The sequence below is a fragment of the Primulina eburnea genome, chromosome 1 (assembly GCF_022965805.1).
Source record: "Primulina eburnea isolate SZY01 chromosome 1, ASM2296580v1, whole genome shotgun sequence".
Taxonomy (NCBI): Eukaryota; Viridiplantae; Streptophyta; class Magnoliopsida; order Lamiales; family Gesneriaceae; genus Primulina; species Primulina eburnea.
In genome coordinates, this window is record NC_133101.1 from 58,508,474 (window position 1) to 58,564,049 (window position 55,576).

The window sequence follows — 55,576 nt, forward strand, 5'->3', positions numbered from 1 at the left end:
ATTAATTTTTTTTTTGTTGTAAGAAACATATATTATTTTATGAATATATGATATTAGAGTGAGTCTCATGTAAGACCGTCTCATGGATCCTAGCATATTCACAATAAAAAGTAATACTCTTAGCATAAAAAGTAATACTTTTTCATGGATGACCCAAATAAGATATCCGTGTCACAGATATGACCCGTTAGACCGTCTCAAACAAGTTTTTGCCATGATATTTATAGATTAGTGATTAGATAATATTTAATGAGATAATTTTAACTTTTAAATAAATGAGAGAAAAAATCGAAAAATTATAGGAATATATACAAAAATTTCTAAACTCATATGAACAAAATTAGCTAATAAATATTATGAATAATAAAATTATAGAGAAACTTTGATATCAGACATACAAAAATTAGTTATTATGAGATATTCACCTTTAATAATATAGCAGAGATAATATAAAGATATAAAATTTACTATAATATGTTGAAAATTTTAAAAGTAATTCTGATCTAAAATCCAAAATTCAACCCTGTCTTGTCTAAACATAAAATAATAATAATAATAATAATAAAATATTCAAGCCTTTTTAGATTCTTCGCCCAAAAGGAAGGGCCCACTTCAAGGCCCTGATAACCAAATTATTGGGGCGTCCAACTGGGAAAGTGGGCTTAAAGTCATTTAACATGCTCCATTTCTTAATTTGAATTCATATTCCATTTCTTAATATGAATTAATCACTTAATTTTATAGATAATTTTCTCTTTTATCTGATTATTTTTATTTAATTAGATTTGTGATCTTAGTAAATATGACAAGATAATATCTGTAAGAATTTGTATTATGTTATTATTATATTAATGAAGAAATTTGAATACTGTATTAACAAAAGCATTAAATCGTACAAGGTAAAATTTTTACCCCGTACGTATCATGTGTTAACTATTATTAAGTAACAAAATTCAATTATAATTTATCCAACTATCATGTATAGATTACCAATTACAAGTTAAAACGAAAAACAAAAATTCTTATGAGATCATCCTACCATTCATTTTTGTGATATATATCTCATATCCGACCTATGAAAATGTAATATTTTTTATGTATTACGAACCATCTGACAAATTTAGATATATGAGACTGTCTCACAACATATATATACTTGAAATGAAATTAGTTTCATGATTGTAGTGTTAGATATAAATCGCCAAAAAGAAAAGTTAAAAAAGGGAAAAATTTAACGAAAATCGTTGGTTTTATTGTGAAAAAGTAAAAATTTATGGTAAAAAGTAAAAATCTCAAAGTCTCAAAATTTACCAAACTACACACTTTATAATATTTTTCTCTCTACTCAATTGTGATTTTCTTCACAAATGAGAGATCTATTTATAGAGTTTCATTACACATAATCCAAAAAAATAAAATACATCATTACCTACATCATCACACGCAAATTTCTAACTTTACAACTCTTATTTTCAACATTCAAATATTCAACTATTACTTTTTCAATATTCAAATATATTATTTCAACACTCCCCCTTGTGATGATGATCATGATACGATGATGTCTTCATTACGTGTTTTGTACTGCCTCGTTAAAAACCTTACTTGGAAAAACCCATTGGGATAAAAACCATAGTAAGGGAAAAAGAGTGCAGTCACGTAAACTCCCCCTGATGTTGACATGAACAATTCTTCACAAATTTCGTAGATTGCGCATCCCAATATTATATATGTGCTTTCTGAATATTGACGTAGGAAGTGCTTTTGTGAAGAGATCTGATGAGTTTTCACTTGATTGAATGTGACGAACATCAATACATTTATTCTTCTCAAGCTCCTTGGTGAATACGAAGAACTTAGGAGGAATATGTTTAGTTCTGTCGCTTTCTATGTATCCTTATTTCATTTGAGCAACACATGCAACATTATCTTCATATAGTATCACAGGCTTCTCATTGAATGATAATCCGCATGAAATTTGAATATGTTGGGTCATTGATTTTAACCACACACATTCACGACTTGCTTCATGTAGTGCAATAATCTCGGCATGATTTGATGAAGTTGTTACTAGCGTTTGTTTCTGTGAACGCCAAGATATTGCAGTTCCTCCACGAGTAAATACATATCCAGTTTGGGAACGTGCTTTGTGTGGATCAGATAAGTATCCAGCATCAGCATAACCAATTATACTTGGATTAGCATCTTTTGAATACAAAAGTCCCAAGTCTGTCGTTCCTCGTAGATAACGGAATATATGTTTAATTCCGTTCCAGTGTCTCTTTGTTGGATATGAGCTAAATCTTGCCAACAGATTCACGACAAAAGATATATCAGGCCTTGTACAATTTGTAAGGTACATAAGGGCACCGATGGCACTTAGATATGGTACTTCTGGACCAAGAATATCTTCATCATCTTCACATGGACGGAATGGATCATTTTCTATGTTTAATGATCTAACAACCATTGGAGTACTTAAAGGATTTGCTTTATCCATATTAAAACGTTTAAGGATCTTTTCTGTATAATTTGTCTGGTGAACAAACATTCCACATTCTTTTTGTTCAATTTGTAAACCCAGACAATACTTGGTTTTTCCAAGATCCTTCATTTCAAATTCTTCCTTCAAGTATGACACAACTTCTTGAATTTCCTTATTCGTTCCAATGATGTTTAAATCATCAACATATACAGCAATAATTACGCATCCGGATGTTGTTTTCTTAATGAAAACACAAGGGCATATTGAATTATTTACATATCCCTTTTTCATCAAGTGATCACTTAGTCGATTATACCACATTCGACCTGATTGTTTTAACCCATATAATGATCTTTGTAATTTCACAGAATAACATTCCCTGGGTTTTGAACTTTGTGCTTCAGGCATCTTAAATCCTTCAGGGATTTTCATATATATATTACTATCAAGTGATCCATATAAGTAAGCTATAACAACATCCATAAGACGCATTTCTAAATTTTCAGATACCGCCAAGCTAATCAAATACCGAAACGTAATTGCATCCATCACAGGAGAATACGTTTCTTCATAATCAATTCCAGGCCTTTGAGAAAAACCTTGTGCAACAAGTCGAGCTTTATATCTTACTATTTCATTTTTCTCATTTCGCTTTCGAATAAAAACCCATTTGTATCTAACAGGTTTTACACCTTCAGGTGTAAGGACTATAGGTCCAAAAACATTACGTTTATTTAGCGAATCTAATTCAACCTGGATGGCATATTTCCATTTTATCCAATCCTGCCGATTTTTACATTCACCAAAAGATTTTGGTTCATGATCTTCGTTATCATTTATGATGTCGATTGCCACATTATAAGAAAATATATCATCAATTTCATCTATATCTTTTCGGTTCCATATTTTTCCAGTATTAATGTAATTGATAGAGATTTCATGATTCTCGTCAGTTTGTGGTTCTGACAGAACATTTTCATCATCATGTGTTTCTTCAGGAACACCATTCTCTATTTTGTGATCATCATGTGTTTCTTCAGAAACATCATTCTTTATTTTGTGATCATCGTGTTTCTCTATGGATTTTCTTTTTCGAGGATTTTTATCCTTGGAACCGACTGGCCTTCCACGCTTCAGGCGTTTAATGACATCATGAGTATCTTCCATTTGTTTCTTTGGAATTTCAATTCGAGCAGGGGCATTTGCAGCATGTATATATGATTTAGGTACACCTTTTGTGTCTGCAAATGCATCTGGTATTTGATTTGCTATTCTTTGCAAGTGTACAATTTGTTGTACATCTTTTTCACATTGTTTTGTTCTTGGATCCAGATGTAACAATGATGATACATACCATGTAATTTCTTTTTTGGTATGTTTCTGTTCTCCCCCTAACATTGGGAAGATTTCCTCATTAAAATGACAATCAGCAAAACGTGCTGTGAACACGTCGCCTGTCTGAGGTTCAAGATATCGAATTATTGATGCACTATCATAACCGATATAAATTCCAACCTTTCTTTGAGGTCCCATTTTCTTTCGTTGTGGTGGTGCAATAGGCACATACACCATACATCCAAAAATTCTCAGATGAGAAATGTCTGGTTCTTTACCAAATGCAAGCTGCAATGGGGAGTATTTATGATATGCACTTGGTCTGATGCGAATTAATGAAGCATCATGTAAAATTGCATGTTCCCATATAGAAATAGGGAGCTTTGTTTTCATAATCATTGGTCTAGCAATCATTTGCAGATGTTTAATCAATGATTCAGCCAATCCATTCTGTGTATGTACATGAGCAACATGATGCTCAACAATGATTCCCATAGACATACAATAATCATTGAAAGTCTGGGAAGTAAATTCACCAGCATTATCCAGTCTAATTTCTTGATTGTATAATCGAGAAATTGATTCCTCAATTTTATTATTTGAGCAAGTAACCTTGCAAATGCAACATTTCGAGTTGACAATAAACATACATGTGACCATCTGCTGGAGGACATCAATCAATACCATAAAGTATCTGAATGGTCCACATGGTGGATGGATTGGTCCACAAATATCACCCTGAATACGTTCAAGAAACATTGGTGATTCAGTTTGGATTTTGACTGGTGATGGTCTTATAATAAGTTTTCCAAGAGAACATGCTTTGCATTGAAACTTATTATTCTGAAAGATCTTCTGGTCTTTCAGTGGATGACCATGTGTATTTTCTATAATTCTTCGCATCATTGTTGAACCAGGATGTCCCAATCGATCATGCCAATTGGTTAATATCGAAGAATTATCTACTACCATGTTTGATTCAATGGGACTTATATGTGTATAATGCAATCCAGTAGGGAGCATTGGTAGTTTTTCAATCACATATTTCTTTCCTGATTTATATGTGATAAGGCACATATATTTCTCATTCCCTTCATTCAATGTTTGAGTATCATACCCATAGGAATATATATCATTAAAACTCAACAAATTTCTTTTCGATTGTGGTGAATATAAATCATCATTGATAAAAAATTTGTACCATTAGGTAACAAAAATTGTGCTTTACCACATCCTTTAATCAAGTCTACAGGACCTGATATTGTATTCACCGTTGTTTTTGTTGGTTTTAGTTCCAAGAAATATCTTTTATCTCGGAGGATAGTGTGCGTTGTACCACTATCGGGTATGCAAACTTCAGCTTTGCTCATAGCATTTTCCATATTTGAACTTCAAAAAAATATGCAATGAAATAAATTACTGGCAATATATATTTAAATATAACACATATCATAATTATACAATAAAACATTATTATATGAATACATGAAAAACAAATTATTGTACATTTATATTCTACCACTATATTGTTCATTTTCAGAAAAATCACTGAGAAAATCTGCAGCATCAAAATTGTTCATTTCTATCCACCAACATGTTGATCATTTCCAGAGAAATCATTCATAAAATCACCAGCATCAAAATGAGTTGAATCACTCAAACGGTCACTGCGTTCAGTGAAGTTGGTCTCCTTTTCTTTCCCCTTTAATGATTCCTTATAAAGTTTACAAAGATGCTCAGGGGCTCGACAAACTTTAGACCAATGTCCTGGAGTACCACATCTGTAACAAGAACTTTCATATCTTTTTGAGTGATTCTCATTAATACTTGTATTCTCATGATGCCTTTTCTGTGGATGGTTTGGGACGCTCTTTTGAGATGAGTTATAAAAATAACTATCTCTATTATTTTCAAACCACGGCCTCGACCACGACCACGGCCAATTCCACGTCCACGTCCACGTCCACGACCTCGACCTCGACCTCGACCAAAATCTTGTCTATGAATTTGATTTTGGTTCCGAGGTTTAAATTCATTTTTACTTACAGCATTTACTTCGGGAAATGCTGTTGATCCAGTGGGTCGGGACTGATGATTTCTCATTAATAGCTCATTGTTCTTTTCCGCCACAAGAAGACAGGCGATGAGCTCGGAATATCTCGCAAATCCACGTACTCTATATTGTTGCTGTAGAGTAATATTTGATGCATGAAATGTGGAAAATGTTTTTTCAAGCATCTCAGATTCTGTGATCTCATGTCCACAAAATTTTAATTGCGAGATTATTCTATACATCGCCGAATTGTAATCACTGACTTTTTTAAAATCTTGGAATCTCAGTGTATTCCATTCATCATGGACGGTCGGAAGTATAACTTCCCTTATATGTTCAAATCTTTCTTTTAATCCCTTCCACAAAGCCATCGGATTTTTTTCAGTCAGGTATTCACATTTCAATCCATCGTCGAGATGTCGACGTAAAAATATCATGGCTCTTGCCTTTTCTTGTGACGTGCATATGTCATTTTCTTTAATGGTCTCGCTTAGACCCAATGACTCAAGATGCATTTCTACATCGAGAGTCCATGGCATATAATTTTTCCCCGTAATATCAAGAGCGATGAATTCGAGCTTTGTCAAGTTTGACATGGTGGTACTAAAAAAATTACGATGCATTTTATTAGTTAATAAATATCGCAATACAAAGTAATGGATAAACAACAAGTACAAGCATTTGTAAAAATAAATAAAACACACGAGGAGGATATTCTCCGATAAATACAAGACTCGTGAATATGATAACCAAAATAATTAAAATAACCTTGAGAAAGCCATCTTCTTTTTTTCTTCGAAAAATTTGATGAAGAATAATTTTTAGAGAAGAAGAGAAAGTTTGAGTGATTGAATATGTTTGTGAGATCATATTTATAGGACAAAAACTAGCCGTTTTTTTACCATTTATGACCGTTGGTGTACAAAAAAATAAATGTATGTATTTGTATAATTTTATGGTAATAATATGGTGTATATAATATTACACATGTTTAAATAATTATGTATATCATATCATAATATTATAATGAGTGTCATAATTTATTTTGTTTAAAAACCTTATAGCCTTTTATACTTGTCGTATCCCTTGCCAGGAGTGTGGGATGTCGTCTTAACATCCTCACAGGATTTATAACAAGTTTATGAAAAATTTATTTTTATTATTTCTAATAATAACATTATATTGTATATTAAATAAATATACAATAAATAAATAACAGTAAAATAAATATTAGTACTTTTGTTACCTTTTTCTTCTGTTTGGAGCTTGGAAAAGTATGTAGGACTTTTAGAGCTTCGTGCTGATAACGTGTTGTGAAAAAATAAAAATTTATGGTAAAAAGTAAAAATCTCAAACTCTCAAAATTTACCAAACTACATACTTTATAATATTTTTCTCTCTACTCAATTGTGATTTTCTTCACAAATGAGAGATCTATTTATAGAGTTTCATTACACATAATCCAAAAAATAAAATACATCATTACCTACATCATCATCACACAAATTTCTAACTTTACAACTCTTATTTTCAACATTCAAATATTCAACTATTACTTTGTCAATATTCAAATATATTATTTCAACAGATTTATCAATAATAAATTTAAATTAATTTTTTTTTTCAAAAGTAATGCAAGTCGTGGCGTTTTGCAGTACCAATAGCGGACGATGCAATTAAATTTGCCTTTTTTTTGTAATTTTTTGTTTTTCTTTTATATAATGCATGTTTATTTATTTAATAAATTGAGATTTAAGGTCATATACCATACCAAACATGCGGAATTACTAATTCGTTAGAAAAATAATTTTCAAAAAATAAGACGGTCTCATAGATCTTTATCAATAAAACACTTATAAAATGTCCATGTTTATAATAAAAAATAATTTAATATAAAATAATAAATTTTCATAGATTGGGTTAGGTCGGATAACCATATTACAAAACTGATATGTACTATTTTATTAGAGTTTTTGTTATTTTCAAAATAGTTGTGAACCGGTAAACCACATTTTTTTAATAAAAACCATATATTTTTATAATTTATCTTTAAAAAAGTTTTAATCTTTTTACTTTTTCTAAAAAAAACTTTTACTTATATTTAAATAAACGTTGGTTTAATTTTTCTAAAAAAAATAAAAGTTGTATGTGTGTTAGTTTAAAAGACACATATGTGTGTCTGTCTTAGAGTAAGTCTCTTGTGAGACGGTTTCATTAATCTTTATCTGTAAGATGCGTCAACCCTACCGATATTCACAATAAAAAAATAATACTCTTAGCATAAAAAAGTAATATTTTTTCATTGATGACCCAAATAAGAGATCGGTATCACAAAATACGATCTGTAAGACTGTTTCACACAAGTTTTTGCTTCCGTGTTATGCACACGCAAAATTCTTGAAAAATAGAAGAAAATGTGTATGTTTTCTTCTTTTCCCTCCCTATTATTATTCATATTTCTAAGAAAGCTAGTGTGTATGAATGTATGTGTGCATGAATAGACATATATTCTTTTTATAATTTGTTCGAAAACTAAACAAATATTATTATTCATATTTCTAAGAAGCTAGTGTGTATGAATGTCATCATAAGCATTTATTCTTGTAGTGATAGTAAAACTTGTACCAAAAAAATAGTGACACATATATACAATGTCTCTTACTTTTAAAAAAATCTGCATAATCCAATTGTTATTATTATGCCAATTAATAATCATATGTTACTCAACATATAAAATATAATGAACCAAACTGGTGATCAGTGGAACAATTATATATGACTTTTCTCACGAACCATGTAGACATTATGCGTAGCTAGGAAATTAAGCATTTGAGTACTACTACTTGTCGTCTGTCCAGGACATAAATAAATTATATATGTATATTTTTAATTTGTAGTAATTTTTACATAACACTACAAAATCTAATAGAAAATATTATCAAGTCAAAAGTTTTAATTTGTAATACTAAGTACATTGTAAATTTATTTTCCTTCGAGAAGATAAAATTTGCAAGAGAATAGGTTTCTTGTGTGACGGTCTCACGAATCTTTATCTGTGAGACGTGTCATCCCTACCGATATTCACAATAAAAAGTAATAGTCTTAACATAAAAAGTAATATTTTTTCATGGATTATCCAAATAAGATATCCGTCTCACAAAATACGACTCGTGAGGCCGTCTCACACAAATTTTGTCTTTGAATATTGTTCAATTTTTTGGGGGATAATTATTAACTTCTTTGCTTATATATTATTAATTAATATAACAATTGAGTGTTTATATAAACAATATTTCGATCTGCTACTTGATTCGACATCCAAGAATCTTCATCAACATGTTTAACGTTGTGGTGTGAAAAAATCTTGGTACTTATTATTATTTTCACTCGATATACGCGTCTGAGCAATGCAGCTGAGCAATCAATCTTATATTTTTTATTCTAACTTTTAAAAACTATAATCTTTCGAAATTATATACCAAACCCAAACCTCTGAGTTTATTACCTATATTCATAATTAATTACAGCAATTCATAAAATATTTATTTACAGTCCAAAAATTGGATTTTTTTTTTGGGTTCGGATGTTGTGTGTGTGTATATATATATATATATATATTTGGAAACATACATGCATTTTAATTATTAGGCTAGAAAAGAACACAAAATTTCACGTCAGGGGATGTCATTCAAACATGCGTGATTAATTGGTCAAGTACTGAAATAATGGGGAATTGGGCCTTCTGTTACTTTGTCACATGTTCCTTGAATTTGCTTATTAATAAAGCAGCAGAATGCATGTAATTATTTTTATGAAATAGATGAAAGCCAAACAATTTATGACACATCGAACACGCACAGCACCGTATAGGGTTTCTCAATAATTTGGTCGAAAAAAGAAATATTTGCTAATTTATTCCTTTGGTTGTATTTGAACAGGACTATATTTTGGATTTGTGGATGAATTTCAAATAATATGATTGGAATTTCAGATGACTAAATAGGTTGTAGGCCGTATATTTGAAATTCAATCAGAAAAATATAATTGAGAAACATAAGAGATTTCAAATCATCCATTTATATATTATTTTCTATAAAAATAGTTGTGTAATATTGAATGATACTGTTGTACTTTCAGGAAAAGTTTCTGAGAAATTCTCCTTTTTAAGCCTTGAATATCAATATTACAATTTGATACATATGAGTAAATCTCTTGTAAGATGGATCGTGAGATGGATATATCCAATCCGTATTTAGAATAAAAAATACTATTTTGTAAGATGGATCGTCACATGGATCTATCCAATCCGTATTTAGAATAAAAAATAATATTTTTGAGATTAAAAATAATATTTTACATGAATCACGTCGGATACGAGACATGTCTCAATAAATTGATTATGCATATATCTCCTCCAAGACCATCGTATCGTGCCTTTCTTTCCACATTTATCAGAGAAGAGAACAGTAAGTACTGGCCCTGTTCAATCAGTCTTGCCGGCCCGAATTAACCTAGGGTATATACGATCTTTAACCAGTTTCTCTATCTCTTTTTTAAAAACACCGACTGAATATTAAAAATAAAAATCTATTTATGAATAAAATGAGACCTTTTCTAAAAATAAAACCTTTTCAAAGAGCTCTCATGTTATTCGAGTTTGTCTAGGCTAGGGGTATAAATCAAAATTATAATCATTAATATGAGCTAGTAACTTAACATATTTTCTTTGTTTTCTGATATTTCTAAGTTCACGCATATGATTGTGACTAATATTTGGAGTATTATGTGGAGCATTCAGTTTCCATGTGTGAAATATGTTTTATTTTTTTTTAATTTCGTTTTGTACATATGATTGATAATCTTTGTGAGTAGGGGTGAGCATTCGGTTAATTCGGTTACCGACCGAACGGAATTAGCCTAACCGAACTAGCCACAACCGAACCGAACCGAACCGAACCGAAATATTTAGCCATAACCGAACCGACCGAATTAATTTTCATAACCGATGAAAACCGAACCGAATTAAAATCGGTTAATTCGGCCGGTGACTGAATTAACCGATTAGTTTAAAAAAAATTTGTGATTTAACTTTAATTATATATTTAATTTTTTTTAACACTATAGTTTAAAAAAATGCATAAAAACATAAAATCACACACATCACAAATGTATAAGTTTTATTTGAACACAATTAATACATATTATATCGATTTTAAAATTTAAAATTAAAATATTGATAAATAAAAAATTTTATTAAATAATAATATTTATTATATCGGTTAATTTGGTTAACCGATTTCAAAATTTTGAAAACTGTAATCGAACCGAATTAACCGATATAACCGAATTTTTTAATTTGAAAACCAAATTTTCGAAATAACCGAACCGAATTTCCGAATTGACTCGGTTCGGTCGGTTAATTCGGTTTAACCGAAATCTTGCTCACCCCTTTATTTGTGAGTTTGGTATTTAATGTAGTCAGAATTAAGTTTTAATTTTGTATTTTTCAATTTTTAGCAATTTTATATTTTTTATGGGGAGAGTGTAACGTGTCTTTGTATACATGAGTATCATGTCGACACTGTATCAACGACACGTCAAAAAATGAACAAGATTGCATTTATATGGGTACATTATTTTTTTGGTCCAGTTTGTTTGAGTTGTTGTGATTTTGGTCCTCAATTTTATCAAATTTCAGTTTGAGTCTCGTATCTTTAATTTTTTTTGGTATTTTTATTCTTTTTTAATCGGAAATGCTGATGTAGCACTATAAACATCGATGTCAAATAATTGACTGGATTGATGTCACATCGGAAAAAGGAATAAATTTGCCCCAAAAATAAAATACGACAGACTATAAAAAATGAAATTTCACGACATATATGATTGAAATCGAAAAAAGACAAAAAAAAAAAAAATCTCTAATAATAATAAAGATAATAGACTAAAATTGAAAGATGTAATATTGAAGATCAAAATGGCAAAGAAATAATAATTCATGACCAAATTTGCAATTTTTCCAAGAAAGAAATTTTCCAAAACACATATTAAATAGGATATCAGGTGAGGTTTGTGGGCCAAGTATTGCATGTGTGCTTTTCTTGCTCTTTCAAATTCAAAAAGCACAACCCTTTCTTCTGGTTTGACAGTTGAAGATTAAACTCAATGGGCACATATTGAAACCCCTATTCCAGTACTGAATTCGAAATGATTCGCAAGTAACTCAGTAGCGTCTTGCTGCCACTATAAATATTCGGGGTGGCCGGGTTTGCAATACCATTACCAGAAAAAGGGCCGAAATTAAGTACTAGTCATTTTCTACCACTAACTGTTCAAGTACGATTTAAAATGGCGAGAATCTCATCAGATCCTCTTGTTATCAGTAGAGTGATCGGAGATGTTGTTGATCACTTCTCCACCACTGTTATAATGAGTGTCACTTACAACTCAAACAAGCAAGAACTGCACAATGGCTACGAGTACTTTCCTTCTGCAGTCACCTGTAAACCTAGGGTTGAAGTTCATGGAGGTGATCTCAGATCATTTTTCACCCTGGTAAGTTACACATCTTGATTTTACTGTACAAGTTACTGGTGATGACTAGTTATGTTCTTCGTTTAGTATCTTAACCACATGGTTGAAATATTTACTTTCTTGGGTTTTTGTTTTTTCAGGTTATGACAGACCCAGATGCTCCAGGTCCAAGCGATCCGTACCTTAGGGAGAACTTGCACTGGTATACATATATATACACACATACGACATATATTCTTTTGTGTATATATCAAGAACAAGAAGAAGAACAATAAACTAACATTTTATGGTGTAAATGTATATGACCTAAGTTCATGAGTGTGCTAGGGTTCTTCCAACTTCATGGAGTAATATTTTTCGTTAACAGAAGTTCATTGAAGATATACTCGAACATCTTCTGTCATACATAAACTATGATTTTAATGTCAGTCAACCCATTCTATGGTGATCAGCACATCCCTAAAAATATTCTTGCAAAAAAAGTGAATCTGGAGAAGTGATAAAAAAAAGAGACAACTTTCAAAGATACCGACCTATTTGTGAAATCAAGATAAGGTTTCTTGCATTTATATTTCATTGTTGCTTTGGTTTTTTGAAGTTTTCAGATATATATACATGCTAATTCGATCATTCTTAATTAACTTTAGAATGCTAGAAAGGAAATAAACAACTTACTATTCACAGTGCTGTGTTTTATATATTTTGGAGAAGGAAATTATGTGTTTTTGATTTGACAAACTGACAGGATGGTCACAGATATCCCAGGCACCACGGATTCCTCGTTCGGTATGAACAAATTATTCTCCGCCCACTAGCACAAATTAGATTAAACTAATTTTTTTAAAAAGGACAATAAATGTAAAAAATTTCCAGGGAAAGAAGTTGTTAGCTATGAAAAGCCAATGCCAAACATAGGGATCCACAGGTTTGTATTTCTTCTGTTCAAGCAACAAAAGAGACAATCAGTAAACCCACAAGTCTCTAGAGATTGCTTCAGTACCAGGAAATTTGCAGAGGAAAACGGGTTAGGTCTTCCTGTTGCTGCTGTTTTCTTCAATTGCCAACGCGAGACTGCTGCAAGAAGACGCTAGCTAGCTAGCTGGATCGATGGATGTGGGCATGTGGCTACATAGAGAATATGGGATTCGGCTAGCATGGAAGAAAAACTGGGAAATCATAATGATTAACGTAGGTTCTTGTTGTAGTGGGAGCCAAATTTTCCGCACAATTAATTGGTATCCATGAATTGTGCTAGTAATGCTTGATGATTTCTACTGTTAGGAATAAGCTTCTAATTTCGATTCATCTTGGAATGATTTCTTCTACTTCTTCTTGTTTTTTTTCTTTTCAAAAACTTGCGTTTGTGATTAGATGTGGGCCATTAATTATATGATATTTATCCCTTTTAACGATCGAGGACTGTGGAATGTGCGTCATATATTTTAAATGTTTGTACAATAAATTATGTTTTTTAAAACCTAGCTAATATAAGTATTTATTCTTGCATGACTCATTGTATTTTATAAAATTTTATGTATATATGTGTATACAAATACTCACACACACTATTTCTCTTTACTTTAGTGTGCGTATATCTATAATATTTTCCAGATCCCCACAATATATCCATCTGAATACAGATTTTCCAGATCCACATAGCAAAGTTGAGCAAGAAACCATAGAATCTATTAGCAAGAAACTATGAAATCTTTCACGTAGATTTCATGATTTCTTGCAGAGGAAAATCTCAACTCAAGTTAGGCTTCACGTTGGTTTTTCAGTTGCATGAGCACAATTGCGTTTCAAAAAATCGCGTTAATAAGAGTAAATTGTACAAATTTTATAAAAAGTCAAGGGCTGAGACACCTATTTAATTTTCCTGAGGATGTAAGTGACACACTAATTACTAATTAATTACAACAAGGTATATTTATAGTATTTTAAATTAATTTAGCCGTAGCCAAAATAATATAAACTACATTTTCAGCATTTATATAGTAAAATTGTAATTTTTGTTTTGTATTATTGCTTCTATACAATTTTGATAATATATGTTATTGAAATTGAGTTTTAGTATTATGCTTTTCAGACTTTGATAATCTTAATTTTTTTCATTGGAAGTTTAATATGAAACACCACGTATATTAACAATACATTGGTTCAATTCAACGTCTTATAGACATCAAAAAATAATCAAAATTGTAAAGACAATATAAAGACAATAGATTAAAATTAAAATCGACAAACCAAAGTCATAAATATTTTTGGACCTTAGATTGGGCCTTCATATACTTTTCTTAATTGATACCCCTTTATCAAAATCTTTATTGGGCTGGAAATTGGACTCAAATTATGAAATTTGCATAGAATCCCCAATCACGCGAATTCCACGTGGAAATGTAGAAGCATGATCTTACGTTCGGTCTGCTACTACTTGGAGTCGCTTCTACTCTGATCTAAACGTCACTCGAAGATTTACATTTTCAGCAAACCTTCGTATAACCACCATCTTCCGGATTCACACGCAAAATAAAAACACAAAATTAGGACGAGGATTTGGATCTTCTTGTGCAAAAATTTATGATCGGAAGCCATGCATAGCAATTTCAAAGAACAGATACTCGAATACGTACTTGCGGCGGGCTGGGAGATCCTATATGTGCTCGATCAGGGCGGGTTGGGTCCTACATCGAATGGCGATGCTGCTGTAGTGACCCGACCCAAGACCAAACACAAGGATGAAGATGAAGGGGAAAAGCTTCGGGCTGGGTTGAATTCAGTTCTTATTAGGGGAAAAACCCAATGTTAAGTGGCAAGCGTTGTTGGAGGGAGGCGCTGATTCTTCCGGTGAAGTTCACCCAGTTCTTTATGGGTTAGATTTCTGATTTTGATACCCTTTTCCTCGATAAGTTTTTTTGTTTGTTTGATTGAGCTGTGTGAAAATTAGGTAAATAGACCTCCCAACTGTCTATGCATTTTTCTCCAATATGAAAGGTCACAAGAACTCTGCCCGTTGAGACTGCCGGTCACAAGCCTGGATACGTAGCATCGTAAAAAAATATATAATCGTTGGTGTTAGGTCTGTGATAGCCAACCATCTATGATGTCACACCTCTTCACATGCAGGGGCGGAGCCGGGATACAAAATTACCTGGGGCTGGCTCCGTCCCATATGGTATTTAATAAAATAAATAATTAAATAAAAAATTTAAAATAAAAAATATGTAAACATTGTCTTCATGAAAATATAGAACAAGAGTATTTAATATTTAATACCTTAAAAAACATGAAGCTAAAACACTATCGAAATTCAAGAAACCCAAAATACCCAAATTTCGAAACACTAAAATCTGAAATTACCTTTAAAATTTGAAATCTAACTAAGAACAACAAGAACGAACCGTAGAAAGTCTAACACTAAGATTTCCTCATGATTTTCGGTGAAAACGGCAACCGATGGGCGACTGCTGATTTCAAGACGACAAAGAAACTTCGAAATTTTGGTATTAAAAGAAAGCTTATGCCGTGGGTTTTCCGAATCTACAATCAAGTTTGAAAAATGGCGATCGATGATGAAGTTACGGCCATTTGAAATAATGAAAATTGTGATAGTTTGAGAGAAAATAATAAAGATGGAAAAGTGAAAAAAATAGAAAATATAGATTGAGTTTTGGTGCTAATCAATAAAATTTTTAAAATAAAACATATACATATATATATATATTTTAAAAAATTAGGTGGGGCTATCAATAAAATTTTTAAAATAAAACATATATATATAATTTTTTTCAAAAAATTAGGTGGGGCTGAAGCCCAACCCAGCCCCACCATAGCTCCGCCCCTGTTCACATGGATATTAGTTCAAACAGCTCAACACAAAATGCTAGGTCATCGCCATCTTTAAGCGACATGTTGTACCTATGCTCGGGTGTAGTGTCAAACGAGCTAGGCATTCTGCAGCGGTGCCAGGTTGCAGTGATGGGTTCTCGCACCTTACTGGATGGGGGCGAGAAGCTAGTTGAGACTAGGATTAAGAAGATTAGATTAGCATCTTGGAACATAGGAACATTGAGAGGCTATTCAATAGATTTAGTGGATGTCATGGGAAGAAGGAAGGTAAACATAGCTTGTCTTCTATAGACAAAGTGGAATGGAAGCAAGACTAAAGAATTAAAAGAAGGTTTTAAACTTTTCTGTACAGTAACGGATAAAACTAGAAATGGAGTAGAAATAATGGTGGATAAAGCCTATAGGGATGCAATTGTTGCGGCTAGAGGCTTGGAGATAGGATTATGAACACAACTTTAGCCTTAGAACCAGATATCACTCATATCATTAGTATGCACCACATTGAGATTAGATGAGAAGACTAAGAAGGAAATTTGGGATACTATAGGAGACGTAATTAGTAGAATCTCCTGTAAGGAAAAGATCTTCTTTAGACGAGATTTAAATGGCCATGTAGGTAAAGATAAAGTTGGATCTGAGAGGGTCCATGGAGGTCAAAGCTTTGTAGTTCAAAATAATTCTATTCTAGACTTTGCCTTAGCTAGTGATATTGGGATAGTAAATATTTTCTATAAGAAGACGGAGTGTCATTTAGTAACTTTAGGAGTGGACATAATATAAGTCAAATTGATTACTTTCTTGTAAGGAGACTAGACCTAGGTGGTTGTAAAAATTGTAAGGTCATACAAGGAGAACACTTGAAGACCCAACATAGATTATTAGTCTTAGATTCCTTAAGAATAAAAGCGGAGTTAACAAAGGTCAGATTAGGCCGATAAGTGGTGGACTATGAAGGTAGATGTATGCCAAACTCTTAGGAATAGGATTTTAGATAGTCAGTTAGTCCTCGAAGGAAAGTGAGGATGTAAAGCATAAAAATAAGACTGATACCTCTGAGTTATTTGAACTCATGGCTAACCATATAAGTGGAGTGAGGGAACTACTTGGAGAGGCTAAAGAGAAGTGAAGACTAAACAAGGAGATACGGTGGTGGAACAATGAAGTGTAATAAGCCATCAGGGAAAATATAATAAGGTTCAAGAACTTGCTAGAAGCTAGATCAAGGATCGTATGAGCTGTATAAACGAGCCAAGAGACTCAGTAGTCGAGCAGTAAGAGATGTTAAAAAAGGATCTTATAATGATTTGTATGAGGCTATGTACCTAAAAAGAAGAGAAATATATTTTTAAGATAAAAAAATCAGGGATCAAAACACTAAATATTTGAGCCATGTCAGGTGTATCAATCACGAAGATGGTAGAATTTTAATGCAAGATAAAGCTATCCTAATTAGGTGGAGGGAATACTTTAAGAACTTACTCGATGAGACAAGTACGAAGGAATTAAGTGTGGGTAGACCTGAGATGCAAGAAGTAAGACATCTAGTGTTTCAATGTAGAACTAGTACTAAGGAAGTAACTGTGAGACCCCGAGACTAAAATAGCTTTGATGGCATTTTGGTAAATAAATTGAAAAATATTCAATTTATTTTGATGGCATTTTCGTAAATAAGTTGAAAAATAATGAATTAATTTTAAGGGCAAAATGGTAAATAGTGACAAATCTTTTTCATATGAAGCCCAAATGATTTGAGATTTGGATATGACTAAGAAAACTCAAAGATAGAGAAGTTTCATGTTTTGAGTTTTGGAAAATTTGATTGTTTGACTGAGCCGAAGGGATATACCGAAGTTAAAATGTTAAATAGTATATATTATATTATTATTAATATAATATATAATATAATAATATAATATTAAAAAAATAAAAAAATAAAAAAAAATTATAAAATTTCAGAAAGCAGAGGTAGCGCAGAGAGAGGAGAGAAAAAGGGGTAACGGGGTTTACGATTTTTCTTGTTGATCTTGCGACTTATAGGTTTATCTAATCGACGAACCGAATTCAGATTTAGGATCGTTTACACGAGGTCTTCGATTTGAGGTATAAATTTCATAGTTTTGGTGATGTTTGAAATTCGTCGATTTTTGGAATAAATCCGATAAATTGTTAAATCATACTGGAATTAAAGATTGTTGAATAGTGTATGATTTTAACGAAGAAGAGATGATTATAGTGATGTTATTTTGAATTATTCTCAATTTATTATAATTAGAGAATTTTAATCATTTGATTGAGATTGAAAAATTATTTATCAGTTATTATTAATTATGATAAATATATGTAGTAAAATAACCGACAAGAAACTCATATTCGAAGTCGGAATTGAATTATGATATGATTATGATTTGATATGAATTTTTGAAGTTTCAAATGATATTTGAAACTCATATTAATGATTTTGGAATATATTATTGATTGGAATGAGTATGTTATTGATGTAGATAAATTATTATACTGATATACTCAAGCTACATCAACCGGAACGAAGAATTGAGGTATGTTGCGATCGGGTAACATACGATAGGTATCTGTATTATATGATATATGTTGGATTGATTGGATTGGAATACGTGTCTATGTGCCTATTTGATGATTTGATGTGGCATACATGACATTGAGATTTGATTATCGATGTATAAAATAAATGTTTTGTCAACACACATTATTTGATGCATACATCGATACATGACATACACGTTGAGCTATGATCCTTGTATACCTTGATATGATTGGATTGGATTCCGGGGTTTGTGAACACAATTGCTATGTTGGTATTATATGACCCGTAAAACATAGACATTTGTGGCCCCATACGATTGGATATGAGATGTGAGATTTGATGGCGCTTTGCCGACGCTATCATACGTGTATTCCCATATTGGCCGGTGTGCCAGCTCGAGCATTGATTTGATAGCGATTCGATTGATTCTGAAATGTGCTCAGTGGATGAGCATTTGACCCGATACCTCCACGACATACATGCATTGCATACCATATATCATTGTTTAGATATCTGTGGTATATATGATTGGTTGTTCCATACGGAGCTTTGCTCACCCCCAAGGGAGGCTGTTGTTGTCTTTGTGTGTGGACAATGGCAGGTACTCCAGGATATCAGGAGACCGGAGATGGTACTTCTGGAGGGAGCCACAGCTTGGACTGATGTTTTATGTTTATGTGTTGTTCCCAATATATATGTATATGTATCTATATACCGGGGCATGTCCCGAGGATATGAGTTGTTTGTATGTGATTGGTTTTGATTACGTGTGGGCGTGTTTATGACGTGAGATTAAATACTATTTTCAGTATTCAAATTGTAAAAGAGATATTTTTGGGCTCATCGTAAAGAAATTTTAAACTCGTTTTCCGCTGTGATTAATTAACCCTAATCAAAGTGCATTGTAATAACGTTTAGGAGCTAAGGGCCCCATAGTAACAGAGGCACTGAAGAAGATGAAACTGGGGAATGTAGTTGGATCGGATGAGAACAATTGAGGTATGGAAGTGTCTATGAGAAGTTGAGATCCAATGACTGACTGTGCTCTTTAATAGGATTCTAGATTCTAGAAACATGCCAAAATCTTGGAGACATAGTGTTATCGTGCCAATTTATAAGAATAAAGTAAATATATAGGAATGCTTAAAATATTGAAGGATTAAGCTTCTTAGCCATATGATGAAGTTATGAGAGTGAGTGATAGAGCAAAGAATTAAGAGTATCACCACGGTATCAGAAAACCAATTTGGTTTTATCTCGGGTAGGTATACAAGTTAAACTATTTTCTTGATTAGACAAATGATAGAGAAATATAGAGAATAACAGAAGAGCCTGCGTATGATATTTATCTATTTAGAGAAAACCCATGATACAATGCCTAGAGAATTAATTTGATGGGTACTTACCAGGAAGCATTTGCCTCAATACTACATCGAAATCATTAACTATATGTATAAAGGTGTCGTAACCAGTGTTAGGTCGATTGGAAGGATGTCAGTAAATTCCTGTGGCAGTAGGACTTCATCAAGGATCGGCTTTAAGCATTTACCTCTATGCTTTGGTTATGGATGAGTTGACATGACATATTTAAGATGAGGTATCTATTGGTGTATGTTGTTTGTAGATGATATTGTTCTGATAGGCGAAACTAAAGAAAATGTAAATAAAAAATTAGATAGATGGCGTGAAGCTCTTGAAAGTAAAGGTTTTGAATTAGTCATTAAAAAATGGAATATTTAGCTTGTAATTTTGTCCTGAATCTGTACGAATGTGAAGTCTAATTGAGATTGAATGCCGAGAAGTCCTAGAATGTGAAACCTTTTGCTATTTAGGATCTATTATCCAAAATACTGAAGACATTAGAGAGGATATGAACCATATGATTAAAGCATAGTGAATGAAATGAATGATGACATCAGGAGTCTAAGGATCTGTTAGATTGAAAGAAAGATGTTATAAGACTATTGTTCGATTAACTATGCTTCATGACTCGGAGTGTTGGGCCAAACAGGACTACATATGCATAAGATGATGGTAGCGGAGATGCACATGTTAAAACTTAAAATGAATGTGAATAAACACACAATGATATATAGGAATGAAAAAATTATGAACTATTTAGGTGTAGCTCCTATAGAAGATAAGATTAGAGAGATTTAACATGCTTTGATCATGTATAAAGGAGACCAAACATGGTCTCAATCCTACATATCTTAGATTGACAGCATGTTAATGGAAGAAGTAGAAGGAGGGGTAGGTCATTGAAAACTTGGATAAATGTGGTAAAAGAAGATATCTTAGATCTTGGTTTAAAAGATGACATATGAGAAAATCTCTTAGTTTGGATACCTAATATCTATGTAGCCGACCTTACAACTAGTGAGAATGTGCTATGATGATGATGATAAATTTCATAACGTTTATTTCAAATGGGACAATTAAATAAATCTTAAACAACTCGGTTTGAAATTCATCCTTTTTAACAAACTCTTTACCCACAAAAAAGTTAGACAAATTATTAAAGAGTGCGTAACATTCATTTCAACATCTCCTACCATTGTTAGTAGTGTAGAATCTTGCACATCTTGTACTAGATAAGAACATTCAACGTGTGTTTTCTGTGTTGTACACAATGTCAGCTCATCAACATGATTATCTTAATCCACAAGCAGTTTCATGATCAGCTATTTTAGTTATCACATTATCATTCTGTGCTATTTTTCATGCTCATTTATTTGATTGTCTAAATCATTATCAAAAAATACTCCATCAAAATATTCATCATATGTTCTCTCATGCCCACCACATACATCAATTTCTCAATTCTCAACTCTCTTATCGTTACCGCCTCCCCAACGCCGTATAGCTTGGGCCATCTAAAACACTCGCCTCATGCATAGGCGGTGCGGTCGAGGTTCGCCTACCGTGCCTAGGCGGCCGCCTCGACCATCATTTAGAACACTGATCATAGTTGGTGGATTTTTGAAATTTCAAAAATCAACAAGGCACTGAAACCGATTTTTAAACCTTGTCTCTCTCAGAAAAGAAAATAAACAAGAAGGAAACGAAAAAACATGACAAGGGAAAAAAAATAAGAAATTAAAAATGATCATAGCGTAAATACCACTTTATTTTATGGACCAATCTTATTTTTCGTCATAAATTATTGTCTGATGTTAGGCAAGAGACGTCCATGGAGAACTTTTCTTTTATACGGCCCACCTGGAACAGAAAAGTCATACTTTTCAAAAGTTGTTGCCAGTGAAGCTGATTCCACCTGTTTCAGGTATCGCTTACACATCAACATGGGCTCAAATATTTTATAAGTAGCAACGCCTTTAAATAAACTCATTGTGTATAATCCATTTGTTCTTCCAATCCTACTATTAAATTTTGTTGGACTTTCCTAGAGCATGCTGCAGAGACAACCGAGGTTGAAATCTAGATTGACTCGGATTCAATCACTTGTATCCATCATAACTTTTGTCTAACTATATACTTTTCTGTAGGCTATTAGGCGGCGATTTGATAAACTCATTTACATGCCTCTCCCAGAAATAAAAGGAACAACAACACATGTTAAAAATCTAGATCTACAGTGTCAAGTGTATCAATAATGGCCTATCAGCTACACCATCATCCCGAGATATAAAACAAGGGCCGAATAACAACAGTAACGGGTAACAAGGAAATCTCTAGAGCTTCCGTTTCGAGGTTTCTTTTTAATGTGTGAATAGACTACCTTTGATAGAAAAATGTTCCAAGAAGATGAATGATCCTAGTTGCACATAGTAAGCAGGGAGGATATGGCTTTGTTGGGTTAGATTAAAGTTGATTAATAATCTTCTAATTTTCTAGCCAATTTCAGACTCCATCTCTAATTTGTTAGACTGAACAGAATCAGATTGAGATAATAAATTCATTTGGTACATAAGAAAACTGTTTTATCTTCAACCTTGTAAGCTCTCTTTTTATATGTTTATACACAACTTCATAGTATAATCAATTTCTGTTCCTTCTTTCGTTTTTTTATTTTTATTTTTTTGAAAGCTCCTTTTTTCATTTTGAATGTTTGAAAAGTGGTGTAAAGCATTTGTCCACGCGGAGAAAGGAAATTGAGTTGCTCTCAGTAACTATGGCTCGTCTGTTTGGGTTGTCACAATTAAAATCTTGGCCTTGTGACAGGGATTGAAAAAGCACAGTCTCCTTCAGGAAGATATTCTTCCAGCTATGGCATCGAACAGAAATGTTCAAATGGATCTACTCTCCTAAAATAACTCACCCGAACTAAACCTCAATCAGATGAATCTAACCCCAGATAGAATGAATACCAATCCTTCGGTGGTAGATAAAAATGGTTCAGATTGATACCGAACAAATAAATCTGGATCATTCTGCCTCGGATCAACTAACTGTGACTGAAAAGCGTTCTTGATCTTAATAAATGCACCATGGTGGGTGATTTTACTGATACCAAACATTATGTTTGTCTCCCAGCTGGATCGGATTATGGGTATGTGACGAAGGATGTGACATTGGGGGAGCTGTAAAAAAATGAGAGCTATAGCTGTTTATAGTTTTACTGAATCAATCTACTTGTTTTTGGCCTTGTAGATTTCATGATATATGATACTCACGAGAAATTTAGGGTCCACTCCCAGTAAGTGTCACTAATCCAGACGCAGGTTTCGACGCTCAAGTCAGAGACTGAGAATATATGAGGAGATCACTAAGGGTGCTGCTGAAAACAATATATTGAATCCATAATCATACGCTCAAACCTGATATTTATAGGAGAATACCCGAGCTTGTCATGGGTCATTCGCCTACGGGCCTTAGATATGGGCCGGGAGTTTGGGCCGGATCTTGATGAGTTCATCCCTGGGTATCAATATAGTAACTTGGAAATCGAAACTTATACTTGTTGGATGAACCATGAGTGATAATATAATATAAAAACTACTGTTTGATACGTTATATAAGATAATCAAACGATCTTCGATATGAACGTCGGTGATGAAAAATTGATAGATATAGATATTTCATTAGTTGTATGATTTGTGGGTTTAACATCATTAAATTTCTTATAAAAGACATGAGATACAACTATTTTTGTTTAACTTGTATAAAATAAAAGTTTGTATATTTTGGGTTAATAAACAATGTTGTTACTTTGACTAAAATTACTCATTAAAACGAATAAAAATTTATATATAGAATTATAAACAAGTCGGCTGTCCCGTACTTTATTGGAAACAAAGTCCACATTAATATTTCCCTAGTTACCATTTTAAAAAAAATTAAAATCACAGGCAGCTCACCCGATTCAATTATTTATTATTGATAAAGCTGAGTGAGCAGTATGACTAATAAATAAAATTTATATAAACAGCCAAACAACATTAAACTGTTTTAGATGGACAGTTAAACTTCTATTCAGGTTTTTGTGATTAATACACATACCTTCTGCCTCGTGGCAGCTGCTTTTTGTGGCATGATAAATACACATGCAATCTGGTTTTACCTTTTTAAAAAAAAATATATACTATATTATTAAATTTAAAATATTTAAAATAATAACTTTTGATATCGTGATTTATTTTAATAATTATATATATTAATAAAATGTTAAAACTTTAATGCAAGTCACATGTAGTTCAACTTATAGAATCTTTGTTTTTTAATTATCAAGTTGCAGATTCAATTCCTACATGATTCTTTTTTTTTTTTTCTTTCTTTTTTCTATTTATTTTTTTAATTCAATATTTCTTGATCTTCATTTAAATATAAACCAAATGAATTATAAAAAATATTGTATATGTGTGTGCGTCGATACACTTATATATATATATATATATATATATATATATATGTTTGCCAATTAGGTATCTAAATTCCATAGAGTGAAAAGCGCAGCAAAAGTTTAAATTTTAAACGAGAGCATGTGCCGGAGAAATTTTCTCAGGAATGTATGTGTTGTTGCGTGGACATCATTCCGGCCCTTCATTTATATATATGGACTTTGGCTATGCTACGTCGGGAGTGTATGTGGTTTAACACACGATATTGTTGTATTAAGCGAATCTTATATATGTGTGTTCCTTGATAAAAAAAATAAAAATTAGTACCCAAATTCTCGAGACATACATACTAGTTTTATTTATAATATTATGAAATTTTATTTATGTAAAATGTTTAAAAACTTCATATTCAATTCGAACGAGTGCATCTATATTAGTTGCGCAGGTAGTTGACAGGTGAGACATGAAATAAACAGCTAGGCTTTCTTGCATGGTTTTGAAAATGTCGTATAGCTAGGTTTTCTTGCATGGTTTTGAAAATGTCGTGTAGGAATTAATGCTTGTGACGAAAACATAATCTAGGAAAAGAAAAAAGAGCAGAAGCTTGCCAGTTAAAGGTAATTGATACGTGGGTGTATGTATGGGCAAGCATATTCAAACAAAAATACGTATATATTTACAAATCAGAACAAAAATAATTATAAATATTTCCAATAAAAATTATTTATAATCTATATATTAATTTAACTCCAACAACAATTAATTTTTAAAAAATAACTTTATAAACATGCAATGCTTACACATTATTAGTTATTATAAAATACGAGAGAGCGACATATCATATAAAATTTCTTTTCAATTTTGCCCCGAAAATCATAACTAAACAAATCATTTTAAAAATAAAATATATTATATATAAACAGCAAATAATATTTATATATATTATATTACACCATGCAATGCGTGTCTTGTGAGAAATAACTCGATTAAAAGAAAACAACTTAGACAAACGCTATGATAAAATAACTTGATCAAAAGAATTCACGCATATTAAAATTTTGTTTTTTAGTAATTAATGAATATAAATCAAAGACAAGAATAATACTATAATTCTAATTTAATAATTTAATTTGATTGATATGAGATATATATATATATATATAAAAAAGAAGGGAAAAGACAGAGGATGTATAGAGCTAATGACGTACTAAGAAGTTGGCAGTCAACAGTAAATCCACCGCGTAAACCTTGCGTGCACTTAAACCATATACAGATGTTTATATTTGCATCTACAATATTATATATATTTGCCTCCAAAATCGTATCTTATTTTGTTCACTTGGCTCTGATTTGATGGGGAAATGCAAGTACAATATTAGGTTAAATTTAAAATATTATATCTTTTATCTCACATATTAAAAATTAAATATTTAAAATTAGTTTTATAATGAGCTGCAATGAACTTTTTATAATAATTTGAGCTAATAATTTTCTTAAAATAATGACGAATACGAAGTACTTGCTATATGGACCCATTAGCAACTACTTCATATCATTCTTCGTTTTACGAAAATGATTATCTCAAATTCTATAGAAGTCCATTGTAGCCCATTATAAACTATTTTTTGATTTTTTTATATTTTTACCATGTGAGATAAGAGGTATCACAATCACCACTCCTTCAGAACGCAACGTCCTTATAGCCACAAACGTCGAGAAACTAAAGGTGGCTCCAACAGGTTCAATAGGTGAATTCCGTCATATACCACTTTGCCCTGCAGGTTCAGGAGGTGACTCTCATGCACGTAGCACTTTATTCGAAGTTGGACCTAAGGCAAGGATATTACCAGCTGCGGATCCGAGAAAAGGATATACCGAAGACTACTTTTAATACTCGGTAATTTTTAGTGATACCATTCGGATTGACAAATGCGCTAGCTAATTTCATGGATCTGATACCATTCTGTCATGGCCCGAGCCCGAGCCCGCATCTGAGTGAATACAATGGACTTTTATTGCAATTTGGGTTAATCATTTTGGTAAAACGAGGATGAATACAAAGTAGTTTCTATAGGGGATCATTGTGCAGTCACGCAGACGCGAGCTCAGACTCGAGCTCGGGGTATGACACAAAGAATTAAATTGTGGAGGGCCTTATTCTTACAAATAAATTTAGTTTGTGTCTATTTTATGTGACATTTAACTTTATTTAATGGGAATATAGTTGTAAGCTTTTGATCTTAATAATTGATATCAGAGAGTGAGGTCATGAGTTCAAGTATTTTAAGAAGCATATTTATATACTTATTGGGAGGGAGAAATGTTGGTTTAAACGTACACAAGTAAGAGTAGTACTGGAATGAGTGATCTGTTGAGAAGTTCCCGTGAGTCAAGCTGCTGACATTGTGCAACTTAATCTGGTTAGTTAAGTGGACAGTAAAAGATTGACGCAAGATATTAATGGGTAATACTTTATTTGCCGATGACAAGACCGACGATAGAGAAATAGTAAGACTGATCTCCAAAGAATGTGAGACAGCACCAACAGATAAACATGCACTTCCCCGGACTCATGTGCCTAACAGTCTGACCCATTAGTATTGAAATAGACGATACATGTAGGGACGGATCCAGGAATAAGAGTTGGGGTGGGCTTGAACTCAATATGATAAATTATATATTATTAAAAAAAAAGTACATTATATCGTTCAACGAAGTTGTGCCTTACGGGATTTTAAAACATAAAATTCATCAATAATAGAATTTACATCAATATGTTTAGCTAAATCTCGTTCAATATAGAGTGTCAAACAATCGGCAAGAAAGTCATCCTCCATTTTATTGCGAAGTGCCGTCTTCAAATGCTTCATTGCTGAAAAAGCCCGTTTAATAGTGGCAGTAGACACAGATAATGTCAAAACAAGATGAATCAATCTAGTCAACATAACATAAACACTTGACCGTCCACTCTCGGTCAATTGCTGACACAACTCAACAAGTGTAGAAACCTTTAAATTCTGCATCACATCGAGTTTAAAAATGTATCAATGCATACTTCAAAACAACAAACAACAATTTCTTGATCTGTGAAATCTCCAGGATAAAATTTCTTCGCAAGCTTGCAAATATCATCACTGTTAAATGAGTCAAATGAATTTTTAGGATCTAAAGCTATACTAAGAGAAAGAAGTTTCACCGATGACTCATTGAACCGAGTATTTAACTCCATCAAAATGAAATTTATTGCTGCATTAAAAACATCAAAGTGGTAATGATGTTCTATTGAATAAACCGTCGCTAATTAAAACCACCGATCCACCTTTTTTTTATTTTTTAATAATTTAGCGACGGTTTTAGCAATAACCGTCGCTAATATTTGCGACGGCTTTTGATAAAACTGTCGCCGATCCAATCGTCGACGGTTTACTAACACCGTCGCAACAGTAGCGACGGTTATCAAAAAACCGTCGCTAAATAAAAAAAATTGGGCTGGGCTACAGTCCAGTATAGCCCTAGCGTAGATCCGTCTCTGGATACATGCGTTAACATAAATATAAAGAAATAAAGTTACGTTTTGACTAACAATTATAGTTTTTGGCTTAATCATAAATATTTGATCCTAACAATAATATATATATATTAGACTATTTATTTGAGAGAATCGAATTTTTTTTTTTAAAAAAACATATATAATTTAGACGGAAAAAATAGATTTGCATACACGTGTTGTAGATGTTAACTTTAGTTTAATACCAAAGTGTTCATCCCAGTTAATGATAATAATACTGTCAAAGTCAAAATTAATCTGATGCAATAAATGCCAGTTGGACCAAACATGTGGGATCACATGGCAAGGGACAAAAGTAAGCATCAAATTGTCGGCCAATCAATATTAATGTCTTTCGGTAATCAAAGTTCATCATAGATCCATTTTCGTGTGAAACTGAGTTATTGATCACAATTCAGTTGTCAGTCATCACTTTGAATTTGGGCTACACAATAACTTATTAGAGATTAAGTAGATAATATTTATTTTTATGAGTAATGTGAGCTTTATTTACTATTATTTCGAGTATTATATGTAAAATAATATTGGTTTTAGTAATATATATGATATATATAGTTGGGTAATAAATTTATCGAAATAGATTTTTATTAAATAAATAAAAATGTGTATATCCTTGTCCATTTATTTTAAATTATCACAATTTGTTACTCCACTGGTTATATATAGAGGTGGAAACTTTCATGTTTTGTCCGGTAAATTGTAGGTTTCTTTTTTAACTTTTGGCCTTCTACTGGTTCACTAATTTGTATTTTTTTTGTTTTTAATCTTTTTTAATTGACATATTAATGTGACACTGGATAATGATGATATGTCGTATAAAATTATTAATCATGTGACAACGGATATTGTTGAGGTGTTTGATGTTACGTCAGTACTCCGCTGAAAAATGATTGAAAAATGCAAGTTAGTGGATCAAGACCATAAATCGATATAATAAAAACGAAAAAAAAACATGTGTCTGTGTTTTGCACATGAGAGCTCTATAAATATCCTTAGAAAAGCAGCGACTTTCTCAATTTTTTTCCCACTCTTGTTGAAGTTTCATTATATTGGTGCGATGGAGTTGGGCAGCATTCTTCAGTTCTTGGAGAACAGTTGTATTCTTGTCACCGGTGCCACTGGCTTTCTTGCTAAGAGTACTACTTTCTTATCTATCTTCTCGCATCACCCTTTATTAATTATATACAACAAAATTTGAAATTTTAGTGTAAATTTTTGGTCATCCTATGTCTGTATTTGATTTTGTTCTTACATTTGCATGATTTTCTCGTATACTTGAGGATATTTACTTAATCACTTGAATTTAGAGCACTAAATTAAGAAGTAAACACATAAAATGACACACATTTCTAGCTAGGTTAATGTGTTTAATTGGTTCATATATTATTTATTTGAAGTTTTCATTGAGAAGATACTTCGAGTTCAGCCAAATGTTAAGAAGTTTTATGTTCTTTTGAGGGCTCAAGATACAAACTCTGCCATGCTCCGTTTCAACCATGAGGTACGCAATCAACGGATACATTTTATACAAAAGAAAATAACATACGTACAGTGGTATGGAAGAAAGTAGTGTTTCCACCACTATATCATCCATTGCGGAAAATTCCCCACTGCTGCCTGTCATTGATTTCGGTTTACGACCACTATTTTCATAATTTTGTGCAGGTTATATCGAAAGATTTGTTCAGGGTTCTGAAAGGAAATTATGGGGAAAATTTCCATTCTTTTTTGTCGCAAAAAGTTAGAGTGGTGGCAGGAGATATTACTTTCGAAAATTTGGGCGTGGAAGATTCAAATTTACTTGAAGAGATGTGGAAAGAAATCGATATTGTTGTTAACTCAGCTGCCACTACTAACTTTGATGAAAGGTATGAGATATCTTTTATTATTATTAACATTATTATTAAACAATTTAGTACATTGATTGCACGAAAAGAAATGTTAATTCTTTTTATTAACTAATTTATACAACATTTGCATGCAGATATGACGCTTCGTTTAAAATAAATACGCTTGGTGCATTGCATGTCTTGAATTTCTCCAAGAAATGTGCCAAATTAAAGGTGCTCCTTCACGTATCAACAGGTTGGTATACTCCCATTCAAACAATCATATATATATATATATATATATATATATATATATATATATATATATATTAATAATTTTCGTAAAACGACAACACATATTCAAAATAGTTATTGCAGGAGATCATTGTGGAGTCTGACATAGTCCCAATAATAAAAATGAAATGAATGATTGCAATCCTGTTTCAGCTTACGTATGTGGTGAAAAAGGAGGACTAATAATGGAGACCCCTTACAAAATGGGAGAGGCACTGAACGGGACACCAGGTTTGGACATTTACTCTGAGAAGAAATTGATGGAGGACACGCTCAAACAGCTAGGGGCACAAAACTATTCCCAAGATGATATTAAATCAGCCATGAAAGATTTTGGTATCCAAAGGTTCGGACTATTTATTTAAAAATTGCATTTTTTGTCCTATAAATCCGCTTCTTTGTATTTTGGTCGTCTATGTTGTCAAATTTCAATTTCAATAACATATCTTTGTTTTTTTTTGGCAATTTTAGTTATTTCTCTCATGTGGCGCTGACATTGCACCAATGAGATGTTGATGTAGCGCTAAAATATGTATGTCACATCAGCATTTTCGATTAAAAAAACTAAAATTGCCAAAAATCGAAAGATACAAGAATAAAGCTGAAATTCGATAACAAAGATGAATCGGAAAAAAAATATATGATCAAAATTACACTTTTCTCTAATAATAACTTATAATTATTATGTTAAAAAAAACTTATAAATATTTTATCTGGTGTATACAGCAGTAAGATTAAGACATAAAACAATATCCATTTTAATAGCAAGACAAATGAAGATATGCAATTTAATAAGTTGACATAAATTGTCTATGTCCTCGCCAGGGCAAGGAAATTCGGATGGCCAAATACCTACGTGTTCACTAAAGTCATGGGAGAAATGATGTTGGGAGAATTGAGAGAAAACGTGCCACTTGTAATAATTCGTCCCACGATTATTACAAGTACTTACAAAGAACCCTTTCCTGGTTGGGCTGAAGGAGTCCGGTAAAATAGTTTAATCATAAAAAAAAAAAAACCATTTATTTTTCTTGAAATATTGTGATTTAATCTATATTTTCATTTATCTGATTGATGAAATGAATTGCAGAACAATAGATAGCTTAGCTGTTGGATATGGTAAAGGAAAACTAACATGTTTTACTGGTGATCCCAAGAGCATTGTTGATGTGGTGAGTTAATTTTGAAAATTATACACACACAAAATAGTATTCTAATATTCTCTAAATTTTTTGATTAATTCTTCCACAATTTAGTGATCGAAAGAATTTTCGCAGATACCGGCGGACATGGTGATAAATGCAATGATCGTAGCAATGGCAGCCAATGCAAATCAACCAAATGAAAGCATATATCATGTTGGATCCTCGGTATCAAACCCTTTGGAACTGAAGTGGTTTCAAGAATACGGGCACCTATACTTCTCTCGGAACCCATGGATAGACAAGGATGGAAAGCCAATAATCGTGGGCAAAGTCAATATGTTCGATACGATGGATAGTTTTCGAAGATACATGGCTCTTCATTACTTGCTTCCTTTGAAGGTCTGGTTCGGATTAATTCTTGCTCTATTATATTCGACGTCATATGATATTCACCGTATTGAGTCTTGATTTTCTTTTTTTAATAACAATTTTAGTCATTTTTCATGAAAGTGCTGACATAACATAATACACGTCGGTGTCATGTCAGTGCCATGTGATTTCTTGGGAGATTTATGTGTTTGTAAGATCTGGTTGTGTAAATTCTACATGCTAACAAAGAGTTCGGGTTCGATATATTTTTAGGGACTAGAAATATTGAACACTGCGTGCTGCCGATACTTCGATAACATGTACGTCGAGTTATGCAGAAAGATCAAATATGTGATGCGCTTGGTGGATCTCTATGTACCTTATTTGTTCTTCAAAGGATAGTAAGTAGTTATGACCTTCCATGGCTAAATTTTCAGTTTACCAAATCATAGAAAGAAAGAAAGAAAGACAAAAACACACGTAAATATAATTTATAAATGAAATTGTCTTTTGTTTTTTGGCAGCTTCGATGATTTGAATACAGAAAAACTGAGAAGGGAAGCAAAGGAAAGTGGGGTCGTCGAGGCTGAAATGTTCTATTTTGATCCAAAAGAAATAAAATGGGATGAATACTTCATGAACATTCATATGCCTGGAGCAGTGAAATATGTCTTCAAGTGAATGATCGATTACTTATAATTAGCGTGATTTCGAATTAATTAATTGCTACTTATTGATATGTGATCCAATTAATGATCGATCAACGATCAATTAATCCAAGTATTTTTATATTTTATTTTATATATATTTAATCGTATCCATTATTTCTAAATTCACTGTATATTGGACTCGATGTGCAATTTATCTTTATCCACAAATTGGATTAAAAATCAACCGACTTGCATGTATTTGCGATATTCGACATATATTGCCATATTTAATCTGTTTTCTAATAATGATAATATGGTTTCGAGTTAGCGTCTGTATCTGGGATTGGACAAATGGGTATACCACCAAAATCTCTCCCATGTGCCATTGACAAAATACTGCCTGGTGTTGTTTAAAATATTAAGGGCACTTGATTTCTTGCAAGTTACAAACAAAAGCAACTAATTCCATTCCATCAAAAAGGGAGGGGGAAATAATCGTAGGACGAATTTTATTAGAGTAGGTCTCTTGTGAGACGGTCTCACGAATCTTTTATCTGTGAGACGAGCCAACTATACCGATATTTACAATAAAAAATACTATTTTTTCATGGATGAACCAAATAAGATATATATATGTATCACAAAATACTACCGTTGATATCGTCTCACACAAGTATTTGTCATTTTATTAATATAAGTTGATAGAGTTTGTTGACGGTGAATATTTTTTGCAATGAATTTTTTAGATAATTTGATTTAGAATTAATTCTGCCAATTAACTAATGGCGATAGTGTGTGAAGTTTGAAAGTACTTTGGGGATTGACTAATTGTTGCTTAAAATTTTGACAAATTATAAGTATGATATTTTATAATTTCTAGTTAAATATTTATCCAACTACTACATAAATCCCCCTTCCGATTATATTTTGGGATAAAGGGTATTACAAGTAACAATAATAAAAGAATTGATTGCGGACATAATTAAGTTGACTCTTCAATTCGTGATTGTTTCATGGTTGTACGAAACACTATTTTTTAATATTTCGTTTTCTTCTTAGTATTAAAAGTTGATATAATATAATTTTCTAAAAAGTAATTGATTACCTCTCCATTCCCAGTTAACCGATTAATTTGCAAACAATCACGCGAGACAGCAATCGCATAATGAAGTATGAATATTAATAAACTCAAACTAACATACAAAAGTAATAATAATTCATAAAAACTCCCGAGAGACGATCTTACGAGTCAATTTTGTGAGACAAATATTCTATTTAAATCACTCATGAAAAAATATTACTTTATATACCAAAAGTATTATTTTTTATTGTAAACATGGACATGATTGATCTGTGTCAGGAATAAAGATCTTTGATACAGTCTAACAAAAGATCTACTCGAATAAAGAATATAAAATCAACTATAACATTGGATTATTTCATTTTGGAGGAAAACATAAACAAAGATTTGAACAAACATGCATGTTACTGATATATTAATATACATGAATTAGCCAGCTGCCAACAAAAACGTCGATGATTTGCAGCTAACATGTATATAAATTCGTGCATAGGAATTGATAGAAACCTGTGCAATTCCTTTAATTATAATAATTGCCATTTTGTGCATGCAATTATTTTGCAATGGAAGATATTGAAATTGTGCAATATTTTGAGGGCAAGACCATTTTCATCACTGGTGCCACTGGCTTTCTTGCAAAGAGTTAGATTCCTTTGCCATCCATGTTAATATCCACGGAATTTATTGTACACTTTTGCCTTTTTTTTCAACCCTCTTTCAATTCTTCTAATTTTCTGCAGTTTTCTTGGAAAAAATACTTCGTGTGCAGCCAAATGTGAAGAAATTGTTTCTTCTGATTAGGCCGACAACCAAGAGGTCTATCGAGCAACGCCTACATGAAGAGGTGTTGTGAATAATGCATCTATTTCTTGAAATGTCCCGTATTCGTTCTGTCATGTATAGATATATATAGTGGCTAGATGACGACTTGAATTAATCATATTTAGAAACCTGATCATGACCTCAATTTTATTACTGTTTTGGTAGATTCTCGGCATCGATTTGTTTCGTGTTCTACGAGAAGGGATGGGAGAAGACATGATCTCTTTGTTGGAAAAAGTTATACCGATTCCGGGTGACATTTCTCATGACAACTTGGGAATTCTCGACTCAGGGTTGACACATAATATGTTACAAGAAATAGACATTATTGTGAACTCTGCTGCGACGACCAATTTTGATGAGAGGTATGCTAAGGTGGTTTCATTCTTTTGTTCTTACCAGAAATTCTGAGACAAAGATAATATCTGAAAATAGTTAAATTTTGCATTAGAAAAAATTATATTTTTCCATATTTATTTTTAACATATGAAATATGTGTATTTCAAATATCATTATAAGCGGGAAATAGAAGCGAAAAAATTATTAACTAATGGAAAAAATGCCCTTCTAGATATATATTTGTGATTGGAGGATCGGGTATACATTTCACTCTATGGAGTGTAAAATGGGAGAAATACTATATATGTATCATATAATATAAAATGTGAAGTTCTTGTCTCACTAGGTTGAAAATTAATGTTTAATATGATTTAAAGTGGTTACATTAATGGTTCTTATAGCTATTTCAGTTGATTATTTTCGTAAATCGATGATGAATACGATATAGTTGTTATAAGATATCATTATACGATCGCATGTCGCGTGAGGTTTTTTGTTGGAGTCGCATAGCAATTACTATATTACCATGTAGACAGAACTTATAAGCCAGCTAGCTTCAAAGCCTAAATTAAATTGTTGAATACTTGACGAATACTTGTAATTTCTTGAATCAACATTTGGATTATGTATGCAGATATGATGTGGCGTTGGGGATTAATGTGTTGGGAGCCACGAATGTGGAAAACTTTGCAAGAAAATGTTCAAAATTAGAGACACTACTCCATGTTTCCACGGGTTAGTAATACCATATTCAAGCTTAGTACAAGAATATTCACCTGTTGTCCATCGACTACGCCTTTCGAATAACAAACACCTCGACTTCTGTTTGATCATCAACAGCATATGTACACGGCAATGGTGTTGGCCTCATACCAGAGAGAGCATTTCGGAAGGGAGATACCCTTGATGGAGCTAAGATCTCGTATTTAGACATTAACACGGAGACGAAGATCGCGAAGGAAAGGTTGAGGGAACTTCAAACACAGAATGCAACAGAAAAAGAAATCACAAGGGCTATGAAGGATTTAGGCATTGAAAGGTTGTAATTACCAATATTTCTTATATGTATTTATAAAGATTTTGATGGATATAAACTTTGGGATAGTTGAATTAATCAGAGCAATGCTGCATGGATGGCCAAACACGTACGTGTTCACGAAGGCAATGGGGGAGATGGTTTTGGAGAATTTCAAGGGAGAGGCCAATCTTATTATACTACGTCCCACTATAATAACTAGCACTATTACAGAGCCTTTCTCTGGTTGGATTGAAGGTTTAAGGTAGTGATTTATACGAGGTTGCGTTTGGATCGATGGATTTGAACGTTGAAATTGCTTCATCATTCGTCCAACATAATTTAAGCTTTTATTTTTATGATTAATTTACAAATAATTCGAAATTTTTTAACTGCTAATTGGGTGATAACAGAACTTTGGACAGCATCTTTGTTGCCTACGGAAAAGGGAAACTGAAATTTTTCGTAGGTGATCCCGAGTCAACACTTGACATGGTAAGTTTGTCTACTTGTATATCTGACGTGTTATTTTTCTAATTTTAAACATTATATCTGAAAATTCGACAGTAACTTTTTTTTTGTTTACAAAGTACTATTTATTAATTGTACATATAAACCGGAAATTTTCCAAAAATATCATCTAATTTGATTTTTTTTTCTCGAATTGGTCAAAATTAGGTCATCGTCATGTGAGTTATGTTTCAAAATATTCTATCTTTATAGCTCTAACATGACATCGAACACATCAACAATGGTAGGTGTCTTATTACCAATTTCTATGTCATGTCAACCATGTTCGACATTAAGTTTGAATCAGATTGATCCGTTCACAAGAACTTCACGAGTGTGCAAAGTTCTCCAACAAAATAGGGCATTTTTCTGACTGATTTTATGATTAATTAAGTTCTAATGTTAATTGTTTTTGCATTTAAGATTTTGATAGTTCGATTTCATGGGTAACTAAAACACGCAAAATTTTGAAAATTGAACAGATACCAGGAGACATGGTGGTAAATTGTATGGTTGCAGCAATAGCAGTAGCAGCTGCATCACGTCCAAATAGTGATGAATCAAGATTATCCATATATCATATTGGTTCTTCGAACTGTAATCCCCTAAAATTTGCAGACATAAAGTGGCTAATGCATCGGTTTTTGATTGAGAATCCATTGTTAGATGGCAGAGGAAAACCTATAAAAGTAGGCGAACCTACGACATTAAATACAATGGCAAGCTTTCACAGATACATTGCAACTCATTACTTGCCGTTTGTCAAGGTATTTTCACGATTTCGCCAACAGTGACATCATGTGTCCCAAAAATGAGATAGATCTCGAGTTTGAAATCTTGTAAACCCCATACACGATATAAAAAAATTCATGATTTTGTCTTTTGAATATTACCAGATGTTTTCGATTTTTTTTCTTGTTTACCCATATATGCGAAATGAACAAACATAAACACTCCTACGTCTTGCAATTATTGATCAACACATGATAGCTAGATGGCATTAAACACTAATGGATCTTATCTGTGAATGCTTATAATTTATTCAATTTATTTTGTATGTTATTTATTTATATATTTGATCTTGCAGGGATTGCAATTTGTGAATATGATATGTTGCAACCACTTTGAAAGTGCATACACCAGTGCCAGAAGACGAATCAGTCATGCTATGCATCTGGCAGAGCTCTACAGACCTTACATATTCTTCCAAGGAATGTAGGTTTTCTTGACCCCTTGATTATTCGTTTTACTTGTGCGCACACACACGTATATAATTTAGATAGTTTGTCAACCGACCGTGCTCATTCATGTGTTCACTGCTGAGATGACACTCATTTATAGGACGTGATGAAACATGTAAAAAAATATACATCTACTAGGTAAGCGACATCTTAATGGTAAGCACATTAGTGGACAACATATTAAAATTATATATATATATATATAAATATATATATATATATATATATATATATATATATATATATATATATATATATATATATATATATATATATATATATATATATATATATATATATATATATAGACACACACACTCTTCCAAGTATATATAATGGGTTTTGTATGATGTTTTATTTTTCAGATTTGATGACGTTAACACTAAAAATTTACGAAAGACGATAAAAACCTCGCAAACGAGTATGAACTTGTTGAATTTTGATCCAAAGAATGTTCAATGGGATGAGTACTTTTTGAAAACTCATTTTGTTGGAGTTACGAAGTATGCAATGAAGTGATCTACCTCCTGGCTTGAGGCTCGAAGCTCTCATATCCTCAATTTCTCTTTCTTTCTTTTATGAAATTGAATATGCTCTTTCAATTTGTATAATCTTAAATAATTATTTAAGATTATCGAGATTATCTAAAGTTGTGTGGGATATTTAAATATTTGTGTACAAATATACATGAAATTCGAAATTTGATGATAAGCCTGTATTTCGAGTTTTGGGATAAATAAATAAGTTAAGATCCAAGAAATTAAATAAGAAGATATTGGAATAAACAAGTGTATTTCGAAAATTGTGAGATATAATTTCGAAATTTGGGAATAAAATACAAGATCTGTTATGATTTCGAAAATTGTGAGATATAATTTCGAAAATTGGGGATAAACATGTGCTTCCAGATGTACTCGATTCTTGAGATGATATCCCCCTTCTTGTTAGTCCACTTTTTTGCCCAGATTTGTAAATCTGACTTTTTGTCTGGACCAAATTGTTCTTGGTTTCCAAGAACTTCTTCCACTTTTAGTATAATGATGAGTTATAAAACGTTTCCTTTTTTGTCTTTGTGATTTACTTACAGTAATTGTGGGAAGATCATTTTTCTTACAACACAAAGGAGTACGTTTGTTAATACCCCTTTAAACGTTTGTAATTCTTTTGTAATGCTGTCAGATGACACCATTCTGCCAATTTTTCTTTGAGAAAAGAGGCTCTTTGTGTCAAAGTATCTGGATTATCAGGGACATATTCTTTTATTAGCATTTTTCTCCAAGGACTTTGTCACGCCCCGAGACTCGGGATTGACACCGGCGTTGTTTAACAATCACACAATCGAAACAACAAGTCTTGGTAGTACAGTGTAAACCGAAACCAGTTTATAATTCATAATTTTCATGAAATAAACATTGTCTTTACAAAACCGAAATCTCAAAAAGACGACAAAATTATTGCGGAAACGTAAATTGCATAATAATAATAATAAACTTAAACTTATGGTAGGATTTATTTAATGAAATTTTAAAAGTTCATGCAATCTAGGGTTTTATTTAATTTATAGGTTTAATTATTTTTATGCATAATTATTGCATGATATGATTTATTTCATGATATTTTTAAAAGTTCATGCATTAAGATTTTAGGTTGCATTTCGTGCTCGAACGAGGAACGTAGACCGGGGATTTATCAGAAAAATTATTATATGAAGGATTAATTTTTTATTAACCAATATGGAGTGTTTTAAGTGTATTTTTCAAAAATGAGTTTTTATTGGGTATCTTACCCGCATGATTTTATTTTTTATCCGGTACGCAAATTTTATCGAATCGGGTGACTTTTTGAGGGCTCGGGTAATGTTTTCAAAAACTTACCGACACAAAATATTTTCCGGGAGTTTGTTTGGACTTATTGTACCTACTTTTTAGCTTAATAGGCTCAAGATACATTTTCTATCCTTTAATTTTTATGCTAAGGCCCATTAGTGTTATTTAAGCTATTTAATTACCTTGTTAGCAAACCCTAAACCCATTTTCCTCTCTTAACAGCCGTCCCCCTCCACCTATCAGCTACCTCCCTCACGTGAAACCAGCAGCACATCGCTGCAAAATTCGGCCACCACCATTTTCCTTCAAGCAAGTCCCTCCCCGCTCCTTCAGTTCTTCCCCGACGCGCATCTCTTCGAGCTTTTGGTTGTATAATCATCAAGGCAAGCTTGTATTCTGATTTTCTCTTCATATACGCCATAAGTATGCTGTATTTTATGTATTTGTATGAAACTTTTATGATCTACATCATGCTTGCGTTTTTGAAAGATTTTGACATGAAAATCTTGCATTGTTTTGACTCCACCTCACATTTTCTGGAATGGTTGCAAGGGGCTGCTGTTTCTGGACATTCTAAGGATTGTTCAAGGCGTTGAGGTTGAGTCTTATGACTGGTGTCGAGTTTCGGTGTAGAAGAGTAAGGGGCTGCGTGCTTTTGGTGGAGCTAGGGTCGGTTTTGGTGTAGTTAAGGGGATTGAGTGAGGCCAGTGAGGTGTTGAGCCATCCCAAGCCGTGAACCAGACCCTGGTGGGTCTGAGTCATGTCCTAGTGTTGTCGAACGCAGCTGGTTTCGGGTTTAAGGGTTGGTTGGAGACACAATACCAAAGGGCGCCGCGGGTGTACGTGCTCCTTTGGAGCCTAGCCAGTGGCTGCGCCTCATGGCTAGCTTGGGGCTGTGGTCATGAGTCAAATAGGTCCATTAGGGTCCCAAGGGTGTACTATGAGGGGCTGGTGTGGTGCTGGTTCCGTAGGTAATAGGCTAGGTTCGATGATGTGGAAGGTGGTGCGAGTAGGGTTTTCGTTTTGTAACTTGAAGAATTTTCCAGCAACTTTCCGTGGTCTGGTCGAGAGGTTAAGTGGGCTGGTTCTGATGGATTAGGGGCTGTTAGGGTGTGCTTTAGGCATGGCAAAGGTTCGAAAAAAAATGGTTAAGTTTCGAGACAATTCTGGTTAAAACCGAGACACTGATCTAAGTTTTTAAAACGAGTCGGTTAAGTTGTATAAGAGGCTCGAGTTTACATCTAGGAATGTTTTTAAATATGTTTTGGGACATTTTAGGGAGTTTGGTAAGCTTCGGGTCAATTTTAAAGATCCATGGATAAAACCGTAATTTTTGGGTGTCCAAGGGCAAAATAGTTATTTTGCACCCGGGGTGAGATTTTGGTCATGTCAGCGCCCTGAGCACAAATTTATGATATTTTAAATGTTTATGCATCACGTTTATGATTTTTATGAAATTATGATAATTACGTTGCATGCCTGGTTTAAAGAAAAAATTATGTATAAGCATGCTTTTATTTAAGTGATGAATATGATGACACGTTTTTTAAGGAAGTGATTTAGTTGTGACTGATACGATGACACGATGACATGTAAGGCCAGGCTCAGTGGACGGGTAATGCTGTCGCTGGATGCTCCTCGTCGCCGGGTACCGCGGTTACACGTAGAGGGATCCATCGACTAACATGAAGATTCAAATTAAGAACAATAACACGTATATGCTGATACGATGATACATGCTATGATTATTATCATGTTTTGACAGGTCACGATTATGTGCTACGATCCTTATCATGCTTGACATGTTTTAAGCTATGCATACGCCTTTTCACGATCATGAAAGTATATGTTGATTATGTTGTTTTTCACTGTTGTGTGCTATGTATATGTATTTGTTATCACGGTACAGGTGTGTTGAGTCTCTAGACTCACTAGGCGTGTGTAAATGCAGGTGAGTTTGTTGCTGAGGAGACTGGAGGTGCTGAAATCTGAGTAGGCAGCTCTGGTACGGTGACACGACCCGAGGACCATTATTTTTCCAGATATTGATTCATGTATTTTGAGAGGAGTTACACATTTATATATGTTAATTAATGATATTACGCTTTTTACACGTTTACGTTTACGTTGATTTTGGATGACGTTAGTTATTTTTAAACCGGGGAAATAAATACGATTATTTTAAATTTTATTTTGTAATTGCGAGCTTTTATTAAAAAAAAATATTTTCGTAATTTTAAAATGGTAGACGTTTCAGATATTCTTCTAGCTACGGCATCGAACAGAAATGTTCAACGGTTACTCAACGAATTCATGGATCTACTCTCTGAAAATAACTCACCCGAACTAAACCTCAATCAAATGAATCTAACCCCAGATAGAATGGATACTGATCCTCCGGCGATAGATAAAATGGGTTAAGATTCGATAGCCGCTAACTTACCATGTTCTACGAGTCATTGGTACCGAACAAATAAATCTGGCTCATTCTGTCTCGGATCAACTAACTGTGACTGAAAAACGTTCTTGATCTTAATAAATGCACCATGGTGGGCGATTTTACTGATACCAAACATTGTGTTTGTCCCCCAGCTGGATCGGATTATGGGTGTGTGACGAAGGATGTGACATTGGGGGAGCTGTAAAAAAATGAGCGCTATAGCTGTTTATAGTTTACTTCTTGTTTTTGGCCTTGTGCATTTTCTGATATCGTAGCTTGGAAATCGAAAATTATACTTGTTAGATGAACCATGAGTGATAACATAATGTAAAAACTACTGTTTGATTCGTTATATAAGATAATCGAACGATCTTCGATATGAAGGTCCGTGATGAAAAATTGATAGATATAGATATTTCATTAGTCGTATGATGTTTGATTTGTGGGTTTTACATCAATAAATTTCTTATAAAAGACATGAGATACAACTTTTTTTTGTTTAACTTGTATAAAATAAAAGTTTTGGTTGTATATTTTGGGTTAATAAATAGAGTAGGTCTCTTGTGACTTGTGAGACGGTCTCACGAATCTTTATCTGTGAGACAAGTTAATCTAACATATATTCACAATAAAAAATAATATTTTTAGTATAAAAAATAAAATTTTTCATGTATGACTCAAATAAGATATCTGTCTCACAAAATACAACTTGTGAGACTGTCTCAGACAAGTTTTTACCTAATAAACAATGTTTTTTTTTAAAAAGGGGTTAATAAACAATGTTGTTACTTTGACTAAAATTACTCTTTAAAACGAATAAAATTTATATATAGATTTAGAAACAAGTCGCATGCCCGTACTATATTGGAAACAAACACCACTATCAAACATTAAATACATATGTACCGCCGTACCGGGAAACATCAAAGTACTGTTACATGTCGATTCAAAAGCACATGCTACATATTTTTAATATTTATTATAATAAAAAAAACAGTATTATATCTATTAATTGTTAATATCATTAAAGTTAAAATTCTTATTGGTATTTTCTCTCTTATATATATATATATATAGGGACGGATCCGGGAATAGAAGTTGGGGGGGGGGGGCTTGAACTCAATATGATAAGTTATATTTTATTAAAAAAATTTATATTATATCGTTCCACGAAGTTGTGCTCTACGAGATTTTAAAACATAAAATTCATCAATAATAGAATTTACATCAATATGTTTAGGTAAATCTCGTTCAATATAGAGTGTCAAACAATCGGCAAGAAAGTCATCCTCCATTTTATTGCGAAGTGCCGTCTTCACATACTTCATTGCTGAAAAAGCCCGCTCAGTAGTGGCAGTAGACACAGGTAATGTCAAAACAAGATTAATGTTCCATTTTGAAATAGTTCAATTTATAATCTCAAACAAGAATAAAATAATTATTAAACAAATAAACAAGTAATAGTCAATCAGCAACTCAACAACAAACAATCAAGAAACCACAAATCACGCACAAAGAAGCTATAAAAAACAAAATAAAAAATGTATAGCCGATTCTTACCTGGATTGTTGCCTTGCCGATGAGCAATTCGATTTCTTCGGGAGTCCACAATTCTATTTTGTCGCTAAAGGGCTTGGGACTAGGGAGAGAAATTTTGTAGAATTGAGGTGGGGTGGATCAGAGGATATGGGATGAATTTGGTCTCATCCTTGTAAATGGACGGGACTTGATTGGACTAAGACATTGATGTACGACGTTTTTGAAACAACCGTCGCTATTAGCAACGGTTTTTCAAAAAACAGTCGCTAATAACGACTGTTTGAATTAAAACCGTCGTCGATTCACATCGGCGACGGTTTTACTAAACCGTCGCAAATATTAGCGACGGCTGAAAAACCGTCGCTAAAAAAAAAGTGAGCTGGGCTACAGCCTAGTACAGCCCATGAGTAAATCCGTCTCTGTATATATATATATGTTTGGCAATTAGGTATGTGTTGTTGGGTGGATATCATTCCAGCCCTTATATATATAAATGTTTGGCAATTAGGTATGTGTTGTTGGGTGGATATCATTCCAGCCCTATGTGTTGGATTTATTATGAGGAACATATATGTATGTTCCTCGATAAAAAAAATAATAATAATAATAGTACCCAAATTCTCGAGACACACATACGTCCTAGTTTTATTTATAATATTATGAAATTTTATTTATGGAAAATGTTTAAAAACTTTATATTCAATTCGAACGAGTGCATCTATATTAGTTGCAGGCAGTTGATAGATGAGGCATGAAATAAATAGCTAAGTTTTCTTGCATGGTTTTGAAAATGTCGTTTAGCTAGGTTTTCTTGCATGGTTTTGAAAATGCGTTTTATTGAACAAAATACATATAAAAATACATATATATTTACAAATTAGAACAAAAATAATTATAAATATTTCAATAAAACTTATTTATAATCTATATATTAGTTATATATTTATAATCTATATATAAACTAACATATAGATTATAAATAAGTTTTATTGAAATAATTATATATATACACACACACACACACACAATAATTTTACAAATTAGAACAAAAATAATTATAAATATTTTCAATTAAATTTATTTATAATCTATATATTTAACTCCAACAATAATTAATATTAGGGGAAAGACAGAGGATGTAGATCGAGAACTAATCACGTACTAAGAAGTTGGCAGTCAACATTAAATCCATCGCGTAAACCTTGCGTGCACTTAAACCATATACAGATGTTTATATTTGCATGTAAAATATTAATTATATATTTGCTTCCAAACTCGTATCTTATTTTGTTTACTTGGCTCTGATTTGATGGGGAGATACAAGTACAATATTAGGTCAAACTCAAAGTGTGATATCTTTTGTCATACACGTTAAAAATTAAAGATTTAAATTAATTTATAATAAGCTACAATAAATTTTTTATAGCAAATTAGGTTAATCATTTTCGTAAAATAATGACGAATAGGAAGTAGTTGATATAGAGACTCATGTGACAAATAGCCTGACCCATTAGTACTCAAGTAGACGATACATGCATTGCCACAAGTATAAAAAAAATAAATTTACGTTTTGACTATCAATTATAGTTTTTGGCTTAATTATCATAAACATTTGATCCTAATAATAAATATATATTAGACTATTTATTTGAGAGAATCGAATTTTTTTTAATAAAACATTATTAATTTAGACGAAAAGAATAGATTTGCATACACGTGTTGTAGATGTTAACTTTAGTTTAATAATAAAGTTCTCATCCCAGTTAATGATGGTAAGCCTGTCAAAGTCAAAATCAATCTGATGCAATAAATGCCATTTGGACAAAACATGGGGGCTCACATGGCAAGGGACCAAAGGTATGCTTCAAATTTCGGCCAATCAACATTGTCTTTCGGTAATCAAAGTTCATCATGGATCCATTTTCGTGTGAAAAACTGAGTTTATATTGATCACAATTAAGTTGTCAGTTATCACTTTGAATTTGGGCTACACAATAACTTATTAGAGATTTAAGTAGATAATATTTACTTTTATGAGTAATATTGTAAGCCTTATTTACTATTAATTCAAATATTATGTCACGTCTCGAGACCGGGGTTAGTAGACACCGACGTTATTTATCAATCACACAATTAAAAACAACCAGTCTCGTAGCACAGTATAAACTGAAAACCAGTTTATTTCATGATTTCTCAAAAACTTATGTCTTTACAACTGAAATAACTAATGCGGAAGCGTCTTACATGAGATAAATAAAAAAAAAAAAACAACGAAATTCGAAATAATGCTAACATGACTAATACTAAATCTCGAAGAATCACCATCCCCAGAATTGTTCTGATTCCTCCTCTTCGATTTACTCCTCGGATTTCTCTGGGACAGGTTGTAAGGGGGGTGTGTATTTTGGGAAATACTCGGCAAGTGGGGGATATTGAAAACAACATAAATGTTTTTACAACATTTTCGAAACATACATATAAATACAACATGCTTTTCATAATCGTAACATCATAATCATATCATAATAACACTGCGATTTTTCCACCTTCTATGGTTTACTGATATCAGTCCCTAAGTTTTGATCCTCTAAGGGGGCAAGGCCGTAAAACAGTTCTATCCCACCGTTAAGGGCCATATGTTGGAATTCCACCCATTTTCAGGGAATCCTCACAGTGCCAATAAAAAACGTACCAACTTTCGAAAAAACGTATAGACAAAACGACGGTGCTTGACCAAATTTTAAAAAACCAAAAACCGAAATCTTATATGCATAAAAACCGAAATTTAAAACAGCTCACTTACCTTAAATTTTTGAAGAAAACGTGAGAAAAACTAGAGTTCTTGCACTGAAATTTCGAAATTCCTACTTCCCTGGCTGGACGGCGGCAGCGCTTCGCTGTACTCGAAAATTCCTAAGGAGGCTAGAGGGAGAATTTCGAAAATTTGGGTGTGTTGTGAGGTGTGATTTTCGAATACAGTGCCCTCATATTTATAGGGGTTGGCTGCTATCGGGATCGAGTGATATCGCGATGACATCTGACTTAAATCTTTTATCTCGAATCGAGATCTATCCGTGATATAAATTCGAACTCTAAATCTTTTATCCCTAAATTTCGAAATTATCAAATAAATACACCATGGAATTAGAATTTCTAGGGATTTTATTATCCGTTGCCTGATTTTTAACCCGGTATCTCTATATCAACTCACATCTTAGATAATATCCAAGATTACTCTACCCAAGCATACTCAATTTATTCATATGATATTAATCTGATATGATCCCGATTGTACAAAATCCCGGGTTTTACATCCCTCCCTCCTTATTGGAAGTTTCGTCCTCGAAACTTGGGTTGACTTGTCTATGAAGAGGTACGGGTATTGGTTTCTCAACCTTTCTTCTAGCTCCCACGTGACTTCTCTTTCGGTGTGATTATTTCAAAGGTTCAGCTAGTGATTCGGCTTAAGTCTTAGTTTCTTAGCAAATCTCTTAGATACGAAAGGATGCGTAGCACCACAGTCAAATAACGCATAATCATGCACTTTTTGATTTAGGATGGTACCTGAAACGAGTTCATTGGCGTCTTCGGCGTCTTCTTGAGTCATAGCAAAGACCCTAGCGTTAGGCTTGCCTTCCTTTGGCTTGTTGGGGTTAGCTCATGTATTTGGTCCAGTTCTCTTGTTGGGCCCGGATGCCTGGTTGGCGGCAGTAGGACATTCGTCAATTCGGTGTCCCGCTTTCCCACATCCGAAGCATACTCCCATGCTTCTTCGGCATTCCCCCAGGTGTCGTAAGTGACAGGTTGGGCAAGGCTTAATATCCTGGTAGCTTGAGGTAGGCGAAGGCCCTTTGGATGGTTCACCGGACTGGTTAGGCTTCTTGAAAGTCTAATCGCTGCGTGAGGACGGATTATTCATAGGCCTTTTGTTCTTGAATTCCTTCTCTCTGCGCTGGATGTCAGTTTCAACTCGGATAGCAGCACCCATAAGATCTGAAAAATTCGCGGGTTGGTAGACTACTAGTGCTGATTGGATCCTGCTGTTCAATCCCTTCTTGAAGCGGTGCAATTTCAAAACTTTGTTTGCCATGATTGCCGGAGCATAAGATCCAAGGGCATTGAACTGTGAGGTGTATTCCACAACCGACATATCCGGAGTCAGTTTCTGCAGTCTGACCTCGGCTGGATAATACTGTTTCAGAAAGGCTTCTCGGAATCGCTGCCAAGTCATTGGTCCTGCAGCTGTCATGGCTGGCGAGATTGCTTCCCACCATTTTCCTGCTTTATCTTCCAGGAACGGCACAGTCACGTCCACTTTCAGTGCCTCAGGAACTTCCAATAGGCGATGTTGAGTCTCTACACCTTTCAGCCAACTTTGGCTAACTTCAGGGTCAGCGGCTCCACTGAAGGTTGGACACTTATTCTTGCGGAGTGATTCATAGTGGAACTTGATTCCATTTGGTGGTGAAGTCGGTGGTGGCCGATTGGCGTTCGGTTTCCCAACCCTTGCAGTGTTGTCGCCACAATAGTGGCTATGGCCATAAGATCAGCTTGGCTTAAGTTGACTGCCGGCAGGGGTCCATTCCCTTGCTCGTTCTCCTGTCCGCCTTCACGGTTGGCATTAGCGTAACGCGGGTTGCGGTTCTGCCTCGGGGGTCTGCCGGCCATTTCCTATAATCGCAAGTTCTAAGAATTTGTACGAGTAGGATTTATGCAATAGATTGCGGAGAAGTAAATTGAAATCAATGGAACAAATAAAATATTTTATTGATTTCTCAAGCAGGAAAATAAATTAACACGACCAATCTGAATGAAATAAAAGTACTTGACCAATCTAATGAAATAAATGTACTGGATAAAAACGTAGCGACAATGGAAATAAACTACTAAGAATGGTTCACTCTAACGCTCTAATCTCCTATCTCTCCATTCCCCTCGGCCACGTCAGGTGGGACTTCTTCCTCTTCAGGTATCTCTGGGTCTAATAACTCTGCAAGATGCATATGAAGACTCTGATTTTCTGATTCCAACTCAGCAATCTCTTCCCTGTGGGTCAGAAACTTTCCTATCGCGTCATTCAATTCATTTCTTGCACGTGCGCAGTTTACTTCATTCTTCTGGATGAGCTCCTTCTCCTTTGCTTTCCTTTCGTCTACCTCATTGGATAGCTTTTGGTTAGTTTCAGATAATTGCATGATCACATTCCAGGACTCTTCAATTCTCTCCGTACCCTTAAGTCGTGCTTCAGTTAGCTCCACGGTGCGCCTCTCCATTTCTTCCCTAGCCCGCTTGGCTTGACTCAATGCTGTGCCTAACGAGTCTCGAAGCTCGGAATTATGCTCCTTAGTGAGCTCGAACATTTGGAAGACCTCGTCAATTCTTTTCTCTGCTGCCTCCAGTTTGGTAGTTAAGTCTTCCACTTGTTGCCTCCTCTCGAAATTATTAGCTCTCAGCCTTCTGATAGTCTTCTCATGGTTCTTTAGGGCCAATTCGTTCGAAAGTATGACAGCCTGAGTGTGCGTGCGAGATCGGTGATCTTCCAACGGAATTGACTCCCTATGAGTAATCGAGGTTACTTTCTTACGAGCGGTGACACGCATACGAGCCATTTCATGGATCAATAAAGAAAGGAAATGCTCAGAATATCACAAATAGGACAAAATAAAATATCAAGAACTAATAGAGCAGGGTATCGAAACATATATATATTTATATATATATAGAAGGATAATGTTGGCGGGTTGACTCGTTGACTCGGCCGAGTTGACTCGTCGGGTTCACTCGCCGGAGTATGGTCGGAGCAAAGGAGTGTGTCGGCGAAGGGGTCAGGATCATGGAACCGGTGGTGGCACGGTCAGAATCGGTCGGAAAGCTACTTAATTTGGCCGGAACTTGCGAGAAATCGGTTGACTCAATGAAATTGGGCGTTTTCGATTGGGTGATCCGATCCCGAAATTGATTGATGGCTAAAGTTACGCATGGATAGTATAATGTTTGGGTAAAATTAATTGAAAATCAAAGTAGGTTTGGTAGGGTAATTGGACGAAATAATATCCGGCGTTAGGGTTCGTACGCCAAATTCGTATATCCGAAATTCCGGTTTCACCTGAACACGAAATCCAAAATTGGTTAAGGTCTTTTGTTCGTTTCGTCGAGACGATTTTGGAACTGGTCGCCGATCGAAGAAAGGGTACCGGAAGCGATCAGAATCGGCGGAGAAGCGGGGCGCGCGCTAAGGGCCTGTTTGGCCGAAATTTTCCGATTTTTTTTTTTGAAAATCGATTTTTCCCACTCGGATTATGAACCTGGCAGCTCTGATACCACTAAAATGTCACGCTCCGAGACCGGTGTTAGTAGACACCAGCGTTGTTTATCAATCACACAATTAAAAACAACCAGCCTCGTAGCACAGTATAAACCGAGAACCAGTTTATTTCATGATTTCTCAAAAACCTATGTCTTTACAACTGAAATAACTAATGCGGAAGCTTCTTACATGAGATAAATAAAAAAAAAAAACAACGAAATTCGAAATAATGCTAACATGACTAATACTAAATCTCGAAGAATCACCATCCCCAGACTTGTTCTGATTCCTCCTCTTCGATTTCCCCCTCGGATTTCTCTGGGACAAGTTGTAAGGGGGGTGAGTATTTTGGGAAATACTCAGCAAGTGGGGGATATTGAAAACAACATAAATGTTTTTACAACATTTTTGAAACATACATATAAATACAACATGCTTTTCATAATCGTAACATCATAATCATATCATAATAACACTGCGATTTTTCCACCTTCTATGGTTTACTGATATCAGTCCCTAAGTTTTGATCCTCTAAGGGGGCGAGGCCGTAAAACAGTTCTATCCCACTGTTAAGGGCCATATGTTGGAATTCCACCCATTTTCAGGGAATCCTCACAGTGCCAATAAAAAACGTATCAACTTTCTTAAAAACGTATAGACAAAACGACGGTGCTTGACCAAATTTTAAAAAACCAAAAACCGAAATCTTATATGCATAAAAACCGAAATTTAAAACAGTCCACTTACCTTAAATTTCTTGAAGAAAACGTGAAAAAAAACTAGAGTTCTTGCACTGGAATTTCGAAATTTCTACTTCCCTGGCTGGACGGCGGCAGCGCTTCGCTGTACTCGAAAATTCCTAAGGAGACTAGAGGGAGAATTTCGAAAATGTGTTGTGTGGTGTGATTTTCGAATACAGGGCCCTAATATTTATAGGAGTTGGCTGCTATCGGGATCGAGTGATATCGCGATGAAATCTGACTTAAATCTTTTATCTCGAATCGTGATCTATCTGTGATATAAATTCGAACTCTAAATCTTTTATCACTAAATTTCGAAATTATCAAATAAATACACCATGGAATTCGAATTTCTAGGGATTTTATTATCCGTTGCCTGATTTTTATCCCGGTATCTCTATATCAACTCACATCTTAGATAATATCCAAGATTACTCTACCCAAGCATACTCAAATTATTCATATGATATTAATCTGATATGATCCCGATTGTACAAAATCCCGGGTTTTACATATTATATGTAAAATAATATTGGTTTTAGTAATATATATGATATAGTTGGGTCATAAATTTATCAAAATAGATTTTTATTAAATAAATAAAAATGTGTGTATCCTTGTCCATTTATTTTAAATTATCACAATTTGTTACTCCACTGGTTATATATAGAGGTGGAAACTTTCATGTTTTGTCCGGTAAATTGTAGGTTTCTTTTTTAATTTTTGGTGTTCTACTGGTTCACTAATTTGTATTTTTTTCGTTTTTAATCTTTTTTTCATAGAAATGTTAATGTGATATTGGATAATGATGATATGTCGTATAAAATTATTAATCATGTGGCAACGGATATTGCTGACGTGTTTGATGTTACGTCAATACTTCGCTGGGAAACGATTGAAAAATGCAAGTTAGTAGACCAAGACCATAAATTGATATAATAAAGAGTGAGTCTCATGTGAAATCGTTTCACGGATCATAATCTGTGAGACGGATCAACTTTATCCATATTCACAATAAAAAGTAATACTCATAGCATAAAAAACAATACTTTTTCATGGGTGACCCAAATAAGAGACCCGTCTCACAAATACGACCCGTTAGACCGTCTCACAAAAGTTTTTGTCTATAATAAAAACGAAAAAAAAACATGTGTGTGTGTTTTGCACATGAGAGCTCTATAAATATCCTTAGAAAAGCAGTGTCTTTCTCAAATTTTTTCCCACTCTTGTTGAAGTTTCATTACATTGGTGCGATGGAGTTGGGCAGCATTCTTCAGTTCTTGGAGAACAGTTGTATTCTTGTCACCGGTGCCACTGGCTTTCTTGCTAAGAGTACTACTTTCTTAACTATCTTCTCGCATCACCCTTTATTAATTATATACAACAAAATTTGAAATTTTAGTATAAATTTTTGGTCATCCTATGTCTGTATCTGATTTTGTTCTTACATTTGCATGAGGCATTATATTTACTTAATCACTTGAATTTAGATCACTGAATTTCTAACTAGATTAACGTTTTTAATTGGTTCATATATATTTATTTGAAGTTTTCATTGAGAAGATACTTCGAGTTCAGCCAAATGTTAAGAAGTTTTATGTTCTTTTGAGGGCTCAAGATACAAACTCTGCCATGCTCCGTTTCAACCATGAGGTACGCAATCAACGGATACATTTTATACAAAAGAAAATAACATACGTACAGTGGTATGGAAGAAAGTAGTGTTTCCACCACTATATCATCCATTGCGGAAAATTCCCCACTGCTGCCTGTCATTGATTTCGGTTTACGACCACTATTTTCATAATTTTGTGCAGGTTATATCGAAAGATTTGTTCAGGGTTCTGAAAGGAAATTATGGGGAAAATTTCCATTCTTTTTTGTCGCAAAAAGTTAGAGTGGTGGCAGGAGATATTACTTTCGAAAATTTGGGCGTGGAAGATTCAAATTTACTTGAAGAGATGTGGAAAGAAATCGATATTGTTGTTAACTCAGCTGCCACTACTAACTTTGATGAAAGGTATGAGATATCTTTTATTATTATTATTAAACAATTATTATTATTAAACAATTTAGTACATTGATTGCACGAAAAGAAATGTTAATTCTTTTTATTAACTAATTTATACAACATTTGCATGCAGATATGACGCTTCGTTAAAAATAAATACGCTTGGTGCATTGCATGTCTTGAATTTCTCCAAGAAATGTGCCAAATTAAAGGTGCTCCTTCACGTATCAACAGGTTGGTATACTCCCATTCAAACAATCATATATATATATATATATATATATATATATATATATATATATATATATAACAACTTATATTAACAATTTTCGTAAACACCTCGCCTTTTGTTTGATCAACAGCATATGTACACGGCAATGGTGTTGGACTCATACCAGAGAGAGCATTTCGTAAGGGAGATACCCTTGATGGTGCTAAGATCTCGTATTTAGACATTAACACGGAGACGAAGATCGCGACGGAAAGGTTGAGGGAACTTCAAACACAGAATGCAACAGAAAAAGAAATCACAAGGGCTATGAAGGATTTAGGCACTGAAAGGTTGTAACCAATATTTCTTATATGTATTTATAAAGGTTTTGATGAATATAAACTTTGGGATAGTTGAATTAATCAGAGCAATGCTGCATGGATGGCCAAACACGTACGTGTTCACGAAGGCAATGGGGGAGATGGTTTTGGAGAATTTCAAGGGAGAGGCCAATCTTATTATACTACGTCCCACTATAATAACTAGCACTATTACAGAGCCTTTCTCTGGTTGGATTGAAGGTTTAAGGTAGTGATTTATATTAGGTTGCGTTCGGATCGATGGATTTGAACGTTGAAATCTAAGCTTTTATTTTTATGATTAATTTACAAATAATTCGAAATTTTTAATTGTTAATTGGGTGATAACAGAACTGTGGACAGCATCTTTGTTGCCTACGGAAAAGGGAAATTGAAATTTTTCGTAGGTGATCCCGAGTCAACAGTAGACATTGTAAGTTGGTCTACCTGTATATCTGACGTGTTATTTTTCTAATTTTGAACATTATATATGAAAATTCGAAAGTAACTTTTTTTTATTAATCGTACATATAAACGGGAAATTTCCCAAAATATCATGTAATTTGATCTATTTTATTGTTTTTATTCTCCAGTTGGTCAAAATTAGGTCATGGTCATGTGAGTTATGTTTTAAAACATTTTTATCCTATAGCTCTAGCATGACATTGAAAATGTCAGCAATAGTCAATGTCATATTAACAATTTCTATATTATGTCAACCATGTCGGACATTAAGTTGAATCAGATTGATTTATTCATAAGAATTACATGAGTTTACAAAGTTTTGACTGATTTTATGATTAATTAAGTTCTAATGTTAATTTTTTTGCATTTAAGATTTTGATAGTTCGATTTCATGGGTAACTGAAACAAACAAAATTTTGAAAATTGAACAGATACCAGGAGACATGGTGGTAAATTGTATGGTTGCAACAATAGCAGTAGCAGCCGCATCACGTCCAAATAGTGATGAATCAAGATTATCCATATATCATATTGGTTCTTCGAACTGTAATCCTCTAAAATTTGCAGACATAAAGTGGCTAATGTATCGGTTTTTGATTGAGAATCCATTGTTAGATGGCAGAGGAAAACCTATAAAAGTAGGCCAAATTACGACATTAAATACCATGGCAAGCTTTCAAAGATACATTGCAACTCATTACTTGCCGTTTGTCAAGGTATTTTCACGATTTCGCCAACAGTGACATCATGTGTCCCAAAAATGAGATAGATCTCGAGTTTGAAATCTTGTAAACCCCATACACAATATATATATATATATATATATAAAGACAAGATCATAATAAATCATGATCTTGTCTTTTGAATATTCCAGTTGTTTTCGATTTTTTTTCTTGTTTACCCATATATGTGAAATGAACAAACATAAACACTCCTATGTCTTGCAATTATTGATCAACACATGATAGCTAGATGGCATTAAACACTAATGGATCTTATCTGTGAATGCTTATAATTTATTCAATTTATTTTGTATGTTATTTATTTATATATTTGATCTTGCAGGGATTGCAATTTGTGAATATGATATGTTGCAACCACTTTGAAAGTGCATACACCAGTGCCAGACAACAAATCAGTCGTGCTATGCGTCTGGTAGAGCTCTACAATCCTTACATGTTCTTCCAAGGAATGTAGGTTTTCTTGACCCCTTGATTATTCTTTTTACTTGTGCACGCACACACACATATATAATTTAGATATGTTGTCAACCAACCGTGCTCCCTGCTGAGATGACACTCATTTATGGGACGTGATGAAATATATAAAAAAATATACATCTACTAGATAAATGACACCTTAATGGTGACCACATTAGTGGACAACACATCAAATATATACATATACACACACACACACACACTCTTCCAAGTATATATAATGGGTTTTATATGATGTTTTATTTTTCAGATTCGATGACGTTAACACTAAAAATTTGCGAAAGACGATAAAAACCTCGCAAACGGGTATGAACTCGTTGAATTTTGATCCAAAGAATGTTCAATGGGATGAGTACTTTTTGAAAACGCATTTCGTTGGAGTTACCAAGTATGCAATGAAGTGATCTACCTCCTGGCTTGAGGCTCGAAGCTCTCATATCCTTAATTGCTCTTTCTTTCTTCTATGAAATTGAATATGCTCTTTCAATTTGTATAACCCGCAAATCTTTAAAATTTGAGATTTTATTATTGTACTTGAAGTTGTACTGGGTTTATCCAAAATCTTTTATTTAAGATTATCAAAATTTGTGTGGTATAATTAAATCTTTGTGTACCAATACACGTGAAATTCGAAATTTGATGATAAGCCTATATTCCGAGTTTTGAGCTAAATAAATAGTTCAAGATCCAATAAATTAAATAAGGAGATATTGGAATAAACATGTGTGTTTCGAAAATTGTGAGATATAATTTCGAAATTTGAGAATAAAATACAAGATCTGTTATGATTTCGAAAAATCCAATTTTTCCCATTATTTTTAATATCATTTTAAGTAAATAATATATATGTATGTATACAAACATCCGGGGCGAAGGTGTCTTTTATAATATAGAAAAAAAGAACCCTGGGCCTTTTACTTGATGGCTGCTATTGGATTGGAATTCAAACGTACAACATTTACAAGGCTTGGCAAGTGG

At 33.3% G+C, this 55,576-nt stretch overlaps 3 protein-coding genes across 5 annotated transcripts; all 3 read left to right on the forward strand.

Annotated features, from left to right (window-relative positions):
- The first annotated feature begins 12,221 nt into the window (after positions 1-12,221).
- LOC140813104 (protein CENTRORADIALIS-like) lies at positions 12,222-13,587 on the forward strand. The gene is made up of 4 exons (XM_073171539.1): positions 12,222-12,428; positions 12,548-12,609; positions 13,153-13,193; positions 13,281-13,587. The coding sequence occupies exons 1-4, from the start codon at positions 12,222-12,224 to the stop codon at positions 13,496-13,498; spliced, it is 528 nt and encodes a 175-aa protein (XP_073027640.1). The 3' UTR covers positions 13,499-13,587.
- Positions 13,588-29,164: 15,577 nt separating this feature from the next.
- LOC140834396 (fatty acyl-CoA reductase 3-like) lies at positions 29,165-32,675 on the forward strand. Its single transcript, XM_073199251.1, has 10 exons — positions 29,165-29,321; positions 29,583-29,686; positions 29,851-30,053; positions 30,170-30,270; positions 30,462-30,654; positions 31,134-31,295; positions 31,399-31,480; positions 31,586-31,852; positions 32,096-32,223; positions 32,347-32,675. The coding sequence occupies exons 1-10, from the start codon at positions 29,243-29,245 to the stop codon at positions 32,501-32,503; spliced, it is 1,476 nt and encodes a 491-aa protein (XP_073055352.1). The 5' UTR covers positions 29,165-29,242; the 3' UTR covers positions 32,504-32,675.
- Positions 32,676-34,002: 1,327 nt separating this feature from the next.
- On the forward strand, positions 34,003-55,184 carry LOC140834378 (fatty acyl-CoA reductase 3-like). Of its 3 annotated transcripts, none has more exons than XM_073199238.1 (10): positions 34,003-34,195; positions 34,294-34,397; positions 34,541-34,740; positions 35,349-35,449; positions 35,555-35,753; positions 35,833-35,994; positions 36,143-36,224; positions 36,722-37,006; positions 37,327-37,454; positions 54,849-55,184. In XM_073199238.1, exons 1-10 carry the CDS (start codon positions 34,117-34,119, stop codon positions 55,000-55,002), a joined length of 1,494 nt encoding a protein of 497 aa, XP_073055339.1. In that variant the 5' UTR covers positions 34,003-34,116; the 3' UTR covers positions 55,003-55,184. The 3 variants fall into 3 exon arrangements, with proteins under 3 accessions (XP_073055339.1, XP_073055330.1, XP_073055322.1); XM_073199229.1 differs by lacking the exon at positions 54,849-55,184 and adding an exon at positions 37,846-38,109; XM_073199221.1 differs by lacking the exons at positions 34,003-34,195; positions 34,294-34,397; positions 34,541-34,740; ... (4 more) ...; positions 36,722-37,006; positions 37,327-37,454 and adding exons at positions 51,526-51,664; positions 51,882-51,985; positions 52,150-52,352; ... (4 more) ...; positions 53,810-54,094; positions 54,444-54,571.
- Positions 55,185-55,576: the final 392 nt, after the last annotated feature.

What these genes read in the sequence shown, in the direction of transcription:
- LOC140834378 (XM_073199221.1), top strand. Translation starts at nt 51,586, where the DNA reads ATGGAGTTGGGCAGCATTCTTCAGTTCTTGGAGAACAGTTGTATTCTT. An exon ending in CACTGGCTTTCTTGCTAAGA is followed by an intron (nt 51,665 to 51,881) that starts GTACTACTTTCT and finishes ATTTATTTGAAG; the next exon opens with TTTTCATTGAGAAGATACTT. An exon ending in TGCTCCGTTTCAACCATGAG is followed by an intron (nt 51,986 to 52,149) that starts GTACGCAATCAA and finishes AATTTTGTGCAG; the next exon opens with GTTATATCGAAAGATTTGTT.
- LOC140834396 (XM_073199251.1), top strand. Translation starts at nt 29,243, where the DNA reads ATGGAGTTGGGCAGCATTCTTCAGTTCTTGGAGAACAGTTGTATTCTT. An exon ending in TGCTCCGTTTCAACCATGAG is followed by an intron (nt 29,687 to 29,850) that starts GTACGCAATCAA and finishes AATTTTGTGCAG; the next exon opens with GTTATATCGAAAGATTTGTT. An exon ending in GCTCCTTCACGTATCAACAG is followed by an intron (nt 30,271 to 30,461) that starts GTTGGTATACTC and finishes ATCCTGTTTCAG; the next exon opens with CTTACGTATGTGGTGAAAAA.
- LOC140813104 (XM_073171539.1), top strand. Translation starts at nt 12,222, where the DNA reads ATGGCGAGAATCTCATCAGATCCTCTTGTTATCAGTAGAGTGATCGGA. An exon ending in TCAGATCATTTTTCACCCTG is followed by an intron (nt 12,429 to 12,547) that starts GTAAGTTACACA and finishes TTGTTTTTTCAG; the next exon opens with GTTATGACAGACCCAGATGC. An exon ending in CACCACGGATTCCTCGTTCG is followed by an intron (nt 13,194 to 13,280) that starts GTATGAACAAAT and finishes AAAAATTTCCAG; the next exon opens with GGAAAGAAGTTGTTAGCTAT.